The 72,089-nt window shown below is 36.1% G+C and overlaps 4 protein-coding genes across 6 annotated transcripts; 3 read left to right on the top strand and 1 right to left on the bottom strand.

The window, feature by feature from the left end:
* Positions 1 to 3,735: 3,735 nt before the first annotated feature.
* On the top strand, positions 3,736 to 11,363 carry LOC136205479 (RNA polymerase II C-terminal domain phosphatase-like 3). Its single transcript, XM_065996086.1, has 12 exons — positions 3,736 to 4,654; positions 4,791 to 4,923; positions 5,063 to 5,118; positions 5,226 to 5,286; positions 5,367 to 6,788; positions 7,589 to 8,320; positions 8,422 to 8,568; positions 8,662 to 8,930; positions 9,017 to 9,128; positions 9,315 to 9,572; positions 10,141 to 10,187; positions 10,262 to 11,363. Exons 1-12 carry the CDS (start codon positions 4,080 to 4,082, stop codon positions 10,323 to 10,325), a joined length of 3,876 nt encoding a protein of 1,291 aa, XP_065852158.1. The 5' UTR covers positions 3,736 to 4,079; the 3' UTR covers positions 10,326 to 11,363.
* A 9,250-nt stretch (positions 11,364 to 20,613) lies between these two features.
* LOC136206335 (protein NETWORKED 3A-like) lies at positions 20,614 to 23,796 on the top strand. The gene is made up of 2 exons (XM_065997355.1): positions 20,614 to 20,887; positions 22,925 to 23,796. The coding sequence occupies exons 1-2, from the start codon at positions 20,641 to 20,643 to the stop codon at positions 23,602 to 23,604; spliced, it is 927 nt and encodes a 308-aa protein (XP_065853427.1). The 5' UTR covers positions 20,614 to 20,640; the 3' UTR covers positions 23,605 to 23,796.
* Positions 23,797 to 46,747: 22,951 nt separating this feature from the next.
* On the top strand, positions 46,748 to 52,755 carry LOC136206980 (coiled-coil domain-containing protein SCD2). Its single transcript, XM_065998211.1, has 17 exons — positions 46,748 to 47,348; positions 47,463 to 47,638; positions 47,780 to 47,855; positions 47,951 to 47,992; positions 48,085 to 48,147; positions 48,414 to 48,463; positions 48,560 to 48,587; positions 48,821 to 48,892; positions 49,018 to 49,128; positions 49,196 to 49,256; positions 49,658 to 49,774; positions 50,072 to 50,193; positions 50,406 to 50,475; positions 50,679 to 50,720; positions 50,809 to 50,849; positions 51,788 to 51,914; positions 52,468 to 52,755. Exons 1-17 carry the CDS (start codon positions 47,001 to 47,003, stop codon positions 52,590 to 52,592), a joined length of 1,671 nt encoding a protein of 556 aa, XP_065854283.1. The 5' UTR covers positions 46,748 to 47,000; the 3' UTR covers positions 52,593 to 52,755.
* A 7,786-nt stretch (positions 52,756 to 60,541) lies between these two features.
* LOC136205512 (DUF724 domain-containing protein 6-like) lies at positions 60,542 to 70,948 on the bottom strand. 3 transcript variants are annotated; one of them, XM_065996141.1, is made up of 11 exons: positions 70,552 to 70,687; positions 70,417 to 70,472; positions 68,161 to 68,415; positions 67,964 to 68,072; positions 66,588 to 66,754; positions 64,247 to 64,507; positions 64,050 to 64,158; positions 63,283 to 63,449; positions 62,368 to 62,556; positions 62,182 to 62,290; positions 60,542 to 61,545 (listed from the first exon to the last, which is right to left on the bottom strand). In XM_065996141.1, exons 2-11 carry the CDS (start codon positions 70,438 to 70,440, stop codon positions 60,953 to 60,955), a joined length of 1,983 nt encoding a protein of 660 aa, XP_065852213.1. In that variant the 5' UTR covers positions 70,441 to 70,472; positions 70,552 to 70,687; the 3' UTR covers positions 60,542 to 60,952. The 3 variants fall into 3 exon arrangements, with proteins under 3 accessions (XP_065852213.1, XP_065852210.1, XP_065852212.1); XM_065996138.1 differs by having other exon boundaries at positions 70,417 to 70,948; XM_065996140.1 differs by lacking the exon at positions 66,588 to 66,754 and having other exon boundaries at positions 64,247 to 64,329; positions 70,417 to 70,947.
* Between the last annotated feature and the right edge of the window lie 1,141 nt (positions 70,949 to 72,089).

The following is a 72,089-nucleotide window of genomic DNA, read 5'->3' as shown; positions in this document are numbered from 1 at the left end:
GCTTTCCTCCCAATCTTTTGGTTTATCTCATATTTTATTTTTGCTGCACATAAAGATAGACGTACTCCTTTGGATATTCCTGCTCGTTTTTCTTTCAAATAACGATCGACCATAATTCCTCTGTTTACCTCTGTTTTTTTTGAAATAAAACCCAATTGTTTTTTTATATGGGAAACGGGTTTCCCAGACAAATACGCATATCCAACTTCTGAATATTATAGAAATGGCCCCGAAATGTATCCCAGTAGTCTTCGTATCTGAAACGTATCGAAAACGTGATACACAAGTATGTTGAAGTTTTTGTGCTTCATAGGTCCTCAAACACCTTTAGCTTGCACCATTTTTAGAGGTACAAGCTTGTTGAAGCAAACAGAACCTACCAACTATAGATGCTAAGCTCAGTGTCCATGCGCATTATACATTCTCAAAGCCAGGTTTCAGCAGAGATCGAAATTTTTTATTCCCAATGCGATTGAGGCATCAATTGGTTCCAAGTTGCAATACTAACTAGCAATCTCCGAGGACGTGGACGAGAGATTCTTCCCTCTTTGCACGCCTGGAGCAGCCAACATGGCTGATAAAGTGATGTTGCTACCTCTCTTATATGTAATCAGTCGATGATGGTTACACGACCATAAGAAAGATCTAACCCGTTGAGGACCTTTAAGTTTCCAAATTAGATTAAATATTTTTTCATTGATATGATTATAATCTCCCTGAATTACCCGATTGTAAGCCATTTTACAAGTGAAAAGACCATTTGGAAAAAATTCAAGTTAGGCATGTCTTGAATATCAACTTTTTTATTCAAGAGAATGCATCTTAGTCGTATCAATCAGCAGGGTGGTCGAAGACAAATCCTGAACATAAAGTTAGAATTCAGAAAAGGAATAAGTAAGAAATGCTAAAAAGAAACTTACAGCAACTTTCCAAGCTAAAGTTTCACGAGCAGATTCATAAGCGGTCAAGTGGTAAAAAAATTCAGCATCACTGGGCAAAACCAATAAATGGGCAATGTCTTCAGTTATGCCTGGGATACGTAGTGATAAGCATTCCCCGACGAGTTGGGACCACAACTGCAAAAGTTCAAGTTCAAGGTTAAAAGAGATAAGAAGGGAAATATGTAATATGAAGTTAGAACTGTATCATTAATACCTCTGGCCGATCATATTTAGCATATTATTCCAGTGTTTCCAGACTAACTTCACTAGTAACTTGATTCACAGTCTCCAGATTCACTCTGGGAGGAAGAGAGTATTTTTTGTTGGCCTTCTCGTCCTTATACACTATAAGCTTCTTGGTAACAAGCTCCTTCAGGTCTATCACTTCAATGGGGTTGGAGCGTTTTACTGCAAAGTGGGAGTCTTCGGAGACTGGAATTTGGATCCTTTTCAGACGATAGTTTTGACTTAAATGGTTCATTCGGCGAAGCCAAAATTTTTGTTATTCAATGCTTTCAGGAAGAGAAATGGTCATTCGGCGAAGCCAAGCATTTTTTTCTTCAATGGTTCTAAGATGAAATGCAGTTAAGGTTGAAGGTTGCTCAGGAGCTCTAGGGTTTATCTTACGCGGCTTCGCAATCTTCTCAGTGTTGACAAGTTTTTTAGCACGAGCTTTCTTAGGAACATTTTTCGATGACTAGGGAGCCATTAAAGTGAAAAAAAATGAAGGAATTTAAATAAGAGAGAGAGAGAGAGCATAAGAACTTACAAATTTAAAAAATGGCAGATTCGCAAGAGCAAGATGCATAGGAAATGAAGAGTTTATCCTTTTCTTCAATTTATAGAGGGCTAAAAAGGATGAAGCGTCTGGAGACATTTTTTTCTTGGGATAATCAAGGCATCTAGTAATAAATGGCTGGCCTGAGGAAAACGACTAGTGAATGATGAGAAAATGACATCATCAAGATCAGGCTTGTCTACTCAATGCTTCAATCGATGAAGCTCTAAAGAGCTTCATTATGAAACTAGGGGGGACATTTGATACGGTAGTAATTGAATGGGCTTTGAACTTTTGGGCTTTGGTTTAGGCCCAAATCCAACCTTTGGGCCCAAGCCCATAAATACATACATTTATATGCTAGATAGATGAATAAAGCTTGTTTGGGAGCTGCCTCAAGGGACGCATGGACCAATAGCCACTCTGGATCCCAAAGGCACGCTCCCCAATTCACATTTAGCACGGAACAGAAAGATAGGGTCCGAAGATCAATCAAACATTGCCACGTGTCCAAGTACACACTTCATTGCCTATAAACAGCTTGGGAGTCAGAGCTACAGGTACGTAATCATACACACACTCTCTCCTATTCAATTGCTTTCAAGTTAAACTATGTACTTCCTCAAGTACTTACTAACTTTAGCATTAGAGAAGGTTCACCGGAACTCTGACCATTTTTCTGATGATTGTTGTCCTTTCAGGTCATCAGGGACAGTTGAGAGTTATATTTCATAAAAGAAGACATCAAGGAGTAATTTACACGTGCATGTGTAATTTTTTTTCTTTCTAAATCGAACTCGCTCAATTTTATGTGTGTGTACATATACATGTTATCATCTGGGTGGTCCAGAACCAATTTTTACATACCACTCTAAAACTTCTCAAAATCAAGTTAGATTTTGACTGCAAAAGTAAAATTGAGTTATTTTAAACAAACTTAAGTAAATTTACCGTCTATCATATATTAATCAAATTGGCTTTTGTGATTATATACAAACTCAATAAGTTAATTAACCACCCCAAGCCTTAATTTGACGAGGTGACAAACATACACACGACTCGATTACACGACACGAAAGTGACACACAATTTTAATGTTTGAGTTTAACTTAAGTGGGTAACGTGTCATTTTTGGATTGACACACAAAATTTTGAGTTGGGTTAAAGTTGATATGCTAATCCAAAAACGACACGTATATATAAAATTATTGTTATATTCTCTCGTATTTTTATACGTTACTTTATTAATAAAGATAATAAAATTATAATTATTACCTGCAAATATGATTCTAACCCCTTAAATTGTTATAAACATATAACATTACCCCCAACATGATATTAACGGGCTTTTCTATGGTTAAACTAATCTAAAAAATTCTTAAAAAAAACTAATCTAAAAATGACATAAAATATTTAAAAATAATATTATATATTCTATGTTTTTAGAAATTATCATTAATATATATGCATAACAAAGTTACATGTAACCCGAAAACATGACACGAAATCGACATTAATCCGAACAAGTTAACACGATTATGACACAAACATGATAATTGCCAGGTTTAAATTGTAGAGAATAGTTCTAATGACTGAGGAGACCAAAACCATAATAGGAGTAGTTCTGATAATTAGGGAGTCGAGACTCCAAGCCTCCTCTGTTTCCGCTCCTGAATATAGCTAAAATTAATTTTAGCTAAAAATGTTAAATCCTCCCAAATCAATATTAAATTAAAAGAAAATGAAATTCCAATTATGTGGGTTTTGAATATTCTTTTTTATTTTTCTTAAAAATGTATTCTTATTTATTTTCCTTGGTGGCAGGCAGAGAGAAAACCCAAAACCGTTGCCCAAACACACCTGCTGACTCAGCACTCGTCACTAGTGGCATCACACTCAGAAATAGCACAACTTCGCATTCACGGATTGCTGACGTGTACGGCCCAGATTCAAACTCCGCCTATTCTTAGATTCGAAATCGCGCCTCCTTATAAATCAACTCGTCGTTTAATTTAATTAACCCATTCCATCTCGTCTCTGCAACTCAACTCGTTCTTCGCTTCGCTCCGTGATTGAAACGAAGACAATAACGATTGCTGCCGAAGATCTGAATCTCTGAAACGCGGATCTAAGATCTAACTTTGAAAATTGTCGAAAATTATCGCCAAATTGGTATAACTGATTCGGTTTTAACATCAGATCTTTGAGAGAGGAGGGAATAAAAACCCTAATTTAATCCGGTGAAGCCCGGGATTGTTAGTTAGATTAGATTGCTTGTGTTTAATTATACTGAGAAATCTTGTGAAGTGGATTTGTTTCGATTCGTATTGGATCTAATTATTTGGCAAACCCTTGAATAGATGGGAAATGATGACGAGAGTTTAAAGATTGAAGATGTGGAAGAGGGTGAAATTTCGGATACAGCTTCAGTAGAAGAGATAAGTGCGGAAGATTTTAATAAGCAGGAGATTAAGGTTGATAAAGAGTCGAAAGCAAAGGAAGGAAGGTTTTGGACGATGAGGGATGTGTATAAGTATCAGATGGGAGGAAGATATGTGTCCGGCTTGTATAATCTGGCGTGGGCACAAGCAGTACAGAATAAACCCTTGAATGAGTTGTTTGTGGAGGTTGAACCGGATGAGAATTCTAAGCGATCATCGCCGTCATCGTCTGTGGCGTCTGCTAATAGCAGTAGCAATAAAGATGAAGAGAAAAAGAAAATTGATAAAGTTGTGATTGATGATAGTGACGATGAGATGGAGGAGGGGGAATTGGAGGAAGGTGAGATTGATTTGGATTCAGGTGATAAAGCTTTGAATAGTGAGGAAATTAATGGTGAGTGTTCAGAGGTTGAGTCCAAAGAGAAGGGTTTCGAGAAGAGTGTGAACTCCATTATTGAAGCTCTAAAGAATCTAACTGTTATTGAAGCGGAAAAGTAAGTTATATGTTGCTAATGTTTTAATCATTGGGTGTTATTTTGGGAGGGCAATGGAGATTGTACTTGTACATCCTGAATTTCTTGATGAAGTGTTGCAATTGGTTTTGATTTTTGGTTGGCTTATATCTTGTAGATCATTTGGAGTAGTATGTTCGAAGATGCACAATACTCTGGAGAGCTTGCAGGAAGTTGTGCAGGAAAATAGTTTTTTTCTCAAAGATGATCTTATGCAGTTAACATTAAATGCTATTCAAGCTATTACTTCTGTGAGTCAGCCACCAATTTTTTCAAGTGTTCAACATTATAGCACTGAAATTTGTTGGGATTCTATTGTTTGTGCTACACTGTATAATATTTTCATTGCAATGTGGGTTGTTTAAAGCTGCTGCTTGCTTTCTTTTCCAGGTTTTTAGATCCATGAACCATAAGTTAAGGGAACAGAACAAGGGGATTTTTTCAAGGTTTTTTTTTTTTTTTTTTTGAAATGCTAATAGATTTTTTCTGTTCTTGTGAATGTTTTTGCATCTTAATGGTTCAATAATCTCTTTTGTTGCTTCTTCTATGAAAGGTTTCTTTCCCTGGTAAATAGCTGTGTTCCTTCTCTGTTCTCCCCTGAGCATATCAAAGAGGTATTTGCTATCTTCATGGTTATGTTTGTTACTGTTTTTCTGTCTATATGGAAGCTAAATATCAATGTTTGTTTACACAGATTGAAGTCATGGTTTCTTCTATAGATCTTCCTGTTGTTTGGTTCAGATCTATATGTGATGATAATGAGAAAGTAATACTGATCTCCAACAATGTGAATAATAAGGATAATCTTGTGTTCGCTGCTGATAAATCTGCTCCGGTAGCTGACTTATTTGTTAATAATGAACCAAACACATCACTAGATGCTTCAAAAATCGCATTATCTAGTTTGAGAAGCAGATGTATTCAGCTTCCATTGTTAGATCTCCACAAAGATCATGATGCAGACAGCCTTCCATCTCCTACTCGGGATGTAGCGCCGCCTTTACCTGTACATAGAGTATTAGCACCTAAGGTGACGCTAGAGACTGAAGGTTCTAGAATGCATCTTTATGAAAACGAGGCACTTAAAGCTGTTTCCAGCTACCAGCAAAAGTTCAGTCGATCTTCTTCTTTTGTTATGAATGATATGCTTCCAAGTCCTACCCCTTCAGAGGAGTCGGGTGGTGGAGATGGTGATATAGGTGTGGAAGTTTCTAGTTCAGCCACTGTTGGTAAACCTAAATCTGCAAATCCACTAGTTTTAGGACAAACAATGGCTTCTACTTCTCCTGCCCCTCCTCATCCTCGTCCTGAGAATTCCAGTATGTTTGGAGTTTTCCCTGTTAAAAGTGTTGCTTCGACAAGCTCTGTGTCTAGTATACCACCTAGACCATCTGCGAAGAGTAGGGACCCTAGACTTCGATTTGTAAATTCTGATCCCAATGCTGCGGACCAAAACCATCATGTGACACCTCTGGTTAATAGAACCCCTAAAGTGGAACTTTTTGGTGGCACAATGAGTGTGAAAAAGCAAAAGTCTGTTGATGATCTTATTTCCGACGGTCCTTTGATGAAAAGGCAAAGGAGTGCATCCGAAAATTCTGGAGGTGTCAGGGATGTGAAACGCTTGATTGGAGTTGGAGGTTGGTTGGAAGACAGTGATATGGCTGGGACTGAAACCGTGTACAGAAATCAGTTGACTGAGAATGCGGATTCTGATCGTAGGAGAATAGACAATGGAGTAGCTTGTCCTAGTACTAGTGGTGGAACAACCAGTGTAGGTATTAGTGGAAGTCCGCATATTTCTACTAAAGGATCTAATGTTGTTGCTGGAGGTGAACAGGTACCAATGACAGGTACTAACTTGGCTTTTCTGCCTGATTTACTGAAGAATGTGGATCCAGCAATGTTGTTAAGTATATTCAAAATACAACAACAGAAATTAGCATTAGAAGCTCAGCAAAAGCCTATTGATTCTATTAGAAGCACCACAGTTCCATTGAATTCAAATTCGGCATCGGCAGCTGTTCCTCCAGTGACTATGACTCCCCCACAGTCCACTGTAGTTTTGCCTAGACCACCAGGGACACTTAAGGTTTCTTCTCAACTGGGTTGTTCGGTGAGTCCTCTTATTCTATAGTTGATTATCTGGAAGTATGCTCTGTGAAGTATCCACTCCTAAGAGATGTACTTGTGTTCTAACATTTAAGCCTACGATGTTAAATTTATTTATCTTGAAAATAAGCCAAGGGTTTTCTCTATAGGGGTTAAATGCACCATTGGTCACTGAACTTACATGGTTGTCTCAAAATGTTGACTCAACTTCAATTTGTCTCAATAAAATCACTCAACTTTGAGTTATGGTTGTCTCAATAAAATCATTAACTTTGAGTTTTGTTTCAATTAGGTAACTTCAATTTGTCTCAATAAAATCATTCAACTTTGAGTTTTGTCTCAATTAGGCCACTCCGACGATTTCATTAATTAAAAAAGCATCGGAATGATGACATAGGTGACAAATGGCATGAGTCAACTCAAATCTCTGACCGAAACGAAACGTGACAGCCACGTATCCGTTATTTTTCGTTCCGGTCAGAGATATGAGTTGATTCATGTTGATGTGTCACCTATGTCATCATTCCGAGAGTGACCTAGTTGAGACAAAACTCAAAGTTGAATGATTTTACTGAGACAAATTGAAGTTGAGTGACGATTTTGAGACAACCATGTAAGTTCAGTGACCAATGGTGCAATTAACCCTTCTCCATAGTCATGGTTTATACTAGTTTGCCCAGATGTTCACGGTTTTATTCTTCTTTGCCCCTTCTATACTGAATCTAAATAAAGCAAATAAGATATGAAATGATTAAACTTGTAGATAGTTCCTCCATTTGTGAATCTGAAAGACTTTTATTGCAGGATGATCTGGGGAAAATACGAATGAAGCCACGGGATCCTCGTCGTGTTCTCCATAATAATGCACTCCAAAGGAGTGGAAGCTCGGCCTCTGAATTCAAAACAACTGTAACCTCTACAGCAACCAACATGGAAACAATTGACAATCAGAATGTGGAGAAGGCTGTGCGTAAGCAATCGGTTGTGCCACCAGACATTTCCTTGCCATTTACTAAGAGTTTGAAGAATATTGCTAGTATTGTGTCCGTTTCCCATGCACCAACAACTCCACCTGTTGTTACTCAAAATGTTTCATCTCAAGCTGCACGTGTTGTTTCTCAAAATATTTCGTCTCAACCTACACCTGTTATTTCTCAAAATGTTTCATCTCAAGCTGCACGTGTTGTTTCTCAAAATGTTTCATCTCAACCTACACCTGTTATTTCTCAAAATGTTTCATCTCAACCTACACCTGTTGTTTCTCAAAATGTTTCATCTCAACCTACACGAACAATAACTTCAAATTCAGATCAGCCAGCAGCAATTGGTTCAGCAGTTCCTGCAGCACAGGCAGGTCCTCGTCCCCCGAATCCATGGGCAGATTTTGAGCATCTCTTTGATGGGTATAATGACCAACAAAAAGCTGCTATACAGAGAGAGAGGACAAGAAGGATAGAAGAACAAAATAAAATGTTTGCTGCAAACAAGCTGTGCCTTGTGTTGGATCTAGATCATACACTTCTTAATTCAGCCAAGGCAATCTCTTGTGCATAGATAGTTCTTTGCCCCTTATATTTCAGCAAGTACTTAAGGAAATAAAGCTTGTTTAATAATTTGGTGTACTTTACCTTTTTCAGTTCGTTGAAGTTGACACTGTGCATGATGAGATCTTGAGAAAGAAAGAAGAACAAGATCGTGAAAAACCACAGAGACATCTGTTCCGCTTTCCTCATATGGGAATGTGGACTAAATTGCGCCCCGGGATATGGAATTTTTTAGAAAAGGTTGTTATTTTGGAGGTTTTGTTCGATCTGATACTGTGCGCCATTGAGTTGTTTGCAAATCATGCTAATACGTGTAATCTTTCTGGATCTTAGGCTAGTAAACTGTTTGAACTACATCTTTACACAATGGGGAACAAACTGTATGCTACAGAAATGGCAAAAGTGCTTGATCCATCAGGGACGTTGTTCAATGGACGAGTAATATCTAGGGGTGATGATGGGGATCCCTATGACGGTGATGAGAGGGTTCCCAAGAGCAAGGATCTTGAAGGTGTCTTAGGCATGGAATCAGCTGTTGTTATCATAGATGATTCTGTGAGAGTCTGGCCACATAACAGGTTGAATTTGATCATTGTAGAAAGGCAAGTAGAGTAATTACTCGTTTTCTTCAATTCTTCTATGGTTATTTTCTCCGTCACTTCATTAATACTTCCTAGATGCGCTACAGGTATATCTATTTTCCTTGTAGTAGACGACAATTTGGGCTTCCAGGTCCTTCTCTTCTTGAAATTGACCATGACGAGAGGCCAGAAGATGGCACTTTGGCGTGCTCCTTGTCGGTAAGGCAAATGTGCACTTGTTATAGTTTTACACTATGTTGCATGGAAACTTTGATTTCAAAGCGTCTCAGGGAAGCTTGTATGGAACACTTTGGATTACGTTTCTGTAATTTGGATATTCACTACAATTGATTACTTCGGTTTTCTAAAAGCGGTTAAATAACATTTTCTTTTTGCCTCATGCAGGTAATTGAGAGAATACATAAAAACTTTTTTACACATTCTTCCTTAGATGAAGCAGATGTTAGGAATATCCTTGCATCAGAGCAGAAAAGTATTTTGGCTGGCTGCCGTATAGTATTTAGCCGGGTGTTTCCAGTTGGCGAAGCCAATCCGCACATGCATCCGCTATGGCAAACGGCTGAACAGTTTGGTGCTGTCTGCACAAACCAGTTAGACGAACAGGTCACTCATGTAGTAGCCAATTCTCTAGGAACAGATAAGGTATTGTTACAGATTTTGCTCTGCTTTTTGGCTGCCACTTGAATAAGATTAGCTTTAAGAGTATTTTAACAGCATGAAAATCTCTAGCGTTCGTATTAAGGATCAATTTGGTCGTTCAACTTTGCACGCAAGATCAATGAACTCAGGAATATTTAGTCCTTTGAGTTGAAACTTTTTAGTTAAATTAGTCTAAAATGACACGTATTATTATTATTTAGTAGTAGAAATCGACGTGCAAAAAAATCACAAATCATGTTGATGCCACGTGTCACACTGATTTGATCAAATTGCAAGGATAAATTGACTTTTTTATACTTGAAAGCTTCAGTAAATGCAAGGTTGTCGTGTCGTAATTTTGTTTTGCGATCTATATATTCCACATGATATAAATGCAGCAAAAATGATAATAGTGTCAAATTGGTTTTGTTAGTCATGATATAAATATAACAAACATGATAACCGTATCAAAATGGTAGACATGTGATATAAAATCAACAAAAACTATTGTGTCAAACCGGATGTGTTAGATGGATTGTCTTTGTAAACCGTGTTACCGTGTATCGTGCAGGTGAATTGGGCTCTATCAAATAAAAAATTTGTTGTCTATCCTGGCTGGTGAGAATCATTCCTACTTAATTATCTCTTTCGAATGTTTAATCCTTTTGTATTTGACCAATGCGTTTATACAGGGTGGAAGCGTCAGCTTTGCTCTATCGGAGAGCAAACGAGCAAGATTTTTCGATTAAATCATAAAAAATAATAATTCCTTCAATTCTTCTGATAAAAACTAAAACTTGATAAACTATCAAGTTTTAGTTGAAGTCGAGATGAGAATCTTTTGTTTTCTTTTTAATGAAATTGGGGGGTGGTGGTGTCGGGTGTTGAAGTCGGAGATGAGTTAGTTTGTGGCAGGTGGATCCAGTGAAGGCCCGACCCAACCCAATGACGATCGGTAAAATTTTGACCATTTTTGCATCCAATCATGACTGATTCCATTTGACCCACAAATATTTTCCGGATTCTGGAGGCTGATTAGTGTGAAATCCTAGAATGTTCTCGGTCCATAGGGATTCAATCAATGAAAAATGGACGGATACAAGTGGTTGTTTATGTTAATGTTTCATTGGTACGGGCCATATGGACTAGGATCATTGTAGAATTTCTCTTCAAAAGTTGGACGGAAGTAGAATACGAAGACGGTTTGTGAAGATGGTTTACGAAGATGATTGACCTCGGTGAGATGTAGTGGTGAAGCTTGAAATGAAAGTAAAACCTGATTTTTTCTACTAATTTGAAGTGGTGAATTGGTTGGATGTGTAATTTGGTCGGTAAAATTTGCGAAACACGTAAAGACCACGTAAAAAAGTGGAAATCTTCGAAAAGGATATGGGTAAAAATAGAAGATATTCATTCACCTTCGAATTTGGTCAATCAGATGGTAAAAAAACCAAGTCAAAGTTGGAATGATTGATCAAACCAGTGGTAAGTAATTGTCATTTGGTTCGTATTTTGTTATTCCTCTAAACTTTACTTTCATTGACCTTTATGGTGGAGCTATAGTCGGATGTTCGGGGTTAAATGCATCAACGAAAACTGGTTTCGTAAAAAAATTCCGTAACTTAAGTTACTGACGGGCATTATAATTTAATATTATCTTTTCTAAATTTTCCTTTATTTTTTTATTTTTTCTCGAGTTGAGGATCAATAGACCTTTCGTGACTGCTTCCCCTCCGGGGCTGCCAGTTATGAACTGGAAAACACAAAGTGAAAGTGCAATTTGTAAGGATAAACATTATTTCCTTTTTCTAAAAAAGATAAACCTAATTAATGATGCCAAAAATTTGAAAAATAACTTAGTTATAAGATATGTGAATTGTAAGATGGTTTACCAATTAAGGTTGACTTGAGCAGAGCTTTGATTTTTGCTTGGTTTGTCAGAAAATTGACGAGCTTTACCTATTTTAACAGTGGTCATTCAACATTTCAAAACGACAGTTGGCAATCACAAAATAAAAATTTTGAAGAATTAATGATATTTTAAAGAATTTTAATTCTACAAAATTATCGTTTTGAGGTCATTTAGGTATTGTTTGGTTAGGAGAGAGATAGTGAATTTTTACAGAGAGAAAGCTCCAAAAAAGATAATTTTAGAAAATAAAAAATATGGTTTCATGATAAATATCGTTCTGAATAACTTCAATTCTTGAATATTTTTATTTTGAGATTGTTAACAGTCATTTTGAGGAGTTAGTTAAAGTTGAGTGGTCATCAGTGTAAAAAGGTATAAAGTTCAGCCGGTCATAATGTTAAAAATTAAAGTTCAGTAGGCATAATGTAAAATGAATAATGTTTAGTGGCCATGGGTGTAATTTATCTCAAGTTTATAAGAGAAAAAAATACAAAAATAAATTCTGTGGTTTTGAATATTTTTAAACATAAACCATGTGATTTAAAAATTAGTAAACATGTAAGCTTGACGTCAAAAAACATTGCAAAAGTTCGTGGAGTTAAGTTGAAGGATAAATAGGCACAAAATATATGAGGATATATTTGATTGTTTATTTGGTATAAAAGTATATATGCCAAAACGGACAAATATAAGATCTTATAATTTGTGTAATATTAAATTTTAAGCTATTAATCTATAACTGATTAAATGAAATATAAATTAATTCATTATAATTTCTTTTGTAACTTAATAATTAAAATTCTTTGACAGTCTAATAAAAAGAAATATAAAAACAACAGAACAATGATTGATTAATTTATTACTAATAATATATTGAAGATATAGAAGGGATATTTGATTCATTTCGAATTAAAGAATTCAGAATGTCGGAATGAAAATGTTTGCTTTGACCGTTAAAAATAGGCAAGACATTCTCTCTGTCTTTTTTTCTATTGCATTCTAATCATCATATCATATTTTGTTATGCGATATTTGATGTTCAAATATAAGGGAGTCGAAGAGTTTTAAACGTCAAATATCACAAAACAGAATGTGATATGATGAGTAGAATGCAATAGAAAGAAAGACACAAGAAACAGTTTACCTACTCTTAATGGTCATAGCGAATCCTTTCATTCCGACATTCTGAATACTTTAATTTATTTCGAGTCAAATCTCCTCTCTATATCTACTATATATTATTAGTAACAAATTAATCAATTATCGTCCTGTTGTTTTCCTATTTCCTTTTACTGACATATCAACGAATTTTAATTATTAGATTACAAAATAAATTATGATTAATTAATTTATATTTCATTGATCAGATTAATAGTTAATATTATATAAATTATAAGATCAATATAAAATAAATATTATATGAAAAATATATTTATAATAATTAAATTAAAATTGTAATATGATCTATTTTTCATTAAAAAAATGGTTAATAAATATATATCTGTTGTATTTGTCCGTTTTATCATATATGCATCTATATCAAATAAACAATCAAATTTATTTTCATATTTTTTACATGACACTGAAAATGCCATAATCTAATAGACCGATGATGACACTAATAGCGTAACACCTCCACCTCACTTGCCATCTCAACTAAACAATGTAATGTCATATCTTTTAGTTACAAAGTTTTATACTACTAAATTTTATGTGCCAATCTTTTCAATTTTTTCACTAAAAAAGATCATACTGATAGAATTACTGACGAACATCGTCCCCTGTTAAATTTTGGATTTACTAATTTAATCATTCCTTATTGTTAAACGACATTGTATTAGTGATGTAATGACTAGACTAATATAGTTATGCCAAATAAGCTAACCGGTTAAATAAGGATATATTTGCTTATCGTTAATAACTACGAGGACATATTTAGGCAGGCCGATGACGAGTTCTGTCTCCAAATTCGGAGGCGGAACTCATGTTTTCAATGAAAATTTAACAAAAATCCGTAAATTTCCAGTAATTTTACCCTAATTTTCCGCCATGATTCTCGTATAGGGGTTTGTGATTTTTGGAGAGATTAGAGAGAGAATGAGTAGTTTTGGTTGAAAAATGAAAAGGGCAAAAACGTCAAATGGGGAGCGATGATAAGTAAAAGGATGGCGGTAAATAGTAATCTATTAAATTAATTATCAAACTCAATTAATTTATATTTGTTGGGAATTCTACAACCGTTAAAACGTGCGAAAAAACATTTTAAAAACAACAAGATCTAGTATGTAATGAAAGCAAGTTTAAAACATACCATTCTTTATGATTTGAAGAATTTGATCAATTGGATCTTTGATTTAAGATAGAATAGCTAAAATGCGAACTCTCACTACTATCACAGACGTCCAAAAGATCCATTGATTGAATGAGTGTTATGTGTTGACTTTTGAAATCCCTCCAAAGAATTCAGCCACCTCGCTCCATTATATTGAGGGTGGCTAGAGTTTTCTCTCAGAGAGAAAATCATAGATCAATTTAGTTTTCTAAAAAGCTTAATGAAAAATTCTGTCATTTTGCTTTTTATACTTAGGATTTTAGTTAATTATAATTAATTAAAATAATAACTAAATTAATTCCAATTTAATCCATATTACCATAATAAACATCCTTGATTAGGGTCTGTTTGGTAAAGAGTTTTTTGGAATAAGATTAGAGGTTTGAGACATTTTAGAGATTTTTTTTACTAGTCAAACATTTAATAGTGGTGTTTGACAAAAAGGTTTAAAAGAGCTTATTGAGTCCAAAAAACTAGTTTTGAAAAAACTAGTTTTAGGAGCATTTTTAATTAGCTTATTGCTCCATTTCTTTTTAAGGATATTTTTACCCCTAATTACTACCATTTAACCCCAAATAAATGTTTTACAATGTCTTTATTTGTCATTTACACAAACAACTATTAACAATCAGCTAAGTTTTACCAAACAAGTTTAAACAATCAGCTAGTCAAATAAGCTAATAAAAAAGGTAATCAGCTAACAGCTAATGTAATCAACTAACCACTAATAGCTAACAAATTTTTGTCAAATCGGGCCATTATCTCCTACCTTATCAGTTTAAAAAACATATTATCTCTTTCCTTGTTTGAAAAAATTATATCTGATAAGATTATATTATATTATATATATATATATACTTTTATCTGATTTATATCTCAATATTATTCCCATCAAATAATTTCCCTTGTATTGTTTACCAAGCTTGAGCTGAATTGATTTTAATCTAATTAAAATTTCAAGTCACTTAATCCTTGTTTTACTGATCCATATTGACTTAAATGTATATAACTATTATATACATTTTAAGGTACTCTGAAAGTGCATTCCAATAAGACTATTGCAGCATGCGATCAAGTGGGCCTAGCTAATACTGGTATAAGCCCGGAAGTTGTTTTCATCCCACAAGTCATAAGCAGATTCTAGTAAGTTATTCTTCTCTCCAGATCAGGTAGAAATCTCATATCATGCCTTAGCATGAGGCATGGAAATGTCCCCATCTTTTAGTGTTTGGGCATTTCTTGATCCTTTAACGAACTCATAAGTTCGAATAAGTAATAGCTTCATTCGGGTGTGGCCACACGCTTCTCAGCTTCACTAATCAAATGACTAGTGATATCTTATCTTTTATGGAAGAGTATCAATCCCTTACTGATGCTCATGATTTCTAAGCATGATTCACATCATACCCGACCAAACCTATACTTGGCACTCAGTCACAAGCCCATTAGGCGGATGAACAAACCATATAGTGTCTCATCTAAGCCCTCGTAGAGGTTCTGGGTATAAGGACTCACGTGGAATATCACATGAGTTATACCTATAACACATTATACCACGTGGTATTTGATGCACCACCGAGTTGTCGCTCGAAGACTCACTAAGGGATAAGTGTGCCATGTCATTATCAAGTAATAAATCTGGACAAGTCCAGGTATCGAATCTACAGGATTTATACCTTAAGTACCAAACTACTAGACTTCTAATTTTATCTAGGCGATGGGGGGTTTAGATTGAGTTTTTTTTTTTAAGTTAAATCTACTCCTATCTAAGTTAAATCTACTCCTAAGTGATCTTTAGCAAGGTAATTTAACCTGAAATTGGATGGGGTGATGCGATAATACTAATTCCAACCTAATTTGACATTCAATTGTCAACCTAATATGAGTTGCTTAAGCCTAAGGCGATCAAACCTACTTATCCTTCTAGGGTTCCTAGTTTGTTATTCCTTTGTCAGGCCGAAACTAGCTCTTTGATTCAGTAATTTGGGTCTTACCAACTATAAGGTTGTCAATCTTATAGGTTCTTTGACTAGGGTTAATCAAATTCGACTCACAATATGAACCTAGATGATATTTGGATTATTGAATGATTTAAACTAATTAGGTAAAACATAAACAAAAAAGAAAGAACAATCAATTGGAGAAATTAATACTGGAAATTAGATTAAAGATGAAAAGAAGTTATTGTCACGAGGTTACAATTAGTATAGGATTCATAGAAAAGATCTAAGGCAAACAGGAAATAAAAGAGAAGAAATCCCTTTCAGGGAACCTGTCGACCAAGCAGTCGTCTTCCTCGGATTGAAGGATGAACAACCTTGAAGAATCCCTTGGAGCCCGGTGGTGCAGTTCTTCAATGGAAGACAGAAAGAAGGAGCGGGGATTCTCAAGGTAGGGTTAGGGTATTTTACACAAGCCAAAGATAAATTTACATAATGAAAACGTCCTATTTATAGTTGTAGATGACCTAAAACCTATTCTAAAATAATTCCCGCAAGCTAGCTTACCGAGTTGGCCTCTGGTGGCCAAGTCGCCGGGCTAGTCTATAGAGGCCAACTAGACGGACTGATTTTGCCCAACTCGCCGATTGACTCCTGGGGGTCCTCGAGACGCGATTTTCTGCCGATTTTGATCCCGTTCAACCTGCACATACACATCAAACTTCAAAAATCATTAGTCCAAATGCTAAATTGACCCACCAGTCTGTAGTTTTGAGTAAAAACTCCTTTTGCTGTGACCTTTGGTGGATCAATTAGCTGAAATAAATAAGGTGAAGTTCAAGTGTGTGCTATTTTTACGATATTTTGCCTAAAAACATTCAAAAATGGCTAGAAACTACAAAAATAAATAAAATGAGTGTGAAAACTAAATAACAAGTACAAATGCATAAACGTACAAGAAACACTCGCTTATTAGCCAAAAACTAATCAAAACTACCCTAAAAATTGTACCTAAAGATAGGGGTTTTTGACCCCTATCAGTATTCTCATAGTGCATCAATCCACTGCTTACTATTTCATAAGCCCATATGCCTCTGGTCTAACATTCAATACTTGTGACCGGTGAAACACCATCACAATCAAGACACATACTAATCCTTGGTTCATTCTCTCAGATCCTCAACCCATCAAACGTGAGCAGATCACTAATTCTGGATACTCGGTATGATTGATTCACACAAGTAAATCATCATTACAGATTGATGCCTTATGATTAGGGCATACACCAACAACATTGTCCCTCTTAATTTTTACTTTACCCACTATGTTACTTGACAACTTTACTGTGTATAAATTCTTTTATTTTGCCTAAAGGTGGTAATTATCGAGTAAGTGTCATGTTCGTGTCATTTCAATTATCAGATTAGTATCAAATGAATCAATTCTAACTCAACCCAAAAAATATATATACAAATATTATAATTATAAAATTTTACAGTATTGAACTCACTTATACAATGTTAAATCCATTATTTTTATAAAATACACCTCATGAAATAAATAACTAAAAGCAAAAACAATAAAGATGAAAAATAAAATAACAAAAACCTCTTGGAAAGACCATTTCATTTCAATCGGTACGACATTAATCGATGTCCAATAAGGTAAGTTGATCCTCCGGTTGCAAGATGAGGAGGTAACTTTTAATGTGTACAATTCTCTTAAATTTCCTCAAAAACATGGGAATAGTTGTAGTTTTCTTGATGCAACTATAATATTGTAGATGATTGTGTTGAGGAAACGATATTTAGGTACAAGGAACATACCTCAATGGTCTTGGAGGTAAGTGAGTACGAGTTAGGGGTGTAAATGAGTCGAGTCGCTCTCGGCTCGATAAAAGCTCGACTCGATTTGTAAACGAGCCGCTCGTAAGCACGATTTACTGGCTCAGTTCGTAAATGAGTCAAGTTTGAGCAGGCCAAAACTCGGTTCGAAAGCTCGCGAACAGGCTCGATTAGAACATTTATGAACAAAATTTAGTTTTTGTAGAAAACTATATAGTTTTGTGTTAGTTCACAAATATCTAAAAATATTATTTCATTTGCTATTAGATGAGTTCGTTCATAAACATAATAAATGAGTAATAGACGAACTTTTTGTAAGCATCTTATTTATTTATTCATGAACTTTGCTTGTGAGCTTGTTTATATGTACACAATTAAAGAGTTAGTTGCGAGCAAACTTCACAAATATAATTAATAATTTACTCACAAACAATTCATAGTTAGATAATTTTCTTAATGAACCAAGTCCAAAGAGGATTTTGGGCTCGAAACAAGCTTGAAGCTCGGCTCGAGCTCGTTGAGCAAGCCAAAGCTCGGCTCGGATTCGAACTCGTTAATTTTATAGCAAGCTTGGCTTGGGCTCAAGCTCGTTAATTTTATAGCGAGCCGAGCTTGAGCAGGTCAAAGCTCGGCTTGGTTCGATTACAGAAAAAGGGATGGCTTTCTAGGAAGTTATGCATGTGAAAGACCTTCCTTATGAAATGTTTGTTTGGATGAAGATAAGAAGGAAGACCTCGAACGTGAGGTCAAGCCAAAACCAAAGACCTTGTTAGAGGAACCTCCTAAGTTATAGCTGAAACCTTTACCCAATAATCTGAAATATATTTTCATGTATCTCCCTATTTATTCACCTGTTGTTATTTCATCTATGTTGATAGGGGAACATGAAGAGCAACTTGTGGAAGTTCTTAGGAAGCATAGGGGAGCTTTTGGATGGTCGATTCACGACATCAAATGTATCAGCCCTACGCTATACACACCAGATTTTTCTTAAAAATGAAATCAAACCATCTGTTAAGCCCCAACATCGGCTCAACCCAAACATGAAAGAGGTAGTAAAAGGCAAGGTCATAAAACTCCTCGACACATGTATAAATCTTTTCTGTCACTGATAGTCAGCGGGTAAGCCCGATATAGTGTGAACCTAAAAAAAGAGGCACAACAATAATGGAAAATTAGAAAGGGAATTTAATCCCAATTAGTAAGTTACGAGGTGGTGAGTGTGTAGTGGTTAAAAATATGAAACATGAAAAAGGTAGTAAAAGGCAAGGTCATAAAACTCCTTGACACATGTATAAATCTTTTCTGTCACTGATAGTCAACGGGTAAGCCCGGTATAGTGTGAACCTAAAAAAAGAGGCACAACAATAATGGAAAATTAGAAAGGGAATTTAATCCCAATTAGAAAGTTACGAGGTGGTGAGTGTGTAGTGGTTAAAAATATTGTCAATTTGTTCATTTCAATTTGTTGATATTATTGGGTTAGGTTGGATTCTCATTGTAGATGTTATTTAACTTTTGGTTATTTTGATTCGGTTTGGTTTTCAAACTGAACCGATTATTGAACAACACTCTATTTTGACGGGTAATAGTAGGATATTTATTTGAATTAAGGGTTAAAATGACCCTTAAACTTGATATTTAGGATCAATTTAATTTAAATAAAAAAAATTAAATCAACTTATATCTCTAAGTTGGTAAGTTTTGACAAATTGATCCAAACTGATTGTATTTGGATTAATTTATCAAAATTTGTCAACTCGAGCATCAAATTGATACCTAGGGGTGACAACGGTGGGAGCAGGGATGAGGATGCATTTTCTAATCCGTCCCTAATGTTTGCAGGAACGGTTTTTGAGAAATCCTTATTTTAATGTTTCAGGGATTTTTTCGTCCTCATCCCCTCCCCATACGATTTCAGGAGACTTCCGGAAATCCCCATACCCAAAATAAAATTTTACATTAAATAAAAAAATATTAACATGATTACAAATTAATCGCATAAATACATTTTCAATTATATGAAAGATTATGCTGAACAGATAAAAAAAAGAAATAAACAAACCAAAGAATGTAATTGAACTTTCTAAAGCACGACCAATAATAAAATATTGATCAATGTTATATAGATGGATCGACATTGGTTCAATCCTGAATGTTCGTATAATTTTTTTTTTTTTTTTTTGAGAAACTGGAATCAAATTCTTATTAATGATATTGTAAAATTTATGTTGATATATGAAAGCTTTACTAATTTACTTTTATTTTACCATGATGTTTTTTTTCCATATAATTATTTTACCTATAACTTTTTTTTTATAAGATAGGATTTTTTTTTTTTTTTTTTTTGAATCATAAGATAGGATATCTTAATTTTAATTTTATTCTTATTTACTTATTTTTTCTTTTTAATGTTATTATTTTTTTTAAAATATTAACTAATGACTACAAAATATATATATTATGTAAAATATTTAATTTTTTGGAAATCCCACGGAGATTTTTCGAGAATCACCACGAGAATTTATACAGAGACTATGCGGAGATCCCTACGGGACAGATATATAGTAATCCCTGTCTCCATTCTCATTTCAGCTTCGGGGACAAAATATCCCACGTCCTCGTCCTCATCCCCATCCCCAATTTTTTAAGTTATTTCTCATCCCCATTAGTTTGGATACTCGCGGTTTTCAGATAATTTCTAATTCATTACTACCACTATTGGTACCTAAACTTCAATTTAGATTAAATTGATATTTGCTATCAATTTTAAGTTTAAGTATCAATTTCATCTTAATTCGTATTTATTTTGTAGCCTATGCCACATAGAATTAATTAAGTCCCATAAAGGTAACAAATGACTAGAATTTCGGATTTTCCCTAACAAGTAGGAGTGAATTGCTTGAAATTGAAGATCCATTTCTAGATCGTGAAGGCGAAACTAACTGATTTTGAGGCATAATTTGCTAAAAATCAAGTAATTGCAAAATTAGTTGAGATTCAATTCGCATTCAATTCAAAATCGAGATCTCAGGTTCTTTCAATGAGTTCAACATCAAGTTTGGTGGTATCTTCTTCTTCATCTTCTTCTTCCTCCATTTCTTACCCATTCCTTTCATTTATCCCTATTCTTCTTCTTCCTTCTAGATCTTCTTCTTCTTCTTCTGTACGGAACTTGAATCTCACTTTCATGGAAGAAGAATCTGAATCTGCTGCTTCTTCTTCTTGGTGGTTGGATTCTCGTAATCGTCCTTCGAATCTATCTCCATGGCTTCAAGCTATTCTTTCAGGTAATTATGACAGTTTTTTATTTGATTTGTTTACCCTGGAAGTGGAATTATAGGGAGTCATGGAGAGTCTGTCGATCTCCGAGTTCAAAATATAGAAAAATTAGAGTTACGACGGAAATTCTGTTTGAATATAGAAAAATCTTCGTTAATTTCATTATTTGTTTCCATTGTTCGTCTCTGTCCCTGTTCTCCTGAAACAGAGACGGAATTACAGGGAGGCACTGAGAGTCTGTCGACCTCCTGAGTTCAAAATAAAGAAAAATTAGAGTTGCCGGAAATTCTGTTTAAATATGAAAAAGTCTTCGTTAATTTCATTATTGGTTTACATTGTTCGTCTCCGTCTCTGTGTCCGTTCCCCAGGGATGGAATTACAGGGAGTCGCAGAGAGTCTGTCGACCTCCCGAGTTCAAAATAAGAAAAATTAGAGTTACTGACAGAAAATATAGAAAAGTTTTCGTTAATTTCATTATTTGCACAAATTGGGTGATATGTGATTTAGCGACGGATTCTTTTGTCACTTGTTGTAATTCCATTGTGTTTTCTTACTAAATTTTTGTTTTCTATTATGGTTTTGCCATTGGTGTGAAATAAGAAATACGAAGATAAATAGTTTTAAAATTGTGATTTCCATTTTTCAGGTAATCATAACGGTTTGATTTGTTTTCATTATTATGTTTGGTGTGAAGAAAGCTATAGAAACCGCAAATAGTTATGAAATTGTGATTTCCATCTTTTTCGGCTTTAGGTCAGATAATTATAACACTTTGATTTGTTTTTATATGGGAAAAGGAAAAGATGGAAACACCATGGTTTGAGAAATTGTGATTTCCATCTTTCCCGCTCCCTCAAAGGAGAAAAATTAAGCAAAGAAAAATAAATTTTGGGGGGGATTGAAATTCAGTTAGTATGACGAAAGGGATTCGGGGAGGATGGAAACAGAAAATGGTTTTAATAATTGTGATTTCCTTATTTCTGGTCTCTTTTTCAAGTAATCCTAATTAGTGGCGGGTCAGAACCAAATATTTAAGGTTGAAGGACAAAAAAAAAAGTAGAAATTTAGGGGATTAAGAATCAGTGACGATTAAATCTGTCGCGATAACAAATCACCGGCTCAATGTTTATGTTTAGCGACAGAAGTTTCAGTCGTTATGTTCTCCTCAAAGACGACCAATAGGCCCTCCCGACCCCTCTAGTTCGGCCCTGATCATGACACTTTGATTTGTTTAGACCATCCGTAGGAAGGATGGAAACCACAAATAGTTTTAAAATTGTGATTTCCATTTTTTCGATCTCTCTTATAGGTGTTATAACACTTATTTTTTACACCGTAGGTAATAGGTAAGGATGAAAATCGTACGGGTTTTAAAATTGTAATTTCCATCTTTTCCCTCTTTCTTTTAGGTAATCATAACATTTTGTTTACACCGTATCTTTGTCTTCCTTCTCGGTTATGTTTGGCATGAAGAAAGAGATTCAGAAAGGATGAAAATCACAAATAGTATCAAAATTTGTAATTTTCATCTTTTCCACCTTTTTTTTTCATGTAATCATAATAACACTTTGATTTGTTTATGTTATATGTCCGGATCTCCCTTCCCAATTATTCTTAGTATGAAAAAAGATATCCGGAAAGGATGGAAACCATACATAGTTTTAAAATTACAATTTCCATCTTTCACGTTGCTCAAGCGATCATAATACTTTGATTTGTTCACAATGTCTTTTTCTTGTCGCCATCTCCGACCATGTTTGGTATGAAGAAAGAAAGTCGCAAACCACAAATATTTTAAAATTTACGATTTCTAACGTATCTTTTCACTTAATTATAACATTTTAATTTTAATGACGAAAAACCACATATAGTCTAAAACTTATAGTCATATTACGTGATTTATATGATAACTATAGTTAACGAGTCATATCGAACAGATTGTCTGTTTAAATCATATTGTCGTGTCCAAAATTGACAGTTCATATTTATTATTAATTCAATAATAAATTACTGATGTTTTTTATTGTTTTGTATTTGAAATACAGATTTGGACGAAAAGATTAGAACTGTTGTGAATCTAATTGAAGACGAAGGCGATTCATTCACCGAAAGAGCAGAGCTATTCTATAAACGGCGACCGGAGCTTTTATCCGTCCTCCGAGATCTACATCAATCCTACCAAAACTTAGCCGAAAACTACGACAAGATCAGATCGGCGGAGACAGCTCGAGTCGCACAACTCCGATCTCCATTCTCTTCTCTCAGATTCCGGGAAATGTCATTAACCAAAGTAAAAACAGAGGAAGAATCTCCAAATCCCGATCCCCAACCGCAAACATCATTAACCAAAGTAAAAACAGAGGAAGGATCTCCAACTCCCGATCCTCAACCGCAAACATCCGCCGTCGAAGATGCGATTACAGAAGGAACTGAAGCGAAAGAGGCGTTAAGTGAGAACGAAGGAGAAGGAGAGAAGGAGAATACGTGGGAAGAAGTGAAGCCGAAGGTGTCGAAGCTCATCGATGATAATTTGAGGCAGCAAACGGAATTGATTAGACGAAATGATGAGAAAAGAGAGATGATTAAACAGCTTCGAGGTCAGATCTGTAGATTAGTGGAGGAAAATCGAGCGATGAAGAGCTTTATTTCGGGGTATAAAGTTGAATTCAAACAGACAGATTCAAATCATTTCAAATTGAAGGGACTCAATTGTCTTGGCAATTGAAGAGTAAGATTTGAAGGTTTGAAGGTTTTCTTCCCTTTTTGCCATTCTTTTTCTGGTTTTTTTTTCTTTGCTATGTTCATCAATGGCGATTCATTGTGCTTGGATTTTTGGATTGGTGCTTTTTTTATTGTGCTGAAGCATAGTTTACCAATGCATCAATGATTTAGACATTTTTTTTTTGTTTAGCTGATTTAGAATTTAGACATTTGGATTCAAACATGATCTTGATCTTTTTTTTTTTTTTTTTTTTTTTGGAAATACATGATCTTGATCTTTAATAATATTTTATGGATTGAACACACTAGTGTTGTGTTATATATATATGGATAAATAATTTATTTTTCCTATACTTTTTAACTAACGTAAGTCAAATTATTAAAGTATCTGGTTCCATGTATCAAATGAAATATATTTTTGTCATGTGTAATATGGATCATACGTATTATAAGAGACCTTACGATTTTAATTATTAAGTGGAATCACATTATACGTGTCCAAATGTGAATTAGGGGTCCTCCAAATAACATAGAAGACATGATATTTAATATAAAAAATTTATTAATCTTTTGGTCACTTTGTCTATTTTTTTAAATTTTTAGTAACAAACTTATTTTGTATCGTTAAGGAAAAATAGACAAATTAAAGAGTTAATTGTAACAAAAAAAAAATATAGAAACCTTATAGTGTGTTTTTCAAAATTAGAGTGAATTAAACAATATGTTACGTAAAAAGACAAAGACTAATAAATTATTTACTCATGTATATAAAAGATTAGTATATTATCGCTTATTAGTTATGTAATTAAGGGATAAAGTGTGAAAATAGTTTAAGGTTTTTAGGAAAGTATTAATTTAACATCAACGTTCAAGTATTAATATGTGAAAATAGTGGAATTGTAACTCTAGCTAACGGAACTTGATGCATCCACGTTTATAATTGCATCATTTCATAAGCATCAAGACTAAAATTGTGTCATTCCGTAAATTGAGACTAAATTGGTAGTTCTTGAAAAGAAAAAACTTCAGACTATTTTGTTACATTACTAAACTTGTAGTTTTGATCACACATACTTTAATGACTATGTAGTATTTGATCATTCACTATTAGATCTAAGTTTATTAAAATTCTAAGATAGAGATTCAAAGCATCCTAAAATTTAAATTTAATAAGTCTAAATCGAAGAGTGAATGACCAAATTCATTTGATTATTGAGGTCCATGTGAACATGGCTCAATAAACTTGTCCGTAAAAGTTAAACTTGTGTCATTTTGTACGTTGAATTTATTTAAAGTGGTTTATTTATTGATTATCTAAAAGTGACATATTAACCTTTTAAATTTGTTTATAGTAATCCATTGACTCTTTGAATTTATTTAAATTGTAACGCACTTCAATTTTTTTTTAAATCTCATTTTGTCATGTCACATGAATTTTAGAAGGTCAATAGGTTACTTTAAACAAGTTTATTAGGTTAATAAACCATTCTGAAAATATAGAGGGACAATTACTTTTCTTAACAAGGACAGAGGCTAGGGATGTGTTATGCCTAATTAAATATATGACTTAATACATAATCACACACCTAAACTTATAACAATTTGTTATGCGGCACAATTTACTTATATTTGAATCTACAGCACACCTAATCTTGTATTTCTAAAAGTTGCCAAAATTTAACACATTATCTCAAAATAGATTATTTTATTTTCTCTATCATTCATATATCACTTTTAACAACTTTAAAAAAAATGATTCAATGCTAAAGTAACTTCAAAAGTTGTCATTGTGGTCCCACACTATTTTGATCATATTGACCTTAATAATCATGTAGTATTTGATAATTCACCGTTAGATCTAGGTTTATTAGAATTTTAAGCTGAAGATTCAAAGCATCATAAAGTTTAGATTTAATAAGTTTAGATCAAACGGTGAATAACCAAATTTATTTTATCATTGAAGTCCATGTGAACACTACTGTGGTCCCACATATCACTATTTCATATATAAAAAAAAGACTTAAAAATTTAAAATTTCAATACTGCCAAAAAGTGACAACATTGAAAAAAAATGACGATATTATCAAAAAGTGACAACATTGCTATCAAAAGACAAACAACTTGAAACTCTCTAATGCAAAACACTCTTCCAAGCAACTTCCACCTCACCAAACTTTCCTTTAAGTACTCCCCATTGGAGATGCTCTAATAGGGAGTGCTTGGTGAAGTGGAAATTGCTTAGAAGAGTGGTGTGCATCGCACAGTTTAGAGTTGTTTGTTTTTAGTAGCACTGTTATCAATTTTTGGCAATATTACCATCTCTTTTTTCAATAAAATAATTTTAAAGTTTTTTATATATATAAATAATGTTTTATAAGATTATAATGATAACTTTTAAAGTTGCTTAGAGTTGGAGTATTTTTTTTAAATGACAAAAATAATGTGGATGAAAGATAAAATAAAACATTATATTACGATGATATGTTAAGTTTTGACAACTTTTGGAATTTATTGCATAGGAGATACTCATAAAGATCCTTATTGGTTGATTTGATAAATTTTCAATAAAGTCCATGTTGTATGTCTCATCAAATTTGAAGTGTGCCAAATCAACAAATATGAGTATTATAGGTATAAAATTAATAAATTCACGGTATAAAGCGGTAAAATGTTACAAATTTTAAGTGTTTGATAGGTTAAAATGTAATTACAATGTATCACAAAGAAAAGATTTACAAGTTTACATGTGTATGTGTAATTTTTTTTATAAAAAGATAAAAAAAAATTCGAAATGAAATGGAATTAATAAGCCTTTGAAGGTGTTTCTGGTAATAAAAATAAATTCATTGCAAAGTGAGTGTTTCTAGTAATAAATCTTTTCTTATTACCCTGGTGTATGCTGATCCTGTTTTGGCCAATCGGAAACGGCTTTGGGAGGTTCTCCACTCTATGAGTGTCAACATTTCTGAGTCTTGGTTTGTGGCTGGTGACTTTAACGATATTGCATTTATGAGTGACCAGAGGGGGGGTTCGCATCATTATGTGAATCGGTGCCTTCACCACAAGAGTAGTATGGATTTATGTGGGCTTTCTGACCTTGGGGCCTCTGGTCATAAGTTCACTTGGAAGCACAACAGTACTTTTGTTCGTTTGGATAAGGTTTATGCTAATGTTTTAGCTCAGACTACTTTCCCTGAGGTGTCTGTTCTTAATCTCTCGTTCCGTCATTCGGATCACTGTCCGATTTTGTTTAGGCTAATGAGGGGCAATTGTCCTAGGGGTGAGAGACCGTTCCGTTATCAGTTGGCTTGGGAATCTCATCCTAAGTTTAAGGAATTCGTTCATGATAATTGGACTCCTCACTCGAATGTCCTTCAAGTTGCGGAAGGATTTAGGAATAATGTGCTGGGGTGGAATAAAAATGTCTTTGGGCATATTATTAGGAGGAAGAAGAAATTATTGAATAGAATGGAGGGCATTCAGTGGAGGTTGGAGGTTAGGTTTGATCACGCTTTGAATGGCCTTCTTAGAACTCTTCAGAAGGAGCTGGAAGCTGTGCTCAGGTAGGAGGAGCTTCTTTGGTTTCAAAAGTCTAGAAAGTCCTGGATCAGAGATGGGGATCGGAATACCAGGTATTTTCATCTCTCTACCATTATAAGAAGGCAGAGGAATAGAATTGATGCGATTAAGAACTCTAATGGTGATTGGGTGTATGAGGACGAGGATATTCGGAGATTGGCCCTGGAGTTCTATAAGGATATGTTTAAAGAGGAGCCTGTCCATCTGGAGAGGGCTCACTCTGTTGCTTCCTTTCCTATGGTTGGAGAGGATAGCATTCGGGATGCCTTCCACCCTGTTTCCCTAAAGGATATTGACCAAGCCATTTTTAGTATTGGGGCTTCTAAAGCTCCTGGGATTGATGGTCTGCCTGCTGGTTTTTACCATAATGTTCTTTATAAGACTGTTACAAAGATTGTGGCTAATAGAATCCACTGTATTCTTCCTGAGATCATCTGTCAGAATCAGGGTAGTTTTGTACCTGGTAGACAAATGATGGATAATGTAGTGATTGCCCAAGATTTGGTCCACACTATGAAGATCAGGAAGGGGAAGAAAGGCATCGTGGCTCTTAAGTTGGACTTGGAGAAAGCCTATGATCGCATCAACTGGAGTTTCCTGATGGAGAGTCTGGAGAGAGCGAGGATCCTTGACAATTAGAGAAGGTTAATTAAGGTTTGCATCTCTTCTCCTGTTTTTCAAGTTATGATTAATGGGGATATGTCGGAGGAATTCTCTCCGGACCGGGGTATCCGTCAAGGGGACCCTATGAGCCCCTTCCTTTTCGTTATTGCAATGGAGAGGTTGTCGCATCTGATCCAGGATACTGTTGATAATGGGAGTTTCCACCCAGTGGCTATCAATAGCTTCTGCCCCTAGGTTACTCACTTATTCTTTGCAGATGATGTTCTGATCTTTCTAGAAGGTAATGAGGAGCAGTTGAGTATTATTATGGATATCCTTGACTGTTTCTGTTCGGCCTCTGCTCAGAAGCTTAATGTCCATAAATCTAGGATGATGTGTTCTAAAAATATGAACCAGAGTGTCTGTAAAAGGTTAAGTGATCTCTCGGGTATTCCTCTGACTAACTCTTTCGGGAAGTATCTGGGTATTCCCCCCCACAGTAAGAGAGTGTCTAAGGTGTCTTTTAAAGATACTTTGGATAAAGAAAATATGAAGTGTGCCACTTGGAAAGCTATGACTCTCTCTCTCGTTGGCCGTCTTACGTTAATCCAATCTGTTAATTGTGCAACTCCCAATCACATTATGCAGGCTTGTCATCTTCCTGAACCCATGCTTAAAGACCTTGATAAAATTAACCGTAGGTCCCTATGGGGGGAAGCTGAGGAGGGGAGAAAGATCCATCTTGTTCATTGGAGTGAGGTTTGTCAGCCTAAAGATTTGGGAGGTCTGGGCATTAGGAAAGCCAAAGATAATAATAAAGTCTTATTAATGAAACTCATGTGGTGGATGTGGCAGTCTCCTTCAGCTCTGTGGGTCCAACTCTTATGTGGGAAATACCGGAAGGATAAGGTGTTTGGGGGGCCTAAGGATAGAGTGGCTAATTGTTCCTTTCTATGGAAAGGCATTAGTGCAGTTTTTGCTGAATTTTGTTTTGGGATTGGGTGGAATGTGGGAAATGGCAGGTCCATCAGATTTTGGAAGGATATTTGGGTAGGTAAGAAGCCTTTATTGGAGATTTGTACTTCCTTACCTCCGATGGACATTCATGACTGGAGGATTGCTGATGTGGTGGATTCTGAGGGTGAGTGGATTTGGGATAAATTTGAGTCCTACCTCGGTCTGGAATCACTCCTTACTATCAGAGGTGTTCACATTAGTAATCAAATTGAGGACAAGGATAGTTACTGTTGGGCGCTGACTAACAACGGGGCCTATTCGTGTAAATCTGCTTTTCAAGCGTTCTATCAGGATTTGGATTCTCCGTCCCCTAGGGTGTGGAAAACGATTTGGGCCTTAAAAGTGTCGTACCGTATTAGGAGTTTCCTGTGGTTGGGGGCTAGGAATAGATTGCTTACTAATTCGGATAGAAAAAGGAGGCACCTGGTGGATTCTGGAGCATGTGGCAGATGCAGAGGGTTTGAGGAAACTTTGTGGCATGCTCTCAGGGATTGTGAGAGAAGTAAGGAGGTTTGGAGGAGAATTCTCCCTAGGGATGTGCTACCTTCCTTTTTAGCCCATTCTGAAAATGATTGGTTTGTTGATGGAATTAAAGGGATTCTTCTGCCTGGAAATCAAGGTGTCCTTCTTTTTATGGTGGTCTGCCATCAGATTTGGAAATGGCGGAACGAGGAGATCTTTGGAGGAGGAGTGGTGTCTCAGCCTAATGTCCTTGAGTTCTTTTCTAAGAAGATTAGTACCTTGGTTGAGAGTTTTGTTGATGACCCCTTACCTAGGGATGTTCAGAGGAGGGAGGTCAATCTTTTAGGCCAGTGTAAGCCGAGGGAAGGGGTGGTTAAACTTGTTGAAACACCTTTCCACATGATTTTGATTTGACAAAATTATTTAAGTAAAATTAAATATATTCTAAACACACTAAGTTTAAATGCTTTGATTTATTACACTAATGTGTTTGTTCAATGTTGAGTTAAATTGTTTATAAGACATAAAGACTAAAAGGCTTAAAGCCCAATACGGAAGTCATAGCCCAAGTCAAACAGATCAAGACAACTCGACCAGCGTGTGCAAAACGCTGTCGTTATGAACAAAACGCAACTCAGAGTGAGAAGGATCTAGAAGACCTTCGTTGAACAACTTCGGAATGAAGCTGCTGAGTTGAATCAACAAAGAGTACAAGACAACAGCTGAGCAAGAACAACTTCCAGACAAAGTGTTTCCACTTTGGGTAAAGTTCAGAAGACACAGGACGCTGTCTAGTTGACCTTACCATAAATGGAGAGACATTCTGCCGAACTGACTACAAGCTGACCGAGGACAGAAGATACTCAAATCTGATTGGCCGAGAGCTCTGAGCAAGACTGAGTGACAACGACAGGAAGCCGTTTCCCTCCAACGGTTATTTCGAAATTCGAAATGACTGATGCCTCAGACGTCTCTATAAATAGTGCCCTTCAGTTGCTTCATTTTAACACAGAACTTGATCAAGCCATTATGCTGACCAAAAATCTACTCAAAGTTCTGTGAAGAAAAGCAAAGCAAATTCTTACACCAAATTATATATCTTTCGTGTAAAAGTCTAGAGTGATTATTCAATCATCTAAGGTGTCTTAGCAATTGTTGTTTAGGACAAATCTTTATCATTTCTAGAGATTAGAAAGGAGAGGTTGAGTACTCGGTTATAGTACTCAGCGAGAGATTAGGAGTGAGTAGAGGTATAGAGGAAGGTACTCTTGTTATACTCAGCTTCTAAGTTGTAAAAAGTTTGATGCTCTACCGTTAAAGAGCTCAGTAGAGAATTCGAAAGCTCGGAACGTGTTTCGGGGACAGGACGTAGGCTTGGAGGCCGAACCTGGATAAATCTGCTGAGTAACATCTTTCTAACCTTAAACTCCCTAACATATATATTGCTTGCTTAAACAAAACTGACCAAGTAAAGAGGTCACGCTGAGTTGTGTTGAATTGAGTATCTGAGTTCAGGAATAGACTTAAGTGCTATCTCCTGACTCAAAGAAAGAAGCTGACTTAGTCACCAGTTGACTAAGCTAGTGTCTTAATTTACTCAGCGCGCTGTGTAATCCTTTTTCAAAGAAAAAGAAGTCAGCCTTAACGTATTAAAATTTAAAGTAGTTCCTATCCCCCCCCCCCTTGGAACTAACTTGTTACGTTATAAGGGACCAACAAGTGGTATCAGAGCTTAAAAGCTCACTGTGAAAGGTTTAACTACCTTGAGTTGATCCCCACTATGGCTGAAAATAGCACTCGGTTTCTCCCAGGAAACCAGACAACTCAGATCTTACCTAAGGGGCTGTCCATTACTCGGCCTCCCCTATTCTTCGGGTCTAACTACACCTTCTGGAAGAATAGGATGAAAAACTTTATTCAGGCAACAAACATGAGTGCATGGCTTTCAATAGTCCAAGGCCCGTTTGTTCCTGTTGAAGTTGTGGCTGGCCAAACAGTTGTCAAAGCTGAGGCAAAATGGACAGAGGATGATATCAAGAAGCTACAAAATCACGCTTCGGCTATAAATATGCTTCACTGTGCGCTTGATGCTGCAGAATATAATAAGATATCAGGTTGTGAGTCAGCGCAAGAGATCTGGAAGAAGCTGGAGGTCACCTACGAAAGAACCAACAAAGTGAAGGAGTCCAAGGTGAACCAGCAGATGAGACTGTATGAGCTGTTCGAAATGAACGATGATGAAGGAATATCTGACATGAATGAAAGGTTTACAAACATCATCAATGAGCTCAAGAGACTTGGGAAGATCTTCACTAAGGAAGAACAAGTCAAGAAGATTTTTAGGAGTCTTCCTAAAAACTGGCAAGCAAAGAAGACTACTGTTGAGGAAGCTCAAGACTTAACCACCTACAAATATGATGAACTCATCGGCTCATTGCTGACCCATGAGATCTCAATGAAGAATTTCGAGGTGAAGGAAAAGTCTGAAGACAAGAAGCAAAAATCTCTTGTCATGAAAGCTGACTCCATTGATGGGAGCTCAACAGATGATGAGGAGATGGCTATGTTCACCAGAAAGATGAAAAGGCTGTTCAGAAAGAATGACAAATATTATAAAAAGCCTTACAGAAAGTTTGATAAGTATAAAGCTGAGTCCAGCGACAGCAAATACAAGAAGGACAACTCAAAACCCATTACATGCTTTGAATGTCATCAAACTGGCCATATTAAGTCAAGCTGCCCCACACTGAGGAAAGAAAGGAAGAACGGAAAAAAGGCAATGGTGGCAACATGGAGCGACAGTGATGAGTCTTCATCATCAGAAGCTGATGCCACTGAGTCAGCAAAGATCTGTTTTATGGCTGACGAACTTGCTGAGCCGTGCATCTCTGAGCATGCTGACCCCTCCATCGCATCTGATGACGAGGAGCAATCAAATGAGGTAATATCACTACCCCAGCTCAGAAATGAAATGGTTAATGCCCTGAGTGATCTCTACACACTTGTCAAAAAGTGTAATAAGAAAGTTAGAGCACTCAGCAGGCGTTGTGACGAGGTTGAAGAGGTCAAGCTGAGTGACCTCAGATTCCTTCTTCAGGACAACTCAACTTTGCATGATAACATGGAGATCATACATAAGTATATCTCTGAAGTCCAATTAGATTCTAAGAAACTGAGAAAGGACGTCACTTCTATTCAAAACCAACTAAAGGTTCCAAACAAAAGCAATATTCCTCTGAATACTCAGTACCGAAGTATTGGTCAGCAGAGATAGAATCCTCAGCGGAAAGTCCAGTGTGACTTCTGTAGGAAGAAAGGACACACCACAAAGGTGTGCTGGCACGCTCAGCACTGGGGTGCTGACCAGTCAGTGAGAAATCCTAAACGGAAGGTCAGCTGTGACTTATGTGGAAAGAATGGCCATACTGTTCAAGTATGTCACCATAAAATAAAATATGATGCTTTACCTGTTGAACCTAACAAGCAAGGATCCAAAAAGAATTGGGTACCTAAGAGTAACTAGTTACATTGCAGGTAAGCCTGAGATGTGCTGAGAAGTCAAAGATGTGGTATATTGACAGCGCATGCTCGAGGCATATGACTGGTGATGAAACTCAGTTCATCACATTTGAGCGTAAAAGAGGAGGAAGCGTAAGTTTTGGAGACAACAAAAAGGGTAAGATAGTAGGGTCAGGAACCGTTGGAGGTAATCCTACTATTGAGTCAGTCTCCCTAGTCAGCGGACTCAAATATAACTTACTCAGCGTAGCTCAGCTATGTGATAATGGGAGAAAAGTTATATTTGATGACACTAGATGTAAAATATACGAGGGTAATACTAATGAGTTAATTTTAACTGCCCCTCGCATTGATAATGTCTTCATGCTGAACTTAGAGAAAAAGTTTTCAAAAACTGTATGCTTAGTTTCAAAGGAAGAAAATTCCTGGCTATGGCACAGGAGACTTGGTCATGTAAGCATGGACCTCCTGGCCAAATTAGCAAGAAAGCAATTGGTTGAGGGACTGCCAGAACTTAAATTTGAAAAAGATCAACTATGCCACGCTTGCCAAGCTGGAAAACAAACCAAACAATCTTTTCATAGTAAAAATATTGTCTCAACTAAGCGTCCGTTAGAGTTACTACACTTGGATCTCTTCGGTCCAGTCCAGCCGCTGAGTCTGGGTGGAAGAAGATTTTCCTTGGTCATTGTAGATGACTTCTCTCGGTACACTTGGATCATCTTGCTGAGTAGCAAGGATGAGACCTTTGAGACATTTTCAAATTTGGTTAGAAAACTTGAAAATGATAAAGACCTAAAACTGGCTCATATCCGAAGTGATAATGGTGGAGAATTCAAAAACCAACAGTTTGTTGAATTCTGTGAAGCTAGCGGCATTGACCATAATTTTTCTGCTCCTAGGACGCCTTGTTGAAAGGAAGAACAGAACCTTGGTTGAAATAGCCAGGACAATGCTGAGTGAGAATAGGCTTCCAAAGTACTTTTGGGGAGAAGCTGTTAACACAGCGTGCTATATTCTTAATAGGGCTCTTGTTAGACCTATACTAAAGAAAACCCCCTACGAACTTTGGAAAGGACGAAAGCCCAACATTGGATACTTTCGTGCCTTTGGCTGTAAATGTTTTATTTTAAACACCAAAGATAGCCTAACTAAGTTTGACTCAAAAGCTGATGAAGCTATCTTTTTAGGCTACTCAACAAACAGCAAAGCATACAGAGTTTTCAATAAACGAACTCAAGTTTTAGAAGAGTCAGTACATGTTGAGTTCGACGAAACTAACCCTGCAGGAAGACATCTGCCGCTGACCGAGGATGATCCACACTCAGTACCCACTGATCAAGATACAGCCGCTGAGTCATTCCCTCAAGGGCTGACCAAAGGTAAAAGTGAACCTCAAATTGTTTTCACTGACCAATCTATACCTGCAGAGACTGTTGAAACACAGACAACACAAGAGGAGATAAGGATACCAAGAGGACACTCAGAGAGTGCCATTCTTGATGCCGCTGAGAATACCCTGATGACAAGAAATCAACTCCGGAGATACCTCAGCAACGTAGCCTTCGTCTCAGTTCAGGAACCTAAGAACTTCACTGATGCTGAGGAAGATGAATTCTGGATGAGCGCAATGCAAGAGGAACTTGACCAATTCAGAAGAAACGATGTATGGGAGTTAGTGCCACATCCAAGGAGTCAGAAGACCATTGGAACAAGATGGGTCTTCCGCAACAAGCTGGATGAGCAAGGAAATGTAGTCAGGAACAAAGCAAGGCTTGTAGCTCAGGGCTACAGTCAGCAAGAAGGTATTGACTACGGTGAGACCTTTGCCCCAGTGGCAAGGCTAGAGGCTATTAGAATTTTATGCGCTTATACAAGTTATATGAACTTTAAACTGTTTCAAATGGATGTTAAGAGTGCATTCCTTAATGGAGTTATAAACGAGGAAGTTTATGTTAATCAACCTCCAGGGTTTGAGGATCCTAAATTCCCAAACCACGTCTATAAACTCAAAAAGGCTCTGTACGGCCTCAAGCAAGCACCACGTGCTTGGTATGAGAGGCTGACCAGTTTCCTGCTGACTAGAAACTATGTCAGAGGCAAAGCTGATACAACCTTATTCATTAAGAGAAAGGGTAAAGATACCCTGCTGGCTAAAATATATATGGATGATATTATTTTCGGTGCTACTAATGAGTCAATATGCAAGGAATTTAGCAAGCAAATGCAGACTGAGTTTGAAATGTCAATGATGGGAGAACTCAACTTCTTCCTTGGACTCCAAATCAAACAAGGGAAAAATGGCATCTTCATCAGTCAAGCTAAATATGCTAAGGAGATATTGAAGAAATATGATCTTAAAAATTGCAAGCCAATATCCACTCCTATGGGCACTGACACTGTCCTCTGCGCTGGCGAGAATGGTAAGTCGGTAGACAGCAAATTGTATCGAGGTATGATAGGCTCTTTACTTTACTTAACAGCAAGTAGACCGGACATTCAGTTCTCAGTATGCTACTGTGCTAGATATCAATCTAACCCTAAGGAATCTCATTACATAGCTGTAAAAAGAATCCTTAGATATTTGCAAAGCTCAGTGAACGCAGGTTTATGGTATCCCAACACTCATGGTTTCACACTCGTTGGATACACTGACGCTGACTACGGACGAGACAAGCTTGAACGAAAAAGCACCTCTGGAGGATGTCACTTCTTAGGAAGCTGTCTTGTATCCTGGTTCAGCAAGAAGCAGGCGTCAGTAGCCTTATCTACCACTGAAGCTGAGTACATTGCTGCTGGACACTGTGTTGCTTAAGTCCTATGGATTAAGCAATAGCTTGAAGACTATGGTGTTCAAACAAAGACAATTGAGGTCAAATGTGACAACAAAAGTGCAATTGATCTATCAAAGAACCCAATTCAACACAGTAGGATGAAGCATGTCAGCATAAGACATCACTTCATTAGAGACCATGTACTCATGGGTGAGATAAAGCTGACCTACGTCCCAATGGATGAGCAGCTTGCGGATATCTTCACAAAGCCACTGGCTCGTGAACAGTTCAGCATACTGAGAGAAGCCATTGGTATGTTTAATCCTCTTCAGTAAATTCCAGCTCTTAATATATATTCATGCTGAGTGAATTAACATGCTGAGTGATCTATTATTTGCTGAGTGAATAGATGTATGATGAGTGATTAATGCTAAATGAATGAATATCACATAATGAACAAACAATTGGCACCGAGTAGTTATCTCAAACTGAGAAATCATCCGTTTGTATAAAACGGACCACTCAGAATATAAAACGCTTAGTATTCTAAACGCTGAGTATAAGATCCGTTGCATTTAATTCTAGAGCACGCAAATAGCCACTTAGGATGACGTATGCGCCGAATGTGTCATAAAAGCCAGGATCATTATCGGTTGACAATCCCAAGGCAAAACTGACACATGGATTCGATAAGATCCACTTTTCACCGCAATAAATAATGGGCAAATACCCATTGTTATCTCTTTACACTTACCAAATCCTCTGGCATAAGCATTCTCTCTCTAAAAAAACTCTCAAAACTCCCTAATCTCTCTCTGAAGCTATAACTAAGGTTTCCGTGAACATCTCCGGTGCCGGTCACCCTAAGACCAGTTCCGATGAACCATCCAGACAAACTACTTTGCCTGAAGCGACTAAAGCCACCACACCGAGCAAAGGCAAAGCTGGCCAAGCCACTTCCTCCAAAGGAAAGCCGACCAAAGTAAGAACCTATACTAAGGTTTTCGAGGACGTCAAAGAGTGGAAGATAGACTTCTCGAGATGGTTCTCTGAGGCCTTCGTAACAACCGAGCAACCATTCTGTGAATGGATATCGAATAATGGCTGGACCGAGCTGTTTTCAATTAGAGACCCAACTTACCCTGACCTAGTAAGGGAATTTTACCACAATCTGCGGGTTGCTGACGACAACCAGGACTATCTGGTAACCGTGGTAAAAGAGAAAACCATCTTTGTCAACCCTACTTACCTTGCCAATCTGCTGAAATTGAAGAATGAGGGAACAAAGCTGAGGAGAACTGGTGATCATGAAGGAACTGGGTACGTAGCCACCTTCTGCAAACCCCATGGTCATTCTGGAGAAATCTCAAGCTCTTCAATGGGCCAGCATCAAAAGATGGCACACTACCTGCTGACCAATTACATCTACCCCAAGATTAATTGCACCAGCTCAGCGACAAATTTCGAACAGTGCTTCATATGGCACATGCTGACTTATAAGCCCATCAATATGCCAGTTTTCCTAATCGCTGGCTTCTAGAGGAGCACAGGAACTTTAAGACTGGGCTCACTCATAACCAGAATCCTCATAGACCATCAGATTGATCTATTCGAGGAAACTCAGGCCCAAGGCTCTGAGATCACAGCTGCTGCGCTGCGTGCCTTGAAGTATAACCAACCGATTAAGAAAGGCAAAAATGCTGATGAGGCTGATGAGGAGACAACTGTCTCAAAGAAGGGAAAAAGGACAAAGGCTCCAGCTGCCTGAAAAAGGAAAGCTGTTGGGACTCCTTCAAAGAAGGCTGAGCCTCAGGCCAAGAAGCTAAAGTCAGCTGCTCAAAAAGGTCAGGAGAGACCTAAGTCAGCTGAGAAGAGAAGCAGGCAAGATGAGCCTAATACTAAGGAAAGACTAGAAGCTGAGCAACCTCTGAAGAAGAAGAAGTCTTCAGAGCTGACCCCAATTGATGCTATCCCCACTGACATCATTGTTCCTGGTGATTCTCACTTCACACAGTGTCAAGGAACTGAAGCTGAGCATCAAGAAGATGATGTGGAACTGGATGATCACTTCATCACTCAGGTGGAAGAAGAATTAGATAACTCAGATCAGGATGATGAGGAAGAAGAAGACAGCGATCAGGATGACGCTGAGGAGACAGCGAGTGAAGAGGAAGCTGCTGACCCAACTAACACTGAGTTGGATGCAGATAAAGTACAAGTACAAGCTAATCAGCCCAATGCTGATCAAGAAGAGACTTCTCCTTCTCACTCAGGAGAATCTATCCAAGCTGATCCCACTCCTCCTCGCAGAAGAAGATTAGTAAAGGCAAGTCAGAAAACGGTCATTGACCTCCCTGTTCAAAAGCCGACTAAAGATCCTTCTTCTCTGAAGCTGAAGTTTTTTAGTAAGCAAACCCCTTCTTCTCAACAAGCTTCTCTTGAAAAGCAAGCCTCTGTTTCTTCACAAAAGGAACAAGCCGACTTGAATGCTTCCGCCAACTCTACTAGCCAAATCGAGCAAGTTCTCGTCAATGTTGCTGCCTCAAGCACCGTGCTGACTCAGAACATTCCTGCCCCCGTCAGCACTGAATCTATTAGGGTTACTACTTCACCAACCATAATTCCTGCCGATCAACCATTTCTTCCAGAACACCAAGTGCAGACTGAAAATTCCATTCCAGTCACTGACCACGTCATAAATCTGACTCCTCCACAAACTGGTCATACTGAGGAAACTAGGCAACACGATGAAGGATCCCTAAGCTATCTGCATGCCACTGAGTCTAGCAGAAAACTCATCAACTCGGTGCAGTCATTAATTAAGGACATTCATCAAACTGCTGAACCTACTGTTGGGTCAAGTGGCAATACATCAACTCAGCTGTCCCAAGTCTCTCAGCTCTTAACCGAGGTTAAAGGACTGAAGGATTTGCTAAGTGATATGATCTCAATTCAATCACAACAGCCCAAACAGGACTCAATAACGAAGCTGGCTGAGCTTCAACTGACAACGGTTCAACATCTTAACACTCTTCAAGGCAAATTCTAGACCTGGTCAGCTACGAATACTCAGTATGCAACTTCTGATGAAGTTAAGATGCTCTTTCCCCAGCTTCACACTGAGCAAACCAAGACCAACAATCAGCTGGCCTCCTACTCTCAATGCTCGGTGGAGCAAATTAGCGAAGCAGTTCGTCTGCTGAACTTGAATAAGCAAGAGATGGACACTGACCAGATGAAGCAGAATGAGATATTGGTCAACTCTCAAAGGATCTTCACCCATGTGCGTCATAACAATATCCAGCGTCAATATTATGACTCAACACTGCTGAAGACCTTTCATCAAGTTTTTGCTGCACTGACAGATTCAATTACTTGGGTAGGTAAGTCTCAAGCTTACATACTGAGTCTGCTCAGCGCCGCTGAAATCGGCATACCAAAAGAGGTCTTGGATGAAGGCGTCATTGTTTTCGACGGTATCAATGAGAGTGCCGATAAACTTAAGGAGCTGTCCGGCGTGCTGACCACTGCAGTCTTAACCGGCTCCTTTAGAATTCCTCCTCCACCCGATGCTGACAAAACGGGGGAGAAAGAACAAGCTAGAACTCAACAGGAGGCTCCTAGAAGTAGTCAGTCCAAGCAAAAGAAAAAGAAATAGAAACTGGCTAGCATAGTCTTTTGTCTTATCTTTATGTCCATGTTTCTACGTTTCTTTGTTTGTTTGATGTATACGCTGACTACGTTTCTTATGTATCTTCAAATACATCAACTATGTTTAATGCTTATAATACTTGTTGATTGTATCCAATGCTGATAATATGTTTGACATTGTCTTGTATGTTTATAAAACACTGTCTTATAAGACCCATTGAACAAAATGATTACTCAGTGCTCTCTATGTTACACCTTCCGCTTAATACTGAGTAAAATAGAATATGTTTCATGAGCTGACCTATATCTGAAAACTGACCTTAGACTCATTCGATTAAACCTTGAGTAAAACTAAGTCAGCAACTCAACCCTGACGGGGGAGTTTGCTAAGTGATAATAGGTCAACTATCATGGGGGAGCTCAACACTGAGTTCCTCGCTGAATAGTTTTGCCAACATCAAAATGGGGGAGTTTGTTGAAACACCTTTCCACATGATTTTGATTTGACAAAATTATTTAAGTAAAATTAAATATATTCTAAACACACTAAGTTTAAATGCTTTAATGTGTTTGTTCAATGTTGAGTTAAATTGTTTATAAGACATAAAGACTAAAAAGCTTAAAGCCCAATACGGAAGTCAAAGCCCAAGTCAAACAGATCAAGACAACTCGGCCAACGTGTGCAAAACGCTGTCGTTATGAACAAAACGCAACTCAGCGTGAGAAGGATCTAGAAGACCTTCGTTGAACAACTTCGGAATGAAGCTACTGAGTTGAATCGACAAAGAGTACAAGACAACAGCTGAGCAAGAACAACTTCCAGACAAAGTGTTTCCACTTTGGGTAAAGTTCAGAAGACACAGGACGCTGTCTAGTTGACCTTACCATAAATGGAGAGACATTCTGCTGAACTGACTAAAAGCTGACCGAGGACAGAAGATACTCAAATCTGATTGGCCGAGAGCTCTGAGCAAGACTGAGTGACAATGACAGGAAGCTGTTTCCCTCCAACGGTTATTTCGAAATTCGAAATGACTGATGCCTCAGACGTCTCTATAAATAGTGCCCTTCAGTTGCTTCATTTTAACACAGAACTTGATCAAGCCATTACGCTGACCAAAAATCTACTCAAAGTTCTGTGAAGAAAAGCAAAGCAAATTCTTACACCAAATTATATATCTTTCATGTAAAAGTCTAGAGTGATTATTCAATCATCTAAGGTGTCTTAGCAATTGTTGTTTAGCACAAATCTTTATCATTTCTAGAGATTAGAAAGGAGAGGCTGAGTACTCGGTTATAGTACTCAGCGAGAGATTAGGAGTGAGTAGAGGTATAGAGGAAGGTACTCTTGTTATACTCAGCTTCTAAGTTGTAAAAGGTTTGATGCTCTACCGTTAAAGAGCTCAGTAGAGAATTCGAAAGCTCGGAACGTGTTCCGGGGACAGGACGTAGGCTTGGAGGCCGAACCTAGATAAATCTGCTGAGTAACATCTTTCTAACCTTAAACTCCCTAACATATATATTGCTTGCTTAAACAAAACTGACCAAGTAAAGAGGTCACGCTGAGTTGTGTTGAATTGAGTATCTGAGTTCAGGAATAGACTTAAGTGCTATCTTCTGACTCAAAGAAAGAAGTCGACTTAGTCACCAGTTGACTAAGCTAGTGTCTTAATTTACTCAGCGCGCTGTGTAATCCTTTTTCAAAGAAAAAGAAGTCAGCCTTAACGTATTAAAATTTAAAGTAGTTCCTATCCCCCCCTTGGAACTAACTTGTTACGTTATAAGGGACCAACAAAACTCAACACTGATGGTTCTTGTCTAAGAGACGGGAGAATTGCCGCAGGAGGGGTCCTTAGAGACGATGGTGGCAGGTGGGTTTCTGGCTTCTCTCAGAATTTGGGTATTGGATCTTCCTTTTCTGCAGAGCTTTGGGGGATTTTCTCGGGCTTGAAACTTGCTAAGGAGCTTGGGGTGAAGAAGCTCCTTATTGAATCGGATAACCAAGAAGCGGTTAAAATGATTTCTGAGGGCAACGCTGTTTGCCGGAATAACCTGATCATTATTAAAAGCATTAGGAGGATTGGTTCCTCCTTTGAGTCTATTAGGTTTGCTCATATTTATAGGGAGCAGAACCGTGTTGCGGACCGTCTTGCGATGGAAGGGCACTCTAGTGTGTTGGGTCTTTCTACCTTCTCTTCCCCATCGGTCTTCATCTCTTCTTTGATCTTGGAGGATGTGGTGGGGGTCAGTTTTCCTAGGCTGATCCCGGGTTGAGCGGTTTTTTGTTTTTGTTTTTTTTCTTTTCCTTTCCTACCAAAAAAAAAATAAGCCTTTGAAGGGCAATCAACGTTTAACACAGAAATTAAAAAACTCGGAATGGAATAAAAGAACATGGGACAAGATAAAGACCGAGAGGACCTAGCAATGGTATGGGCCGCCTCGTTCACTTGTCGCCTTGCAAATGTGATAGAGAAAGTGTCGTTCTGAAGTAGGAGGTTCTGACATAAGTTTATGATCGTACCAAATTCTGAAATGTCCTCTAAGGGAGAATTGATAGCATGAACGACCAATTGAGCATCTGTTTCAACAATAACCCGCTGAAAATCCATCGATTGTACGGTGCCTGAAGTATCGCCAGAGCTTTCACTCATCTCGGCTCCTTGGTTATAAAAAGATAATTTTATTAAGCTCAAAACATGAACAAATACAAAGTCATTAAAGTCCAAACTCCTAAATCTATCCTATTAAAGTTCTTTCTATTCATAAGAAACAATTTTACAGAACTAGAAATCTTAGCTAGTACAACTCTTTACTAAAAATGGTTGCCTTAAAAAACACAACAGTTCCTAGCATACCAAACTTAGGGGTGGGCAAAAAAACCCAGACAAATTGGTAACCTAACCGAAAACCGATAATTCAAACCAGAAAAAGCGGTTAACCGAATCGGTGGTTTTCTTAATAGTTTAAAAGATAGACTGATACCGATTTTGGTTTCGATTTTGGCTTAGAGTGTTCAAAAACCGCGGTTAACGGTTAACCAATCCGTTTAATAAATAGATATTTTAAAAAAATTAATATATTATGTACATATATTCTAACTATTAATGTACTGTACTTTAAAAAAATACATAATATATACTGCTAATATACTATTATGTGTTCAAAAACAAATTATGTGTATTTTAATATTGTTTATTTGAAATTATGTGTATTTTAATATTGTTTGAAAATTTAGGTTTGGATAAAAATTACGGTTAACCGTTGATTTTTGGTTAACCAGTGAGAATTGGTTAAAAAACCGTTAACCGAAAAACCTAACCGAAATTAATGGTTAACTGGTCATATGGTTAACCGATAAGTATGGACCAGTTTCGGTTTAGATGGTTAAAAAACCATTGATAACAGTTCAATTAATTTTTTTTGCTCTATGGGCCGATTAACCAAACTGTTCCTACCCTGAACCAAACCCAATAGACTACAGTTGAAAAAGAAACTCTACAAAGGACAACAAGATTAGATTTACCATTAGCATTTCTTGTTGGAGTGTTACTTAACACTAATAAGTTTCATACGTCAATATACACATGTCAGGGGTAAATAGAGAATAAATGAATTCTGTTATAACAAAAATCACTAGTATCAGGGCTGGTCTTGACAATTTAGCGGAAAGGGCCCCTTTAATATAAAATTTACTAATTAAAGTGTAACGATTGAGCATACCTTTTAATTTTTTTTATCAATAGGCTTTCAGAGAGAATTAGGTCATCCGTTATGATTTTATTATTATCTATATTAAAAAAAAAATTAACTTTCATATATACAATAACACTAAAAAAAATATTTTGGGCCCCTCCAGCTCTGGGCCCTAGGCCGGCGCACCCCGGGCCTAGGTCCAGGGCCGGCCCTGACTAGTATGAATATGTATTCAATGTAATAGGATTTACCTATAAATAACTACTTGTATATGTCTTTTCAAAAAAAAAAAACTACTTGTATATGTACTTTTATAAGAATTAATAAGAATATATATTTTCTTCATTTTATTTTCTCTCGAAAATGCTTTCATGTATTAGAGCAATCTAGGAGTGCTTTTTCTTTCTTGATGAAGAATGCGTGGAGGTAGTTATTTTCAAGCTTTGCAAATTAGAGTTCAGGAAGAGTAAGTTGATTCAGTAGTATAGAATCAATCGATTCATGTGATCATGAAGAAGCATTACATTCAACAGCAGAAAGTTCAGCACACGATTCAACCGGAGAATCAGAAACAAAGAAGATGACTAATTAAAATTCTACAGATCCTTTTGGATCTTGGATCGAGTTCAACAATGGATAATCCAGGAATCATTATTTTTCAGTTCTGCTCTTCAGAGAAGTCATAATTCCATTTATTGGAGTCATTTTATGAAACACGTGTTACAATTTCAACCAGAAAAAATATCACCTACCTATGAGCGATAGTTAGAGATGGACAGTTTGGTGTTTTCATGGTTGATCAACTCCATGTCAAAGGAAGACCGGTGAAGCATTTCTATATGCTACAGAAACTAATAATTGATTAAATTCGCATTCGATTTACGTGCCACGAAACTGGTTGGAGGAACTGGTCCTTTCTCCACAGATAATAAATCTTCAAATTATGGGGATTCTCAAATCGAAACCATCATTTTATATCTCCTACAGACCGAACTGGTTGAAGCAACTTTCTATCCAGATCTCGATTATAGAACTTTTGTTCACTTCACAAGTCCATTGAGCTTGTGTAGATAATAGGGGTGTCAAAATGGGTTAATGGGTCGTAAACGGATCGTGTCAACCTACTCAAGTGACCCGTCTATTGAAACCCAGACACGACTCGTTTAACTTAACGGATTGACACGACACGACTCGGTTAAAACATGGGTTGACACGGGTCAACCTGGATAACCCATTTAACTAAATTAATAAAATAAACAGGTCAATTTTTAACACAACCCGTTTATACTTAACGAGTCAGAACATCCTAAACGAGTTATCTGACCCATTAACACTTTAAACTTTCAATAAAATTTCAGCAAATCCATTAAATAACATTCAGTTCAAGTTCAACATAACAAAACATAAAAAATAGATCCAAATAGTTCAACATAAACAACAAACCATAAGAAAAAAATGCAAAATCCACAAAATATGAAACAACAGTAGGAAGAACAGGAGATCAGAAACAGCGGCAAGGTAGCGACGGCGGCAAGGCAGTGACGCGGAAAGGTAGCGGCGGCAGAAACGTAGCTGCGGAAAGGAGTTTAAGCTTTGAAGAAATTTGAAGGAGAAAGGGGAATGGGAGAAGAGAAATCGGTGGTATGGTGTGTGCCACAAAGATTTTGTGGTGGCTGCTAAGTTAGGGAATGGAAAAACCTAACAATTTGTTAGGTATATATATGGACTTCTAAATTACTATTCCAATAGCTAAACGGGTTATACAAGTTATATGGGTCGGGTTTGGCGGGTTAGTGAAACAGGTTGACCCGACACGTTAACTCGTCTAAAATTATACGGGTTGTAATGAGTCAACCCGCGACACGACCCGTTTATTAACCGAGTTTTGCGAGTTGACCCGATTAACACTTTGACCCATTTAGCCTCAACCCTAACCCGCTTAATTTGCGGGTTACGCGAATCGTGTTATCGTGTCATGACCTATTTTGACACCCCTATGTAGATGAGTGCCAATTTTAATTTTTGGTTCAATGTTTTCCAATGTTACCCTTTCAAATGTCTTTACATTTTTGCCCCTCCAATTATTTCAAATGCCTCAACCTACCTAATAACAAATGGTCCAATTATTTCCAATTTTGCCCTTATAAATGCATGTCAAAATTTTCCCATTTTGTCCTATCATATTCTACTTATTTCTCTCTATCATTTTCAATACCCACCTATAAAAAAACGGCATCGTTTAACTTCCCTCACCTTTTAAGGACCTTTTCCTTTATTAGTCCTTCCATTTGCTAATTTGTTTAGAAATTGTCCAAATCAATCTCAATTACTTCAGACGTAAATCAGTGAAATTAGAAATTGGCTCAAAATTTGAAGAGGTAAGAGGTTATTGGTGACTTTAAAAAAAAGATTCGAATTAGCGTGTGTTCAGGGACAGGATCACGTGAGTTTTTGAGGTTTTGACACCCACTGATTACCGAAAAACGTTAAAACAACATCATTTGCCCACTACGTCACAACTCAAATCTTTTCTCTTTTTTCTGCAACTCTAACAACCGGGGAAAAAAAACACCACAACTCACTGATCTGCACCGTACTGTAAAAATATCCACGTTTTATTATCCTCCATGCTCAACATTATCATGTATAATTAATAATGTGTGTAACCTTTACAATTACATAACTTTATCATATAACAAAATATGTATATTTTACTATCCTGTACACTACACTTAACGGTTATCATGTCTAATAAATAATATGTGTAACCTTTATAAATACCATGAAGCATATTCTCTTCCTATTAATATATATGGCCTTACTCACGGCTACATGAAATAATTTCATTTCTCAAAGTAAATATCTTTTTTTTTGACAATAAGAACTTCATTAAATCAACTTGAAAGGGTTACATGGTTCAACACTAAAGGCCGACACGAGGGAGGGCCAGTAGATCAAAAAGAAGGGCTAGCATAAAAACGGGAGGTCCGAGCGAGGCAGTGAGCGACCCGATTTGCTTGCCTGGGCACAAAAGAGATGTTTTTCACACCTATACTAGAGCCAATGGCTTTACAATCACAAATGATACCATCTAAGTCATTAAGGGATGTTCTGTCACGGTTAAAAGCGAAAGCCACCAACTGTGCATCCGCTTCAACCAAAACGTCCTGCAACTGACAGGAGTGTAGCCACAGTAACGCTTCCTTTAAGCTCAGGGCTTCAACAATCACAGCTTCGTCGAGCCCCGGGATAACTACAGACGCACAACCTTGCACCTGACCCCTATAGTCGCGTAACACAAAACTGCATCCCATTGAGGATATATCCTGGAAAGAGGCGGCATCGACATTCAGCTTCAGTCTGCCCTCTGGCGGCCTCACCCAGTGGTGGCACTGCGCAACTGGGGTGTTCCGGATATGTCGAGTGGCCTGCTGTTGGCTTGTTCGGTGCTGGTCCAGAAATCTCAGAACCATATCAGTACAAATGGCAGCAGGCGGGGTATTTTCTAGTCTTACAAATTTTTGAATTGTACAATATTTCAATAAATTATTAGATCAAATCATTAATCTTTTTTTACGGTCTAATCGAAATGTAATATTAATTTTTTTTATAATGAAATGTAATATTAATTTCTTTTAGATGTAATTGTGAAGATTTTAAATACGTTCCAAAATAATGAAGATTTTAAATATTATTTATTTGTTAAGTAAATATGTTGAATTGGAAAAATCTAAAATTGGATTAAATTGAAAACGAACCGAACCAAATCGAACCGATGTATGTGACCATATAATGTATCCAATTGTGACTTTTACGTGGTGGTGAATGAGTGAATTATGAATTTATGAGCATTAATTGCATATATCCATATCCATTCCAACTCGTTCTCCGAGTCACACTTCAACTCAGTACTCACACTCTTACACTCTAAACCACACTCAGTATCTTTACTGATACTACAACTTGAGCAGCAGGCTGAGGCCGACGCACCACCGCCTTTCTCCATCTTTCTGATCTACACATTTTTCGTTACTTTCGAGGCTTAATCACTCATTATCCTTCCTCTCATTGCTTCATTTCCTCCGCATTTTGATTTTACTCCATGGATCCGACCGCCGTCTATGCTCGTCAATGGACAAGCGAATCCGGCACTGGTCCTTCGTCTCCAGCTGCAATGTCGCCTGTTGGTCGTCACCACGTTCGCTCCTCTTCCGCTTCCGGAATATCTACTGTCAAGAGGAACCAGAATTTCGCTGCTAAAGCTGCTGCGCAGCGTCTTGCTCAGGTTATGGCTTCTCAAACGGCTGATGATGAGGATGAAGATGATGATGATCTAGGGTTTCGGTATAGTGCTCCTCCGCCTTTCTCTCTTTCGAGGAATGGTAACTCTAGTCATAGTAAAGCTGCAGTTCCGTCGTCTACTAAGATTGCTAGATCTCCTTCTCCTTCCGTATGTTTCTTCAGCTTTTGCTGCTTTAGTGTGCTCTAGTTCTGTATTTGTTACATTGTGAGTGGATGGTTTTGGATTTTGATGAGATTAATTTTTTATTATATCTGAATTTAGTTGGCGCGAAATTTGGTGGAAGAAACTCCGTCGGTTCGCTCAACTTCAGCTGGAAGACCTTCAATGTCTATTCGAACTGCAGCACCGCCAGTGCCACCTAGTAAGGGCTCACTGAAGACAGCGGTTTCTTTGCCACCTATAGACCCTCCGAGAAATGGGCAGAGAGACGGGAAAAGGTAGAGCTACCGACAAATACATTGTCTGTCAATGTGAAGAACTAGATTCCAATTTACACATCAATGACAATGATTTTCTGCTTATTTTATTGCTTTCTTAGGGTAGTTTTGGATAATGGAGATTAAACTGTATTTTTGCAGATTTTTATCAGATATGGGATTTCTAAACTCGAAGGACTCAGGGGATCAGCGTGAGGCTTCTGCTCTTCGTGACGATGTATGTTATTCTCTGTTATGGTTATATTTCTAGATGCTCTTCCTCTGAGCTAGATATGCATTTTCTTTATAATTAGAATTGGTTCATGTTTTCAGCTCGATATGTTACAAGAAGAGAACGAGAACATGCTTGAGAAGGTGCTGCAATGCAACATAATTGTTTTCATGTGCTATCAGTATATTTATAATGTGGTTATAATATTACAATGAAACATGAATTTGATTTACAGCTCAGGCTCGAGGAAGAGAGATGTAAGGAAGCAGAGGCTAGAGTTGCTGAGCTTGAGAAACAGGTTATTTCTTATTTTATTTCTCTCACATTGTCAGGCAATGTTTAAAATGTGAGCCTGTTGGCTGAATCATTTTTGGACTTTTATCATAAATTGTAGAATTTTGTCTTCAGAGTGGAGGTTTTTGTAAGAACTAGTAGTTAACCTGACCAGTGGCTTCCTTACATAGCTAAAGTTTGAAGTGCAGTTATTGAAAAGCCCAGTGTCATTCTGACATCCAACCTGCAAGTTCATTGACACGTCCTGTTATGTTCATTATGGTTTTGTAGGTTGCTACTCTTGGTGAGGGAGTGTCTTTGGAAGCAAAGCTGTTGAGCAGGTAAATTGTTGCTCTCCAACAATTTTTATGGTTTTCCATTTCTCTCCCTGATGATTTTGTTAGGAGTCTTATGAGATTTTATGCTTCTATCTGCAGAAAGGAAGCTGCACTTCGTCAAAGAGAGGTAATTGGGATAGTCATCCTATTTCATATAAGTTTGTTGTGCTTAGCAACTTATGTTGAACTCCTGGATTTTTGTTCACTTTGTACTTATTGCACCAAATGTTAGGAATTCAGTTTATAGAAGGAAAGATTTTTCATCTGATTTTTTGGCTTTATGCCTTTTGTTTTAGATTTTCTTACATAAATAAACTTTAAGACCTTTCATTTTTTTCATTATTATTTTTATTTCTTTAGGCTGCACTTAAAGAAGCAAAACAAAATCCTTTGGTGGATAAGGAGATTGCATCCGTGCGGTCTGAGGTGGAGGTACACCACATGTTCCTGGAGTGCCTTATGCCATATTTCCTTAATTGCTAGAATAGTTGATTAATTGAAAGGCTTTTTGCTGTTGGAGAAGTTAATTTTAATTCATGGGAATTTCTTTTAATTAGACTGCCAAAGAGGAGGCCACAGCTGCTCTGCAACAGCTTCATGGAGCGGAATCTGAACTGAAAGCACTTCAGTTAATGACACAAAGAATGATACTGACTCAGAAAGAAATGGTGTGTATGCTGAGTGGCTTCTTGTTGATCATTTGTGAACTGGTTACTTACTATATTTATGTTTTAGGAAGAAGTTGTTTTGAAGAGATGTTGGCTTGCTCGCTACTGGGGCTTGGCTGAAAAATATGGTATTCTTCTGGTCAAGATCTGTTTATGATTTACAAACATTTTTTTTCCCTCACGATTTGTTGGTTTATATATATTTGTTCTCAAAAATTATGATACAACATTACAGAATTTATTCTCCACCTTCCCTAGGTTTTTAACTTATTGCTATGAACTAAATTGGTGTAGCTTGTGGAAGTCCAATCATCTCCTACCTTATCGTTTGTCATACGGACAACTTACTTTGTTCCAAGTTGATATGCAATTGAGATGGTTCTTAACTTTTTATGCATGCTGAGGTTTGCATGTTGATGTCTTCATACATTATTGCAGAGTCCTCTATGCATTTTGTTCATCCAAGCACTATGCACTTTCTGTCATGTCTTACGAGTATGTTTTATTCTTTTTTCTGTTTGGTCTCTAGGTATTTGTGCAGATGTTGCTGTGTCGAAGCATGAATACTGGTCTTCCTTAGCCCCTCTTCCATTTGAGATTGTTGTTTCTGCTGGACAAAAAGCTAAAGAGGAGCGTTGGGAAAAAGGTTGGTCCCATTATTTGCTCTTGCCATTACTATGTTTAGATTTATTACGCACCCATCCCCTCCAACTTGCACCTAAACGACTAATGACCTTTCAGTATAAGCAAGTTGAGGTTGCGGAGATATCGTTTTAAAAGTTTTGGGGTCATTAGGTATTTGGGTGGAAGTTGGAGGGGCTGGGTATGTATGAAGCCTTTTCTTTTATCTCTGAACATGTTAATGAATCCTGATAGACTAGTTCATTTATTTCTGGCTATCAATAATTTTCCTCAAGCTTTAACTCTTGATAACTTTGAGTAGATGATGATGATAATGAAAATAGAAGCAAACTTGCTGGGGATCTAAGTGATTTAAATGGAGAAGGAAACATTGAAAGTATGCTTTCTGTTGAGATGGGCTTAAAGGAGCTTGCATCCTTGAAGGTTCGTTTTGCTTTTGTTTTCGATTGCATTGCGTTGCTTATTTCCAAATGGTTTGAATCTTGTGTGTCCACTTTCGAGTTTCATCTTTTCTTTTTCTTTCTCTGCCCTCTTTCTTCCTTATAAGCAGTTGTATAATGCTTGAGGTTCCTACATTGACAATAAGACAATGTCACCAATATCCTAACTATTCTTCTCTTTGAAATGCGCAAAAGGTTGAGGATGCTATTGTGTCTGCATTGGCTCAACAAAGGCGTGCAAATGCTGCTCGAGTCTCCATCTCAGGTAATTATTTGATAACCGTTTAACATGCTCGGTTTAATTCTCTCTGATGCGAACTCTAGTTGGCTAAATTTATTAGATTTTAGCAGCTTTTTCCTTCTCTCATTCCCCTTCACTTGTTACATTACATGCCATATATTTTTAGTTATTTGCGTGTGCTTTGTTGATGGTCACAAAATGTTTACCCTATTCATTGTTGCTTTCAGATATCAAATCACCTGGTGATCCAAAATATTTAGAGGCAGTTGGTGAGTCTTTTCAAGTTAATGAATGTTCCATTACAATTTAGTATTTTGTACCATACTGACGATAATGTAATTCCATCTTTTATCTCAGAATTGAGTCCTGAGGAATCTGAAGATGTTCTTTTCAAGGAGGTAGGGGTCATTTCTTCTTAATAATTCATGTTTTCTCCTTTATTTCCTAGCATTTTTGTGGTACCGAGCCTGCTTGATATAAAAATCATTGAACTTTACATTCTGTAACATTAAAGTCCAAATCAACAAGAATCCGTAAAAATAATTAACAAAATGATCACCTGGACGAGTTTAACTATATCATTGACCCTTTTTTTTATCCATGTCACAAAAAATTATGGTCAAATTTCTATTTCACTCTCTTCATCTTGTTAATTTTTAAGGGATTTTTGTTGAGTTGAACTTTTATGTTACAAAATGTAAAGTTCAACGAAATGATCACCAGGACAAGTTTAACTACATCATTGACTCTTTTTTTTATCCACGTCACAAAAAATATGGTCAAATTTCTATTTCACTCGTCATTTTATTAATTTTTAATGGATTTTTGTTGAGTTGAACTTTTATGTTACAAAATGTAAAGTTCAAAGAAATGATCACCTGGACAAGTTTAATTACATTATTGGCTCTCTTTTTTCCATTTCACAAAAAATTATGGTCAAATTTCTATTTCACCCTCATCATTTCGTTAATTGTTTAATGGATTTTTGTTGAGTTGAACTTTTATGTTACAAAATGATCACCTCGACAAGTTTAACTACATCATTGACTTCTTTTGTCCATCTCAGTAAAAATTATAGTCAAATTTCTATTCACCCTCATCATTTGGTTGATTTTTTAATGAATTTTTGTTGAGTTGGACTTTAATGTTACAAAATGTAAAGTTTAATGAATTATATGTTAATAAATGAAGTTTAGGAGTCATAACGTTAGTAGCGCTATAGTTCAGAGGCCATGAATGTAATTTACATAATATTTTATGTTTTCTTAAAGATTATAGTTTGCAGAGGATAAGGATATATGTTGTGACTAATCTACAACATATTTAACTTGCACAGGCTTGGCTTACATATTTTTGGAGCAGAGCCAAAGTCAATGGTATAGAAGAGCACATTGCCAAAGAACGACTTGAATTTTGGATGAATCGTCGTGGGCATTCACCGAGTTCTCATGATGTTGTTGATGGTGAGCTCTTACTATTCAAATATCTCCTTAATTTTGCAATAGTTATTAGCTATGTTACATGATACGGATACAAATAAATGATATTTGTAAAAGTATAGGAAAGAAAAACGTGGGGGAAGCATATAAATAGTGAAAATACAAGAATATATCTAGAAGTTTTTAAAATTGTAAGGATGTATGTTTATATCTCTCTCTCTCTATATATATATATACAGAGATAAGGGTCAAATTTTCCCCTATTGTTTTTGGGGAAGTGCAGATTTACTCAACGTACGAAATGGTGCAATTTTTACTCCTAATTTTTTCAAACAATATCAATTTTACCCCCATACCGTACAAAAAGTTTACTGAACATGTGATTAGCGTTGATTTACTTCTTAAAACACATTATATCCTAGGAAACGAGTTTTCAAATTCTAAGAAACAAGTTTCCAGTTTTCTTAAATCACAAAAATGTGACCTAAAACTTTTGTACAAGTTTCGGAGAGTTTCGGTTTTCAACATTCTGTTGATTATAATTTCATGGTATTCTACTTGTGTAATTTGTATACAGTTGAGCAAGGGCTAATGGAGCTGAGGAAGCTAGGAATAGAGCATCGGCTGTGGGAAGAATCTCGCAAAGAAACAGATCAAGACTCTTCAAGTAATGTATCCCGGAAAACTTCTTCACAACTATAAAAGCGGTCTTGTTAATAATGTCTTCATTACCTTATACGTTTATTCTGTTTGTTAAAACATATGTGAAATATATCTATATATAATATATACACGCATAAATTGAAAATAGATCGCCATTAATTATCATAAAATCAATGGAAATGAACATAATAGTCTTTATTCATTCATCTCAAGATTCACAGTTAGGACTGTAATCTAGCTGAGTTGTAGAAAATGGACGAGCTCATTCATTATTGTGAGCTGCTCACGAACAGCTCATTTATTTGTCCACAAGCTTTGTTCGCGAGCAGTTTGTTAATTCTGTTTATGGCGTGAACATCACATTAATTATGTTAATATGCTACTTAGTTTTGAAATCTACAAAACTAAACGTTCGCGCAAAACTAAGTAGTTTTTTACATTTTCCTTTCTAGAAATCCTATTATTAGAAAAATAATCGAACTGAGCTTGCTTAAGAGTCTGTTGATGAACATTATAATCGAGTTTGTTAATGAGTTTGTTTACGAATTTATAATTGGGTCTGCTCTCGAGCTTTCGAACTGAGTTTCACCGTGCTTAACTCGGCTCGTTTATAAATTGACCTGAACGTCGAGCTTTTATTGACCCAAATGTCAAGCTACTCATATGAGCGGCTCAGTTCATTTACAATTATGCTCTCAATACATTACACATGCTTATATACTAAACTACCAGTAAATAAAGACAATGTCCACATTAGCCGTGATTAAGGATGACAACAGGTAAGAGTTAATAAAATGAACAATTTTTTTTAGTGTTTTAATTTCTTGATAATTTGAGTGATTTAAAATATTTTAATTGAGAATGTTTGTTATATTTATGGATGATTTATCAAGTTTGTGGATGTTTTATTAAATTTATTTTATTAAATTTGTAATTTTATTTTATGTGTTGATTCTTAACGGGTAAGGGTACCCGTGGATGTTCGCAAATTAATGGGATGAGTAGGAGATTCAAGAAGTATATCTGTTAGAGTAATGTGCAGAATGTATAATTAAAATAATAAACTGGTAAGAGTTTATGATGGATATTGACTCGCGGGTACCTTGTCCGTGCATTGTCATCCCTAGCCATGATCTCCTACTTGTTTCCCTCCAAGATGTGTTAGTTAGATGAGTTTGTTAGGCAACTGTATGAGTGTGACTAGCCTGTATGTGTGCATTCTTGTTGTTATGGTATACAATCCATGACCTCCTAAAGCTTAGTGGCAGTGCCAGGAATTTAAATTTGAGGGGTTAATTTTAGGCGTATGGTTAGGGGTAATTTCAAAATCCAGCCTTAACGGACTGGGCACATTTTGTTTTAGCCTGCAGTATGTTAAAACATCGTTGATTTGGTATATCGGCTAAAACATTAAAAATGTCCAACGTGGAAAGAGTAGACATTTAATTTTCTATAAGTTAAAAGCTAGTTTCTAAAATTATAACATTACCTTTTGAATTAAAGCATGCATCTTAAACCATCTTATCTACTTTAAAATATTAAAATGATACTACATAGAGTCTATAAATTAATATTAGGAGGGCTACAAGAGGCGGAACTACTGGTACTCAAGGGTAGAATTGGTGGCTGGGTGGGCTATGGCCCTTCGGGCTCTGGGCTGTGTCCGCCCTTACTAAAGCTTGATAGATTTCATCACCCTCTCCTCAAGATGAAGCAGGAATGGAAACATAACCCGTCTTAGACAAGAGCAGGCCGATGGCCGGGGGGTTTTGGCCCCCCCCCCCGGGTTCTAGGCTGGATCCGCCCCTGGCTGCATCTGGTGTCGAGTTAATGGTTTGGTTAAAAGATCCGCAAGTTGTTAAATATCAATACAAAAAGTAGAAATGAGATCGGCATCTAAAAATTCCCTCGCAATATAGTAAATTCATATCTAGATGCTTGGTTCTTTTGTGATGAACATGATTAGCCGTAATATGGATTGCTGTTTGATGTTTATAAAATAAAGGATTTAGAAGATATGGTTTGAACTAGAACTCAATTTGCTAAACCTTAGATGTTTTTTTGGACTTCTAAGATATCTTACGACTCACCTTCCAGTTTTTCTACATGTCCAATCAGCATCACGAATCCTGAGTTTGAAATCATTTCTTGTCGAGTAAAACAATCTCATTGATAATGTGCCATCCCTTCAAATATATTACGACATGTAATGCTGCGTCTCTCATAAACTGACTTTAACTGACATAACTATTGAGCGACAAAAGGTATATTTGGTTTTATAAAAAATATTGTAGAAAAACACAGAAAAGGGACATCTTTTAGATTGCATTTGATACACTACAATGTGCAAAATAATGAAGTGAGATAGTGATGCAATTAACATGTTTGGTGGGTAGATTTTAATTGTTTTTGTTGAAATGTAATTACAGGTATAATATATGTTTGTTCAGTTAAATATAATCATAAAACTTTATTTACACAATTAAAAGGCAAAAGGCATTATTAGGCCATCTTTCATTTTTTGGTTCATTAAGCCCCTAATCAATTATTTGAATACATTAGGCTCCTGATCATTTATTATTAGTCTCATTAAACCCTTTATGACCAAATTAGTAAGTTATAAACATCTAAGTCTGTTAAAAATACGTTATTAACTTTATCTGTATTTGAGATTATTAAAAAAATTATTTTTTACGGTTTGAATTAAGGTTTTTACAGTTTTCCTATAACCACATTACACATCCAAAACTGCTTTCAAACAGCGAAAAAATACAAATTTTGAATACAGATGCAATGAATAATAGCCTGTTAACCGAATTTTATATTCAAAATTAATTTTTTTGGTCATCAAGGGCTTAATGAGACCAAAAATAAATGATGAGGGGTTTAATGTATCCAAATAAAAGATCAGGGGTTTAATGCACCAAAAGATGAAAGATCAGGGGCCTAATGATGCTTTTTGCAAAATTAAAATCAGCGAAAATATGACAGATATGAAAAACACGAGTGGAAATATGAGAAAAACATGATAAATAAAAAAACGAAAAAAGAAAAAAGGAAAAAAACATGATAATTGGAAAACACGTGAAAATGCGAAAATAGGAAAAAAAAAGCGAAAACCAAAAGAAAACGTGACAAGTGAAAAAAAAAACGAGAGAAATGCAAAAAATGAGAAAAACAATTTTTTTCTCATTTTATCTTTTTTTTTCATATTTTCTCGATTTTCTTGTTTTTTACATTTTCACTTTTCATTGTGTTTCATGTTGTTTCCATTTTTCATTTTTTTCGTTAACATTTTTCGTTTTTTTCTTGTTCATTCCGTTTTATTTTTTTTCGTTCCCCCCTTCATTTTTTCATGTTTTTCTCAGTATTTTTTTTTCATTATTTTATCGTTTAATGAGAATTCTGGATGGTAATATTTAAAATAAAATACAATAGCTAATTCATGCATGTATTTTTTTTTTCATAATGTCTCTTACAAGTTACATAAATTTGTAAAAAACAATATAGTGGTGTATTTGTAATTCTGTTATGCGAGAAATAAACGAGAATACTATGCAGTGGGATGAACTGTCTTTGCGTTTATTTTTCACTCCTATGCATGTCGATGATATTATGCAAATTCGTTTGAGTTTTAGACGACCTCTTGATTCTAGGTACTAGGGTCCATCGAAAAATGGTGAGTTCACTGTGCGAAGTGCGTACTACCTCGCTGAATCGCTAAGAAGATAGATTGAGGATGTGCCGGAATAGTCAAATAATAGAGCGGAATTGCAGTTACGAATATGGAAAATTCATTGCTCGCCAAATTTTTTGTATTTCCTCTGGAGGCTCTCCAAAGAAATTCTACCGAGCTTCTCCAAGCTTGCTGCACGCGGAATTAACACAATTTTTATCTGTCCGGTATGTTCATCTGATGAGAAATTTTTGTGTCACTATTTTGTTTCGTGCAAGCCGGCTCGTACGTTCTGGAAATCAGCAGGATTGATGATTTGCATGTCTAAAATCACGGCGCCTGATATTCAAACTTGGATGCTCCGATGTATGGATGATCTACCGATAGACGAAATAAGGATATGGGCAACAATGCTTTGGAAGTTATGGTATTGAAGGAATAAACTAGTGTATGATCGAGTTTGGATAACTGACGAATTGTTACGAGAGCAGGTCCAGGACCAGTTGAACGCGGTCAAAATCAATGGCGATGCTAAATTTGGGGCACAATGCGCTTACATTATAAAGAAGAAAGAAAAATCCCCACCAGACCCGGATGTGATTCGAACCCATGACCTCCCAAGGCATAGGTAAGCTCTCAACCACTAGGCTACGAGCTTCACCACATCCATGTAAAAGTAATATACAGAACCAATTAAAAAGGCGAATATATATCACCTCATGGAAATTGATTGGTGTTAAAAATTAAATGTTTATCAATAGCATTAATTAATTAGTCGGATGTATTGCTCTGTATAGCAAAGAAATTCCCATTGATCACATTGCATACATTATTTCCCTTCTGAACTTGTCTAAAAAAAATTAATTAGCCCATGAAGTTTCAAAGTGTCTCGATAGCCCATCAACTTGTATAAAATATTCAGATAACCTCCTTAACTTGTGTAAAATGTAATCAATTAATCATTCGATTGCAAAAAAATAAGTTATATGCGGAAGGTGTGTTGCACGCACCTTAGAAAAGTAAAACAACCAAGCTCGGGGTATCCGGTTCTAATATTATAGAAGATAATACTTCAATTTTTTTTATAGAAGATAAGTTTTACAGTTGAGCAAGTAAGAAATTCATTTTTAATATGTTTTAATTCATTCCCTGAATTATATAATAACATTTCAAGGTGAGTGCAATACATTTTTCGCATGCAGCTTACTTTTTTTTGCAAGCGAATGATTTGATTATATTTTATGTAAGTTGATAAGCTATATGAATATTTTATGCAAGTTGGGAGAACTATCGAAACACTTTGAAAGTTAAGAGGACAAATGATGTATTAAGCCTATATTAAACTACCGCATCAACAATTATAACGGCTAACCTTCAACTTCTTTTCCCTCCAAAATATGAGAAATTTTAGAATATTCTTCAAGTAAATACTTCATTAATTATAAAAAAAACCTGTATATACTTTTATTATATTTTAATTAATCTTAATAGGATTTTACCCAGAATGGAGTTTTATAAGAAATAAATTGGTTAAGCATTATACCATTATAGGGTTCTGCTAAAAATATATATTTCTTAAAAAATTTAATCGAAGCCGGTAGGTAGTTTACCAGTTTCATGTATACTATTTTACAAAATATGCAAATCGGTGGAGTTTGCGAAAGGTTTTGAAATTTTTAAAAGAAAAACTCAAAATCAGTCCTAATACTTTTGAAATTTTTGTTTAGCTTCAAATCATTAATCTTTTTTTAAGTAAAAGTTGGGTATCGGAATGCAAAGATCCTAACTAGGTTGGTATCTTCACAAAACCAATCAAAAATCCAGACCCGAATTTTATTAAAATGAGGAAAAAATACAATAAAAAAATTAAGAGAAACGGAATTCTTCTAAACAATACACATCATCAGAAATAAATCTATTGCAAAAAGCTGGTGCAGAATTCCACCAAATAATATGATCTGTTGTGACGCCAAATTTAGCCAATGCATCAGTCGTTCTATTTCTTTCGCGAAAAATATGAGGAACATTTAGATCCATAGAAGAACAATGCCGAAGACAAACAATCCAATCCTGTCGCAACGCCCATGGAACACGCCCATGGAACATCTAGAGAGCGCTTCCTAAGCAAATTTAACACATAAACAGAATCACATTCCACCCATAACTTGTGCCATCCTTTTTCCCAAGCAATCTGAATCTTCAAATCATTAATCTTTAAACTTCACTGTTTAATTTTGGAAAGTGATTATTTAGTACCACTAACTATGAAATAATACAAATTTAAATATAATGTTTCTAAGCAAAATCAATTTTAGTCCAATGCCACCGAAAATTTGAAAAGACTGTTTTGATTGTTATGTTTGAAATTATAATTTTTACAGTTTAAATAAATGTTTTTACATTTTTTTTATAGTACATTACAGTTTGAATTAGGATTTTTACAATCTGAAATTATAAATTTAACCATAGCGTTTTCAAGCAATATCAATTTTAGCCTTACATTACTGAAATTGAAAAATATGGTTTGACTGTTATTAACAGTCAAAACAGTCTTTTCAAATTTTCAGTAACGTCAGGCTAAAATTTATTTTGCTTAGAAACATTAGGTTTAAATTTTTTAGAAGTATAAGAACCAATTTTGAATTTTCTTTCAAAACTTCTGAAAGTCCACCGATTGTCATATTTTTTAAAATAATACATGAAACCGGTAAACTAGCTACTTATTTCAATTAAAAATTAATCGGAAATACTTAATTTTTTAATATGAAACCGGTAGTTAATCTATCGGTTCTTTATAATTTAAAACCGGTAGACTAGCTATCGGTTTCATCCTGGTTAACAGAACATCACAGCGGGTATAATGTTTAATCAGGACCTTTACGAGACTTTATTTCTCATAGGAGCTCCATTCTGGGGCAAAATCTGTTACATTACATGAGTTTGTTAGACAGCTTGATGAGTGTGGGTAGCGTGTATGCATGCATACCTATTCTTGCGGTATGCTCAAGGGCAGAGCCATAGAGGGCGGGAAGGGTCAACCGACCCTTTGACCCCGCTAAAAACCCCATATTTAATTTTCTTTGAAGTAGCATTTAATTTTCTCCACATGGTTTAGCTTAGGGATGACAACGGGTAGGGTACCCGCGGGTAATGTCATTCCCAAACTCTTACCCTTTTATTTTTTAATTACCCGTACCCGTCCCATTACCCTAACGAGTATACTTTTTGCATCCCATACCCTTCCCATTTAATTCGCGGGTACCCGCGGGTACCCTTACCCATTAAGAATCAATAAATAAAAAAAATATTACAAATTTAACAAACTATAAATTTAATAAATCATCAATCTAAAAATTGAATAAATTGAACCTTAATTAATAAGAATAAAAGTAGCTTAGTGGTATCACTCAATTGTTAAAAAATAAATGGTTGGGGTTTAAATTTCACGTCTTACATCTAAAAAATAATGATATTTATTAATATAAATTTTTTTTTATAACGGATAACGGGTATCGGGTACCCTAGAGGGTATTCCCATACCCGTCCCATTACCCTAACGGGTAATGGTTTTGATCCCATACCCGTCTCATACCCTTTTATACAGGGTACGGATAGTCCTATTAGGGTCGGGTAGTGCCGGATACCCGCGGGTACACTACCCGTTGCCATCCCTAGTTTAGCTCCTCCGATGTTTAGATCCTGGCTCCGTCACTGGATATGCTACAATCCATTATCTGATGGCTTCATCATATTAGTGGTATCAAAATATATTATCTCATCATTATATATATGATAAAAATAATAATTGTATCAAACAATATTCCGTAGATTATTTTATCTCGTATTAGAAATCAATAATTTTACTAATGATTTTCTTGTTCACAGTACTCATGGCACCAAATGCGTATAGTCCTTAATTTTTCTAAGTAAATACAGATAGATCAACATTGAATTATTCATCCCATGATTTTCTTACTTAAAGAGTCTTCGAACTCCGCTTGGTCAAATAGAACTCGATTCAAGTTCGAGATCAGTTTGAATATTAATGAACTCGAGCTTTTTTAGATTCAGCTCAAAATCTGATGATCAAACTCAATTATTTTTCTTTATTATATATATTTCATTAATTTTTAGTTATAATGCTCAGTTAAAACCCAATTCGAGTTCAGAATTTATTTTTTAATTAATATATAATCATTGATTTTTTTATAATTATATAATTTAAATTTATTGTAAATTATATGTTAAATTTATTCATGAAGTTTAAATTTAATGTTTTCTTCACCGGAAGGTTAGAACTAAATAACAAAAATTTTAAACATATAAATATGAATGTATGTAAATCGATCTGTTCGCAAAGTTTTCTCAAGCCAAGACACGAGCTGAGCCTAACATTTTATTCTCGGTCTTGGTTCTACTCGTTAACACCACTATTCACATTAGAAACATGAGCAGGTTACTCTTATAGAGAAATCTGCACCAGAAGGTTAGCCAAACAAACCGACTACATTTTGAGGTCTAAAATCTATACACAAAAGCAAATAATTAAGGGTCATAATGGTCCCTAAAGTTGGCATCATGATCAATTTAGTCCAAATTAGCCAAACCATTCAATACCAAAATTTTTGTCAGATTTGGACGTCGATTTGGGCTAAACTGATAACGCCTGACAACTTCAGGGACCATTTGGACTCTTAATTCCCCGAGAAATATACATTCTTGACTACTGTTTTCCAAGGGCAGCAGCTTTCACCTTGAACTTTTCCTTCACAAGCACCAAGTCAGCTTTGATACTTGAGGCATTAAACTGTAGAAATTCGCTTTTCGAATCTTCTTTCGTTTTCCGGGACACTTTCATTGCTCGCCGCTCTTCTAACTCGCTTATCATCTTGTCAATTTCATTGATTTCTTCATCCAACTTTGCTCTTTCACCATCACATTCTGCAATCTTTTCTTGAATTTCTCCAGATCGATTTTCGAGCTTTTCTTGCCTTTTTTTGAATGACAATAACTCCGTAATGGTATCTGCCACTGCCTTAACATCAAATCCGAGCATTTTAAGATCAGCTAGAGCTCCCAAATAGCTGTCAAAAAGACTTGTAGGCTTCTCTATTTCCAACTCGGATGCCTTCTCGACCAATGTGGCAAATGTCAACATATGACTGATAGCAAGTCCTTCACGGATTTCCTCGTCCAGTTCCGACAAAGGAGTAAAATGTGGTGTAGACAGGATCCGGAAAACTTCTAGAGAGTCTATGTAGTTCCAAGCAAATGAGGTTTTCGTGAAAGGTAGCCTGTGATTCTTCACTTCGTCACCTGAAAGATAACCGTACTTAATCAGACCAGTAGAAAATCAAGTGTGCAACAAAATATAATACATAAATCATTCGTAATCAAGAAGCAATGGCAATTTGTGACACGAAAAACACGATTTATAGAGACAATCCGATTGACCAGAAAATCATTTTTCTAGCATTTACATCGTATATAACCATATGAAACATATTTATGAGATAACACCATTTTGACGCGAAACATTTGCCACCTCTGAATGTTCCCACTTTTGCTGTGTGATCTGTGATCGAAAACGAAGACGATGTTCTATCCGTAATGCCTTAAGTTAGTATCAAATATCAATACAGTTTTCAACCAAAAAACAGGCAAAATAAAGTCAATTTTTGTTCTGTTGAACTTATTTTAGTTGCCAATCCATTCATGCTTCATATTTCATCTTAACAAAACTAATTTTTAGCCAATCTGATTAGCAACCATAACGATTTCACCGACTTTCTTGGAGTATGCTTCCAAATTCTATCATTTGAAAGCTCTAATTCCGCAACCATGTTATAAGAGTTATATGCAAATCAGATAACAAATTAACAATGAAAACTTTTGATATACCAAAAACGATTACAATTAGATAACAAATTAACAAATTCCATGTGAGTTTACCTGCAGCTGCAACCTTCTGCCTCGTAACTTGATCATTCAGTTCATTTTCGCTCGTCTTTGAGGACTCCTCCATTCTATTTTCAGCTCTAGCTTCTTGATGGTTACGGCTCTGCATTCATCGCAAGTTCATTATTGGAGGCAATAGATACTTTGTAGTTGTGCCATTTCAATTTGAAAATGACTTACAATATTTTTTCTCTTGTTGAATGGCAGATTTGCACACCAATAGTTCGTCGCGCATTTAGCTAAAGAGAAGACAGAGTTTTCCTTTCCGAACTTCTTAGCATGGTTTGAAAGTGTCTCCTCAGTTTCAGGAACCACCTTAGAGTGATTTGCAGCTGATTGTTTTCCACAATCTGCCGTCTTTAGTATTTCCTGAAACGAAAGCCCACTTTCTCACTGTCTACATGTAATTATGCTAGAAAGCAACTTAGATAAATAATTTCGGGTAGTCGTGTCATGACAGTGTAATGTTATTTGTTCTCTATACAAAAAAATATGATATAAATGTAACAAAAACAATAATCATGCAACATAGTCACTCTTCTTTAGTAGCGTTTTGTGTCCATTTGATGCTACTTTATGAAGGTTGTATTTTAGAAATAATGTTTCCCGTGCCCGTGTTATATTAGACGGATTGTCTTTGTAATCATGTTTTTCTACACGGATTGGCTAGAAACTTTATTGAGATATACCTATGGTCCCTCAATTCTGGATTACTAACATGATGATCTTTGAAATTCAAAACCGGACGTAAAAGTTTCCAAACTGATAATATACTAACATAAAAGTCCAAATGACTTTTGACCAGTATAAATACTGGTTGACCACGTGAAATGAATGCCGCTAAATCACACTGCTTGAATGATGGCCACTCAACTTTGATTTAGCGGCATTTCACGTAGTCATCTGGTATTTAAATTGGTTGAAAGTCCTTTGGACTTTTATATTACTATTAGTATATGCTAGTAAAAGTAAAATTGTGTGAAGTTCAGTCGCATTTATAAACCAAACCTCAAAATTTAATTAACATTGATGTATTTTACCCCTGACAATTTTGATTTCACATTTATTATGATCAAAGTAGATGAGAGCACCTACCGATTTAGGGGGACGAACCCATCTGCCATCACGCCAAACCAACTGAAACCTCAAATTTGCAGAGCAAAAATCGAATTTATCAGGTGGGATTTCAAAGAGAACAGTGTGCTTTCTAGACTTTTTCTTCTTCTGCTTGAAGACTTCTGCGTCTTCTTCTTCTTGGTCAGCTATAGGATAACCATACTTAATCAGACTAGCAGAAAATCAAGTGTGGAACAAAATATAACACATAATCATGAAGCCATTTTTGCTGTGTGATCTGGGAGCAGAAATGCAGATGATGTTCTAACTATGACGCCTTGGAACACAACAAATACAACATTTAGTATCAATAAAGTTTTCAACAAGGGTGTCAAAATGGATTGACGTATCATAATCATGTTATGTGATCTATATAATCCATGTAATTTATATAACCTAAATTCAACAAAAATGATAAACGTGTGAAACATATTGTGTTAGTCGGGTTCTTTCTAAAGTCGGTTCTTTGTCTCGTTGAACTTGTTTTAGTTGTCAATTCTTTTCATCTTACTTAACAAAATTAATTTTACCCAATCAAATTAGCAACAACAAACAATGACTTCAATGACTTTCTCGGACTATGCTTCCAAACTCTATAATTTGAAAACTCAACATGGTAAATATTTTATTTTTTATAATATTAGGAATTTGAACCAAATCTCATGATTTGATTCGATTCACAAAATGAGGATTTTGATTCACAAGTCCAATCTCGATTTGACAACTATAACTCCATGTGAGTTTACCTGCAGCTGCAACCTTCTGCCCGGTAACTTGAGCATCCATTTCTCTTATCCTCTTCTTTGAGGACTGCTCCATTCTATTTTCCGGACCAGCTTCTTGATGGTTAGGGCTCTGCATTCATAGCAAGTTCATTATTGGAGGCAATAGATACTATGTAGTTGAAATGTTTATGTGCCATTTCAATTTCAAAATGACTTACAGTATTTTTTCCCTTGTCCAATGGCAGATTTGCACCCGAATCGAGCGTCGAGCATTTAGCTAGTGTACTCTCTGTAACGTTCTCTGTTGATTTCATTAACACTGAAGGATTTAAAGAGATGACAGAGTTTTCCTTTCTGAACTTCTTAGCATGGTTTGAAAGTGTCTTAGCATGGTTTGAAAGTGTCTCCTCAATTTCAGGAACTACCTTAGAGTGATTTGCAGCTGATTGTTTTTCACAATCTGCCGTCTTTGGTATTTCCTGAAACGAAAGCCCACTTTCTCATTGTCTACATGTAATTCTGCTAGAAAGCAATTTAGATAAATAATTTCAGGTAGTCGTGTCATAATCGTGTTATGTTATTTGTTCTCTATACAAATATATATGACATAAATGTAACAAAGACAATAATCATGTGTAACTATGTTGCACGAACACTCCTCTTCAGTAGCGTTCTGCGTTTCGTGCCTGTGTCCGTTTCAATGCTATTTTATGAAGGTTGTGTCCGTGAAACATAGTCATGTAATGTCAGACGTATTGTCTCTGTAAATCATGTTTTTCTACACAACTTGGCTAGAATGACTTTATTGATTTGAAAGGCACAAGGCACACTAAGGCGCAAAGGGGTCCTGGAGCCTAGGCGCACGGCGCACAAAAAAAAAACATATACAATTGTAAATAACAACACTAACATTTCTAAACTGACACAAATAATCAAACAACAATAATTTTAATCATAAAATGCTTGAGATTTAAATCTAAGACAGAATTCCTAATAAAATTTAAATCTAAACTAAAGACCAAAGTTCAACTTCAACTTAACACTAAGTTACTAACTAATAGTCTAATAATAACTACTTTTCCTCAACCAAGACTTGTAAACTCTTTAGTCTTTATAGTCCCTATTCATCATCATCATCATCACTATCATCTCCTCCATCAACATATTCTTCTTCAAGATTCTCAATCTCATCATCTTCGAGGAGGTACTCATCATCTACAAAGTCAGTTTCCTCCTCATCTCTAACTATGATGCTTTACCCTTATGCTTTAACCTAGGCCTAGCACTTGAACTAGAGGCATTCATAACAATTTTTTCCTACTCCTCTAGAATGATAAGCACTTTCTTCAGCTCCAACAGCCCTACTAACATCAGCCCATGTTAAATTTTCTTTTGGGAACACTAGCTCATCTTCATCTGACCCCCCTCCATCCAATCTACCCATCAACCATTCATTGACATCGTCTATATCTTGTAAAGAAATGGGGTAAATAGTGTCACGAGCTTCAGGGTTGCAGCTGCTGCTCTTTTATTTCCTTTCTTTTTCTAATTTAATCTGAGCCGTTAATCCTAAAGATTTCCTATGGCTATGATTAAATGTTGAAAAACCCCTAAAAAACCCTCAAACCCCCTTAAAACAGCGCCTAGAGAGCCTAGGCGTGCCTTGACTCAAGGCGCAAGGCAAGACAAGGCACCGCCTTGCTGACATCGCCCGTCTGAGACCTACTAAGGCGCTAACCTCTGCGTCTTGAGTCAGGCGCGCCTTTAACAACTATTGAAATCAAAAGGGTGAGATATACCTATGGTCCCTCAATTTTGGCATTACTAACACGATGAACTCTAAAATTCAAAAACGGACATTAAAGTTTCCAAACTTTGATAATATACTAAGATAAAAGTCCAAATGACCATTGACACGTATAAATACTGGATGACCACGTGAAATGCCGCTAAATCACGCCTCTTGAATGATGGCCCCTCAACTTTGAGGTTACTAACATGGCCCCTCAAGAAGTGCGATTTAGCGGCATTTCACGTAGTCATTCATTCGGACTTTTATATTAGTATATGTCAAAATTCTGAGACTTATATGTCCAGTTTTGAAGTTCAGTGAACATCATGATAATAACACTAAAATTGAGGGGCCATAGATGTACGTCACCCAAAATCAAATATGAAGTTCAGTCACATCATAAAACAAAACTCAAACTTTAATTAGCATTTTACCACTGAAAATCATGAGCAAAAAAAGGTACCATTTTGATTTCACATTTATTCTGATCAAATTTTCAAAAAAAAAAAAAAAAGGTGCAACTGCCACTGTTATCACAATCTTATGATTCGGTTCGATTCAGCTCTATTTCGAGCCGATCTATAGGTCAACATGGTAAATATTTTTTTTTTTTTGCAATATAATGAATTTGAACTGAATTACGATTCGATTCGATTATGAGTCAAGATTCAAAAAATTAGATTTCGATTCACGAGTTGAATCTCGATTTGACAACTACAGCAACTGCATTTTGTTTGAAATTATGCAAAGTAGATGAGATCACGTACTGGTTTAGGGGGACAAACCCATCTTCCATCACTCCAAGCCAAGTGAAACCTCAAATTTGCAGAGCGAGAATCCAATTTATCAGGTGGGATTTCAAAGAGAACAGAGTGGGTTCTAGACTTTTTCTTCTTCTTCTTGAAGACTTCTGCTTCTTCTTCTTCTTGGTCAGCTGAAGAATGACCATACTTAATCAGTCTAGCAGAAAATTGTGCAACAAAATATAATCATGACAGATTATATACTCTCATAGCATGTTGCCACTTTTTTCTGTGCGATCTGCCAGCCAAACTGCAGATGACGTTCTAACTATAGTTGTTAAAAGCGCTCTAAGGCGCTAAGGGGTCCTGGAGCCTAGGCTCAAGGCGCAACGCATGGCGCACGGGTGAGGAACACGAGGCGCAGAAAACATATATATATATATGGTTAAAGCATATCAATATTTGATATCAATATCACTAATACTTTATTACTAGTTAAAGCATAAACCAAAAAAACACACTTATGACCACAAAACAAGACAAAACCACATAAACACATAATACTAGATGTCAAAAACACCAAGTTAAGTTTATACTTCATAGATACATTAACATATTCTTCTGCTCGATCTTCTGTGTGTCGCAATTTCTTCTATTTCTGTCACAATTTCTGTTTGAGTGGAGACTATTCTTTACGTGACTCTGCTCTTAATCCCTTTATAGTCTTTCTATATTTACGTTTCTTCATATTCTTATTTAGATCAAGGGTTAATATTAAGTTTATTTAAATTAGATTAGTGGTTGAGATTAATCAACCATTTGTTTTACACAAAACAGTCAAAAAAAAAAAAAAAACCTAGTGAAAACAGTATATGTTACTGAGGGGCGCCTTGACTCAGGCTCCGAAGCCCAGGCGAGGTGCACAAGGCGAGAGCTTTTTAAATTGCGCCTCACCTAATGCAATCAAGGCTCGCTACCTTGTGCTATGCATAAGGCGCGCCTTTAACAACTATGGTTAAAATAGATTGTCATATCACAATAATGTTATGTGATCTATATAATCCATGTAATTTATATAACGTAAATTCAACAAAAATGATAATCGCGTCAAACATATTATGTTAGACAGGTTCTCTTGTTAAGTCTTTGTCTTGTTGAACTTGTTTTAGTTGTCAATTCTTTTCATCTTACTTAACAAAACTAATTTTACCCAATCTAATTAGCAATGACAAACAATGATTTCGACTTTCTCAGAGCATGCTTCTAAATTCTATCATTTGAAAGCTCTTACTTCCGATATAATGAGAACATGTGAAGTAGCAGCTTTCCAGTATAAGTAGAAATGATATTATCGAAAAACAGTTACTCTGTTATGTCATTTCAATTCCATGTGACTTTACCTGCAGCTGCAACCTTCTGCCATGTAGCTTTAGCACTCAATTCTCTTTCCCTCTTCTTTGAGGACAACTCCATTCTATTTCTCGGCCCAGCTTCTTGTTGGTTAGGGCTCTGCATTCATAGCAAGTTCATTATTGGAGGCAATATAGACTTTGTAGTTGAAATATTTATGTGCCATTTCAATTTGAAAATGACTTACAGTATTCTTTCCCGTGTTCAATGGTGGATTTGCACCCGAATCGCACGTCAAGCATTTAGCTAGTATGCTGTCTCTAACTTGGTCTGTTGACTTCGTTAACGCCGAAGGACTTTTAGAGATGACAGAGTTTTCCTTTCCAAACTCTTTTATATGGTTTGAAAGACTCTCCTCAGTTTCAGGAACTACCTTAGAATGATTTGCAGTATTATCAACGTGTTCTGATTGTTTTTCACAATGTTCTGTGTTTGGTATTTCCTGAAAACAAAAGCCCACTTTCTCATTGTCTACATGTAATTCTGCTAGAAAGCAAATGGGGTGCCAATTCAGGGTAACTTAGGCTGATAGTTATTGAAGTTTGGGGTTTGTTTCAGAAAGATCACTAAATTTAATTTTCATTTAATGAAATCGACGAATTCACATTTGATTTTATAAAGTCATTTCAGCCAATTTGTGTACATAAACTCACCCGAATATTGATGGGACATAGAAGACAGTTGAGTATATGTCAACTAATCGCCATCTCGGACAGAGTATGTGATTTTTAAAAATTTCTTTTTGCGGCTTAGGATGTGTGACATGTCACACACGTGTCTGCCACGTCAGCTGTGAAAATCAAACACATATATTCAACTGTTCTCTATGCCACGTCAATATTCCAGTGAGCTTTTGTACACAAATTAATCGGAATGACTTTTATTAAAATTAAATGTGAACTTCAATGATTTTATAGAAAGATAATTAAGTTCAGTGACCATTGCAGAGTAGACCTTAAACTTTAGTGACCATAGATGCATTTTATCCAGCAATTCAGGTAGTCATGCCATAATCGTGTTATGTTATGTGTGTTCCATACAATTATATATAACATAAAGGCTTAAGGCATCTCTTGTCCATGTACTTGACCCAAAACTTCAGCTGCCCCAAAAACTTTCAAAAGTTCCAAATGACCCCTATTCTTGTACAATTGCATTTAACAACCCCATATTCTTATCCAATTACATTCAATAACCCCTATTTTTGTCCAATTGAATTCAATAACCCAATATTCTTGTCTAATTGCATTCAATAACCCCAAAACTTCAATTGCACTCTGAACTTTAAGTTCCTAATTATTTGTCTATTTAACATTGTCTTTTTGACAAGTGGCGAACACTTTGACACATGGAGGGTGTCTCCTATTTTCCACGTCCAACAAATTCTATTAAGAAATAAGGGGTTGCTGAATGAAATTGGAAAAGAACAGGGGCTCATTTGAAGGTTCAGAGAAGTTTTAGACAAGTGCAGGGACAACAGATGTAGTAGGCCTAATATAAATGCAAGAAAAATTATAATCATCTCATGTTAAATCATGGTATTGTATGACAAAAGGCCTAATGCATACCCAGCCCCTTAAAGTTGTCCGTTTTGTTCATTTAACCCCCTCATCTTACGGGACAACCCTTTAACCCCCTAAACTCCATAAAAATGGTATTTCTCACCCCCTTAACTTGTCCATTTATCCCCCAACTCATAGAATGTTCTATTTACCCCCTTAACTCCATAAAAGTGGTATTTTTCACCCCTTACAATCCGTTATCGAAGCCTAAATTGATAACTTTTTTTAAACGTTAAACCTATATTTATGTTTTCCATAAAAGTGGAACCTAAATTGATACTTCCCCAAAAATCATAGGCCCATTTCGGTACATTATCCCTACATATAATGTATTTAACTTGTTTATATTAATGTTCTTGTTATTTGTATTTTTTATTCGTTCTTTCTCTATTCAACTTTTTTTACTACTATAAAGGGATAAGAAATACCATTTTTATGAAATTAAGAGGGTAAATAGGATCATAAGTGGTGAGAAATACCACTTTTATGGAGTTAAGAGGGTAAATAGGATATTCGATGAGTTGAGAAGAGATAAAATGATAAATTTAGACAAGTTAAGGGGGTGAGAAATACATTTTTATGGAGTTTAGGGGGTTAAAGGGTTGTCCCGTAAGGTGAGGGGGTTAAATGAACAAAACGGACAACTTTAAGGGGCTGAGTATGCATTAGGCCTATGACAAAATGATAGGTGTTCAAGGGCCTATGAACTATCTCTCAACTTTGAATTAAATGAACTTTTAAAAGAAAGATGTAAATGATCTAATTATGATTGAAGTTATAAATGAACAAAAATCACTCTATATGTTCGATTTAAAAACAAACAGTTCAATGAAAAATCACTCTATATGTTCGATTTAACTTCAAAAATTGAGAGCACATACCTGTTTAGGAGGACGAATCCACATGCCATCACTCCAAACCAAGTGAATCCTCAAATCTGCGGAGCTAAAATTCAACTGATAAGGTAGTTTTTCAAACATCACTCTGTACCTTCCAGAACTTTTAACTTCACTCACCACTCCCTTCCACCAGCCATTACCGCAGAAGGCGTCGACAACGTCGTGCCGATTATAAGTTTGATCAGCCGCAGGAGTCGGCGGACGAGGCCTAATAAAGGAAACGTCGACAATATCTGTCAATCGCTGATTCGAATCGCTCTGAAACTCGACCATGAATCTTCCTTTAGGGTCAGAATATGATTTAAGGATCTTAGCTACATACCAAACTTCACTAAACCCTAACTTTTCGATTTTCACCTCCACCATTGATTCTTCGCTTAAGAAATCCATCTTTTTCTCCTCGATCGCCATAGCCATGGAAATTTGGGGTTTCTTTCTTCTTAGGCAAAAGGTCAGTGAATTCATTTTCTTTTCCCTGAGTTGAGTGCAAGAGGCTTCCTATTTTCTGTCTTATTTTGGGGGTAATTCACACTCACGACCCTTATACTTTTTACTTAAAATTTAAAATTTAAAATTTCAAAATCGAAAATTATGACTCTAAAAGTTACACTTTATTAACGACTTATTTTATCATTGACCAAGTTAAAATAACCGTTGATGATATCAAAATAAAAAGTCCAAGAATTAAATTTTTTAGAATCATATATCGAAAATTATGACCCTAAACGGTGGTTTTTTTATTTTTTTACAAAAAAAAAAGGGTTTTGCTATTCGTCGCTCCTATTTTCCTTACCGTCGTCTCCTGTTTGACATTTTTGCCCTTTTCATTTTTCATTCAAAAAAGTGAAATTCTCTCAACCGCGAAGAACAAAACGAAGAAAAATCATGCCTCCAAAACAAGGAAAAATAATTGAACATCTAAGTTTCGTATTTACCAATAATCTGAAATTTAACGAATTTAACTTAAAACAGAATTTTTTTTCGTTGAATTTGCACTAAACGGGTAGCCCATACGGTCGGGTTCATGGACCGATAGCATGAACTACCTTATTTCACCTAGGCAAAACGGGTAGGCTATCCTATTTTGCCTAGGCAAAACGGGTGGGCTACCCGTTTTACCTAGGCAAAATAGGGTAGTCTACCCGTTTTGCCTAGGTGAAAACGGGTAGGCTACCCGTTTTTCTTTAAGGAAAATAGATTTATTTATTTATTTATTTTAATTATAATAAATATTAATTATAGATAAATTATGTATTGATTGGAAATAAAAAAATACGTATTGAAGTGTCCAATTAATTTTTATTTGGTAAATTATATTTATTTACCTTTTAGAACGTAGATTTAACCCATACAAAAAATGACACAAAAAAGTTTAGACATTTGAGTATTTAGCGAGACGATTAGATTTTGATAAAGAATAAAATACATTACAAAGTAAGCATAGCCTACCATATACTTTGGAATCTCGACAATAACATAATTGTTTTTCTTTATAAATATTTTAAACTTATATGGAGTATGTTATAAGGCTTTTCTATTTTTTACGCTACTTATTCTATGCATGTATGATGAATTTGGTTAAAGCTCGTTAGAAGCTCGATAAAAGCTCGGCTCGGTCAAAGCTCGGTCAGATTCGGTCAAAGCTCGGCTCGGTC

The sequence above is a fragment of the Euphorbia lathyris genome, chromosome 9 (genome assembly GCF_963576675.1).
Source record: "Euphorbia lathyris chromosome 9, ddEupLath1.1, whole genome shotgun sequence".
NCBI lineage: Eukaryota > Viridiplantae > Streptophyta > Magnoliopsida > Malpighiales > Euphorbiaceae > Euphorbia > Euphorbia lathyris.
This window is presented reverse-complemented; position numbering and strand designations above follow the sequence as displayed.

Bases quoted from the DNA above. Each gene is read 5' to 3' on its own strand.
- LOC136205479 (XM_065996086.1), top strand. From the start codon at position 4,080: ATGGGAAATGATGACGAGAGTTTAAAGATTGAAGATGTGGAAGAGGGT. The intron at 4,924-5,062 runs GTGAGTCAGCCA...TTTCTTTTCCAG, and splicing joins CTATTCAAGCTATTACTTCT to GTTTTTAGATCCATGAACCA. The intron at 8,931-9,016 runs GCAAGTAGAGTA...GATGCGCTACAG, and splicing joins AATTTGATCATTGTAGAAAG to GTATATCTATTTTCCTTGTA.
- LOC136206335 (XM_065997355.1), top strand. From the start codon at position 20,641: ATGAGTTCAACATCAAGTTTGGTGGTATCTTCTTCTTCATCTTCTTCT. The intron at 20,888-22,924 runs GTAATTATGACA...TTTGAAATACAG, and splicing joins GCTTCAAGCTATTCTTTCAG to ATTTGGACGAAAAGATTAGA.
- LOC136206980 (XM_065998211.1), top strand. From the start codon at position 47,001: ATGGATCCGACCGCCGTCTATGCTCGTCAATGGACAAGCGAATCCGGC. The intron at 47,856-47,950 runs GTATGTTATTCT...TCATGTTTTCAG, and splicing joins CTTCTGCTCTTCGTGACGAT to CTCGATATGTTACAAGAAGA. The intron at 51,915-52,467 runs GTGAGCTCTTAC...ATTTGTATACAG, and splicing joins TTCTCATGATGTTGTTGATG to TTGAGCAAGGGCTAATGGAG.
- LOC136205512 (XM_065996138.1), bottom strand. From the start codon at position 70,899: ATGAATTCACTGACCTTTTGCCTAAGAAGAAAGAAACCCCAAATTTCC. The intron at 68,416-70,416 runs GTATGTGCTCTC...TTTTGTTTTCAG, and splicing joins GGATTCGTCCTCCTAAACAG to GAAATACCAAACACAGAACA. The intron at 66,755-67,963 runs GTAAAGTCACAT...GTCATTCTTCAG, and splicing joins GCAGAAGGTTGCAGCTGCAG to CTGACCAAGAAGAAGAAGAA.